Raw genomic sequence first — 70,138 nt, 5'->3', positions numbered from 1 at the left:
GAGCAGCTCGGCTGTGAGAAGATCACCCCTATTTGCACCTCACATGTTCTTCTAGTCCAAAAAGCTCAACAGCTCAACCCAGAGAGAGCATGAGATAGAAAAACAGCAGCACATGGATGGGGAAATGTGTCATAAAATTAAGCACCTAAATTGAAAGCTGAATTTTGAGCCTCTGGACCAACACAAAGTCTGTGATGCATGTGGAGGGTCAGTCTCATGGCTTTTGTTCAATTTAATGGGAGTGCTATAGCTGGAATCCCTTACACTGCCTTGAGAAGGCAGTTTTGCTGCCTTGAGTGGTGTCAAGGTTGTCCTTGGTGACACTGCTGATGGCCAGTGATTTTAACTTATGTTACCATGACCTAATACTGTCACAAACACTTCTGGCCTGGGATGTTTACCTGTCATAAAGTGAACTGAGCTGTGGGTAAAATGATGTGGAGAAACACCCCAGAGGCTGTGGCCATCCCGGGATCTCAGAAGGAGGGTGGGAGGACACTTTAGTTTTGCAGTGTTTGAGGGTCTGAATTGTTTGCCAGCATTGAGTTCAAGCTTATTTGTGAAAAGCAAGAAAAGATGAAAGAATTACCTAATCACAGTTATAAAGCAATGTTGATGCAAATTCAGTGAAGGTGCCCAGTGAGAATCATGACTGAAAATCTCTGGTTAAGACATCCTTCAAATAAGAGTGTAAAAAATGAAGTAGATCTCCAAGGTGTGTGTAAGGGAATGGTATTTCTGGACAAGATGCTGCCCTTCTGTGCCAGTCCATACTGGGATGAACAGGCAGGCAGCCAAGCTCTTTTGGTTTTAGGGATAAGCAATGTTAACCTCACCACACCTCAGTTCCTGCTCCAGTGAACTTGTGGCTTGATGTTTTAATTGATTGGTCAGGAACCAGCCTGGGAAAGGTTTCAAGGGCCCTCTGTCCTTTTGATCAGTGATCAGAATCCCCCCAATGTATCCCATTCCTGCATATCATCAAAGCTGCAGAATGAAAATTACAGCCCAGTTAATACATATTAAATAGTGGTTCTTTAACAGATGGGAAACCATAAACAGTTTCCTAAGATATATAAACAAATTAAAGAGAACTTCCAGCTCTGACATCCTAATAGGCTGTGATGGATAATTTGGCATCACAACAATCTCTCTGTCATGAGGGGGAGCCTTGGGATGAAGTTGCTCTTTGAAGGAGTTATTTAGTAGCTTTCCTGTCAGATTATCTGGTTTATGGAGGACAGTGAAAGGTCTTGCCAGGCAAGTTTATCTCACTTGGCTCCTGAGGCTCTGTCCTGTCACCAAGATCATTACCATGATACCGTGACTGAGCTCTGTTCCTCTGTTTTTCATAAAAAAAAACAAGGTCTGGCTCATCTCCCACAAAATACCATCAGTACAACAGGGGAAGGGCTCAGTTGTGTGGTGAAGGAAAAAACTATTAGCCTCTTTTATTATGGCTTGGTTATTTTCTGTAATAACAATTTCCCAAAGTAAAGTGTAATTACCTGGAGGGAGAAAAAAAAAAAAAGACAGTTGTAATTGCCTATTACTCACCAGTAATTAATTACAATCAGTGGCAAGAATAAATCCTTGGAAATGAGGCTTCCCTCACGTATGGACATGATTCAGTTGCAGGCTGCAACTCAAATAAGCAGTGATTCATGGCACAGGAAGTTGGAATTCATTAGAGAATTCCTGGTCTGTGACAGCCACCCTGTTTTCTCCAGGCATCCAATTGTTTTGGAAAGATAATGGCTACAAACAGTGGTGCAATAGATCCATAACCAGGTTTTTCCCCTTTCTCCAGAGACTGTTGCAACAGTGCAGAGCTTTAGGCTGAGCACCCTTTGCACCCCTAATAATCCCTGAAGATGCTGTCTTGGGAATAATCTAGCAATTTAAAAGAAAATATTGGTATTTAATTAAACTTGTCAATCAACCAGAAATGAGTTTTCCTTATCAAGAGGAGCTGGATTTGATTTTCCCACTTGCAAAGGAAGGTTAAAGACTCTTGTAGAATAAAATTTTAATTAAGAAAGGAGATTTGGATTAACATGTGAGGCAGAGAGAGAATGAAAGGTCCTCGAAAATCATCTGAGTATGATTCACAGGAAGAGAGGAACCTAAATATGGGAACAGATTTATTTATTTATTTATTTAAAGCAAAGAAAAGCTATATGGTGCTAAAGCTGATGGGTAGGAGAAGCACGGGAGGGATTTTTATGAGGCCAGGAAGCCTCTATTCAATCCACTTTCCCACTCTTGATATTTAGTCATTTCAGATATTCAGAGTCTGGTCAGAAAGTACATACATACACTGTGGGGCATTAAGAAATCCTCAGGATTTGAATGCTTGACTCTTGTAAATTTAGACAGCAGAGGAAAGAAATGGCTTTTCTGAGAGATTTGAAAAAAAGTCTTTCTGGCTGTGTTGGTGACACACCAAGGTTGGTGTCTCAGGGATTCACAGTACAAGAATTTTCATTTTTGTTTTCTTTTGGATAGTTTTATTTTATTTAGTGTTGTGTGGGAAACATATCTGTTGTCACTCCAAAATTCTTCCAGCTGGGGGATGTTGAAATCTATGTTCCGAATTCTTGGGTATTTCTACAATGTGCCCAAAAATACAGTTTTCCATGGAGCAAACTGGCAAATTCCATGAAATCTCATAAGAATGTACTGAATGGCCCGTGTCAGTGGAAAGTACTTCACATGTTGCCAGAGATATTTTGAGGCAGAAACGATTAAAAAAAATTCCAAATCCCAAACTCCCAAACAAATAATTTCCCATCCACTTATGGTTCCTTACTGCTTCCCTCTGAAAAAATTACAGGAATCAAACCCAACAGATATAATTAATCCCATATTAGCAACATGAGAGGATGCTGCCAGGGCAGGCAGGGGAAGGTGTGCCACCAGCACCCTGACCACTGTGACGTTGGACTGGAAGGTTTCTGCCACACTGAGGACTTGCTTTTAAACTTTCTTCTTGTAGTATTCTTCTGCTCAGTCATTGGTTTCTCCATTGACTACATTGCCATACCAAAAATCGTGTTTTTTCCTAATCTGTCTGCCTGGACATATTTCTGGGTGTTTGTTTTGTATCAGTATGAAATTTGCCTGTCAAAAAGCTACAGGAAATATTCAGCTTTACAGCTGAGAAAATTGTTGGTCATTCATTGTGATCTAACCTAGAAGAAGGAATTTTTCCCTGCAGAAATGATGCTTTGAAGTCTATAAAAATATTTTAGTGGTGTTAGTGGAAGCTTTATCCCAGGGCTGTTTTTTGAACACTTCCAGGGACGGTGATCCCACCATTTCCCTGGTCAGGGCATTCCAATGCTTGACCACCCTTACCATGAAGAAATTTTCCCTAATATCCAATCTCAGTTCCCTGAGGCAACTTGAGTCTGTTTTATCTTGTCCTATCTCCTGTTACCTGGGAGAAGAGACCAACCTCACCTGGCTCCCCCCTCCTGTCAGGGAGCTGTAAAGGGTGAGAAGGTCCCCCCTGAGCCTCCTTCCCTCCAGGCTGAGCCCCCCCCCAGCTCCCTCAGCTGCTCCTGGTGCTCCAGACCCTTCCCCAGCTCCGTTGCCCTTCTCTGGGCACATTCCCATTCCTCTTGCTAGATGTTTCTTCTTCATATGTAAACCCTGGAATTTAATCCCACAGCCTAAACAACAGCCATTAATCTGCAGGCACATACAGACCTTCCTTCTTGACTCACATTTGCTTTCCTTTGATGATTGTTTTAGATGCATCTGTGTTTGCTTTAGGACCCAGACCAGAGCTATGTACTCTTAGCATTCGCTGGGGCTCATCCTGAGGTCTTCCATGTGTTGTTTTCATTAACATCCTGGTTGTATCCTGCAGGAAAAAATAAATGTCCAGTATTGGCAATACCACGTGGCCAGCAGGATCATACATCTGTGTTATACAGCCCAGCAGTGGGGTTCCCTTTTTCTGGGAACTCTTTGTACTGGGAAAAGTAGTGCCAAGGCAGTGAGATTGATTTCTGTCACCAATAGAAACCAAACACTCGTGGCAACATTTCACAAACAACAAACAGCTCCAAGGGCCTTGGTATGGAGGTGACTAATGCTGCTGTCCCTGAGTCCCCACAGCTCCCTCCCTCTGGGAACAGGCACAGGGAACAAAGTCTGGACATGCTGTGCCGCCCTGAATGGGGTCAGGGACCAGGTTGGGCTGGTCATCCCACCTGCAAGTCTTAATTTTGAGTGTGGTGGTGAATGAAGTTACCCGAGATACTTTCAGGAAGCAAAGGAACGCAACAGATTAAAGGATGTAGAGATTTTTTAATAAAATAACTAAAAGAACCTCCCTGCCAGTAACCTGGGAAAGTAAATCTGGGGGCACACACTCATCCTGTTCCTGCAGTCAGGTCTTGGTGGTCCTCAGACGTGTGGTGGTGGCTGCAGCTGCCCACAGGCTCCCAGGGTAGTTAAACCCTCAGTGGCCGCTGGAGCCTTTCTTACATTTTTACATTAATCCACTTTGTCTCACTGCCAGGATGATATACATTTTCCCCATCCTCATTTTCCTCATCCTGGCTGTTCCACCCTCAGAGTTTTAATCCCCCTGTTAGTCCCTGTGTTCTTTGTCTATATGACTGGACTCATGCAAGGCTTTTTTGAGTGGTTTTGCCTCCTACTATTGATCCTAATCCAGCTGCCTGGGAAAAAAAAACTCTGCAAATCCAATGTGTCTGGACTTGCATTGCAGCAAATGTCTCTGCACCACCAGAGAGGATCAGATCAAAGTGCACATCCCGGGCCAGGGCTCCTTCCCAACTTGCTGCCTGTGAATTAATGCACCGTGTATAGACACTGAGCTCTGCCTGACTCAGCCAAGATGTGGCTTCTGCATCTCTGAGACACCACATGTGTTCATTGCATTTAATACAGTCACATCTTAGCTTATAATATGAGAGATCAAACCCTTCCAGGTGAGCAGGGAGCAGCAGGAAGGAGCTGTTTGCTGGCAGTTTCCGCTCCCTGTGCCGAGCGGTGTCTGTTGTGCAGCCAGGGCTCGGATCTGCCGGGTCCCTGGAGCCTCTCAGCTCTGCACATGGAAGGGGTGGGCAGGGCTGTCTCCTCCTGGCTGGATCAAAGACCTGTGAACATCTGCTGGGGGGTCAGTGCAACTCTTCTTCTCCACCTCGGCCCTGGCACGAGCTCCGTGTGCGACCACAAACCCAGCCCCGCATCAGGAAGATATCCCTGAGATGGGAAACATAAGGATTCAAGCGACAGGTGTGGGTTGGGGAAGCATTATACAGCCAAAACTTCAGAGCACAAAGAAGCACCTTTCTTCTCTGGGTGCTTGTATTTAATCATATTTTTTTTTTTTTTTTAAGGTTTGAAATTCCCGCAGGATTTTCCGCTTGAAGCACAAGGGTGAAAGAACAGCACCTAAACAGTCGTTTTGTTTGCTATGCCTGTGCTGATGGAGAGGTCAAGGATCTAATTCACTGGATGGTGTGATTGCCACAGTTATAATAATTCCAGAAGGGGATGTAAGCTATTAACCATGCCGAGGTAGGAAATCCAGGGATCAGGAGTTAAGTGGGTGTATTAAACATTTTACTTGAGGTTCAGATGTCACATGGAAGAACACAGAGCCTTGAAATGACATCCAGACCAGCTGATGGCTTGGATGGGGCCCCAGGCAATCTGATCTAGTGGGTGGCACCTCTGCCCATGGCAGGAGATTGGAACTTGAGATCTTTAAGGTCCCCTTCAAGTCAAACCATTCTGTGGTTTTATAATTCTGTGAAGAAACCAGTTTGCACATCCCTGGAACCACATTGATCGCTCCAACAGGGAATGTGGCACTTCCAGGTGTTGTTGCAGGAAAGGAAAATAGCTGTTGCAAGAGGCCTATATTCAGCATTTCTGGTTAGAACAGCATGAAAAGAACAGATTTCCTCTCTCTCAAAAGCCTGAAGAGAACTAAGTGGCTTTTGCAAAATGGTCACCAAGCAGCCTGCAGAGAGAAATTCAGCTCAAGAGAAAATCCACAGGGGAAAATCATGACCCAGTGAAGGCAAAGGGACAGTAAAAGGAAGGTGTATTTGAGCAGTGTTGCACACTCATGTGCCTCACTCATGTGCCTCACTTCTGAGGCAGCAAAAAAATGGTTTTAGCATTTTCTGACATTAACTGAAAATGCATTAGTGGCTGAGAGCAAACGTTAGCTCTTGGTCTTGAGAAATTTCCTTTGCCACAAACATAATTGCAATAAAAACTGAAACACCCAAATAAATGTTAGAACGTTTAAAAATCACAAAGCCTTCCCTGTTTCCACTTTTCTTCTGCAACAAATTAAAAGCATGAGAAATTTCCCCCGAAGACACAAACATTAAGAAATCATTCGGCAAATGACTTTTTTTTTCAAGCCTGGCATCTCTAGCCTGGGGAGAGCTTTGGAAAGGTCACAGGAATTAGTCCCATGGACTGCCTCTCTTCAAGCCTAGGGGGGTAAATCTGTGGATCTGGGGCATGGTGGTTCTGGGCTGGCAAGGACAAGAAGGCAGATTGCAGGAATGTTGCCTGTTCTCTGCCAGGTGAGTTGTGCCACCTCCTCACCTTCAGCACGTGCAGAGATACCTTTGCTCCAGGAGGCACCTGAGAGTGTGTTTAAGTCTCATTGCACAGGAATGTAAATCCTTTTCCTAGAGATCTCTCCTGAACAGTGGCCAGGAATGATGACACGAGCTTGTTGTACTGACTTGGGGCAGAGACAGGAGCACACCCTGAGTGCCAGGAAGCCTGAGAGTGCCAGCAAGTCTGGCCCCTCAGGCTCCCGTGCTCTGAGGATGGACAGACTCTGCCCAGCAGGTCAGAAGGAGGCAGCAGGTTTCACACTCTGCCTTCTCAGCACACACCCCACAGCTCACAGCACCAGCCTTGGCACATTCCCCTTCAGCAGGACAAAATTGGATCTGCAGGACAGACAAGAACCAAGGTGTTCAAAGCTCACTTTTAGCAGGCTACGTGCAGATCATGGAGCTCATCTTTAGGTGCCTGAGTTTAAAATAAAATCATCTTTATGTGTACCATAATCTCTTCTGAGCACAACAATTTCTTCTCAGAGGCAGAAGGTCCCTCCTGTTTCAGTCAGAGAGACCCGTGCAGATTCTGCATCTTTGTGCCTCTAAATTATCTCTCTCTCACAATAAACATAGGGATGTGCAGGTACATTTTTATCTTTGCTTCTCCTGGGTGCTAAGCTAAGGACCCAAGAGCACTGTGTTTCGTGAAAGATCAAGTGTTGCAGTGTGAGAAATAAAATACCCAGCCCTAAGACATTGCTCATTGTCCCCTTCTTGGTGGTGGCTGGCTCTTTGTTGTTGCTGCCAGACATTAAAATGCTGCTGGGATTGGAGTCCCTCAGATTCGGGACTGGTGTCCCTCAGAATCCCAAACACATGTGGGGTTCCCTGTGTTAAGTGAAATTTTTATGGGGAAAATATTAAGATGAAGCACTATGTGTCCAGCCACCAGAAAGAATATTCTGTTCCCAGAAGGAAAAAGAAGGGTCATTTCAAATAAATAATTGCCAGACTTTGTATCATCCATAAACCCACACGTTCTCCACGGGACAAGGGTGGAACTGTAATCCCCCTGAGAGTGACAAGTGTGGTCTTCCCAGGGCGGACAAACGTGGGCCCAAGTTTCCTAAAAGTCATCTGTTTTGCCATTTATGGCTTAGTGTTAGCTTGAAAAACTGTTGCAGCTGTTTTCACCCCTGTGGACTTGCTCTGCCACGTGCTTAGGGAGGATGGCCTGAGTGAGGCTGAGCGCCAGGGGTGTGCCACCAGGGCTGCCACAGATGGCCACCAAGCAAAGCACAAGGTGGAATAACCCCCAGCTTTGGGATTCTTTCTCATTTCCCCTCCAGGCAGGAGCTGGAATCTCAGCATATCACACTGGGTGTAACCTACAGAAACCCCCTCCCCGGCAGACAAGGTGATTCAGTCGAGGTGTGATGTGGACTTCGAAGCCTCCTGCCTTAGGAGGACCTCCTTTCTTGACTGAACAGAAGAAAAACATGAAGCAGAACCAAAAAACCCCTGACCCTCACTGCAGGCAGAAGGGAAATGTCACAGACCCACGAGTCACTGCAAAAAACCAGGTAAATAAATAAAAAGTCCAAAGCTGCCTTTTTTTTTTCTGGTGGAGCAAGACAGAATCAAGTGTCTGTGCAACCAAAGAGTGAAATGGAGTTTGAGCAAAACTAGTTTTATATCCATTCACACTAAAGAAAGGATTTAAGTTCAGCCAAGGTCTTCTTCTAGCTCTCTAACAGCACTGATTTCCACTCAGGGAGAACAAATACAGCTTTGCTCACATAAGAATAATAATGTCTCAGTCTTTTCTCGAGCAACTTTGCCACACATTAGCCAGAGGGAGGGAGCTAAAGCTTGTGATGGAAATAACTCTCATCAAGAACAAGTGCTCGAGGGGCTTAGAAATGTGATTTTATTAACTTTCTGTCAGTTTTCAGTGCAGGATAAATGTCCACTTAAGAGCATTAGCAATGCCTTCCCTCAGAAGAGACATTTGCGGGACTTTGCTCTTCCCAATCTTCTCACCAGGTGCTCGGTAAAAGAACACGCAGCTGGAAGGGCTGTGAAAGGATGGAAGAGGAGGCAACGTGCACCAAACCTGTCAAGGCTGTATTTCAGCTCCATTTGCACCAAGATTTCAGGAGCTGATGCCCAGAGCAGGAAGGGGAACAGCACTGAGGGCAAGGAGGGGCTGTGAGAAATCCCAGGGTGGAGCAGGCACTCACTGGACAGTTCAAATGGTTTGTTTTGAGAAGGAAGCAGGAGCCTTGTTGGCACGTCAGGGATGCAGCAGCTCACAACTGGGAGTGCAGGGTTTGGCACAGCACAGACAGAGACAGATCCCACCTGCAGGAAAAAGAGTCAAGTGTGAGGAAATAATGGTTTTAACAGACTGAGCTTAACGCTGCTGAGTTAGAGCTTGTATCAAAGCTCACCGAGAGCCTGGACACTGGGAGATAGGGACAGTCTGTTCATTTATTATGCACTTAATTGATTCATTTCCTGGCTGAAAGAATAAAATGGGTCCTGAATCCCACTGGGGGTTCTGGGTGCTGTAACTGAGCTCAACATTCAGGACTTTCAGCTCGAAGATTGTACCATCAGTCTGTAAAATTTACATTTAATTAATGCTTAATGCTCCCCACGCTGGGACAGGGTGGTGCCCCAGGAACAAGGGTGAAATATCTCCTCACAGCACCTTTGGAAGCAGGATCTGGGACATAATGTCAATGCACCTGATGACCTCCTGTGCCACAGTCAGGAGATCTTCTCTTGGTACCAGCTCCACATCCCCATCTCCTCTCAACAGCAGAGGTTTTGTATTCCCGGATGTGTATCTAGAAAATAATCCATCCTTGCTAAATTTCCAGAGGACCCACTATGATGGGAGAACCAGGGCTGTGGGGAGAGGACAATCCATGGTCTGTCCCCACACAGGGACCACAGAGGGAAGGGAGGGTTTTAACCCCCCTAATTCCCTTCTGCCTTGGAAGAACACCCTGCTTTTGAAATACTCTTCTGACATTCAAAGCCCTTCATCTGTTTATTTTTAACAGCTAACATTTTCTGAACTTAAATGTCATCTCAGCTGGATTCCCAGAGCTTAAATCATTCTGGTCCCATAACCACTTTTTTATGCTTATAGCACATATTTTGAATTAGCTAAATTAGATTTCACTGGGCTGTCAGTGACTGTCAGTTGTGATGCTTTTGACTTCCAGTTGCAAAATGTGTGCAGGTTCAAGGGGTAGCAGAGTAAGAGGATATTTAGAGTGTGAATTAGACTTTTCATAGACAAAAAATACTCAGAAGATGGGACTCATAAATGACTTTAGATATGCAGCCATAATTATTACATGCATTCGATTCCTGTATACATATATAGGGATTTTTAGGAGGCTGGTTTCCATGGTAACTTCTTTACTGCATGGTCCATATGTTGCTTCTGAAATTCTTTTTTCCTTAATGGAAAATTACATCCATGGACAAGGATGGCATTTGTAAATCTCCTAAAAAAGCAGTAATTTTCCTTTTCTTCCCAAATGTCATCAGCTGTGTAATGGAAGTCTTTGAAGTTTGATTCTCCCCCCCTTGTCAGTTCACCAAGCAAGAGACGTGAACTGCATCCAAACCTTCCCTCCCTGCCTCCAAACCTTTGCCTTGCCTTGCTGGAATCCTGCCTGGCTGCAAATTCCCTGACTTTGTCACGGGTGAGTGTGAACTCACTTCTCTGGGCGTGGATGCATTTGGACTGGAATGGCTTCCCGCTGCCAGAGGGCAGGGTTGGATGGGATATTGGGAAGGAATTCTTCCCTGGGAGGGTGGGGAAGCCCTGGCACAGGTTGCCCAGAGAAGCTGTGGCTGCCCCATCCCTGGAAGTGTCCAAGGCCAGGTTGGAGCAACCTGTGCCAGTGGAAGGTGTCCTCATGGTGGGGGAGTTGAAACGAGATGGTCTTTTAAAGTGCCTTCCAACCCAACTCCTTCTATCATTCTATGAAAGGAAATCAATATTTCCGAATGCAGAAAGGAAACTGGTTCTGAAAATTGCTGTGGAGCAGAATTGTTGTCTTCCCTGTAGCTCAGTGTGTCAAAAGTGTACAAGCCCAAAGAGCTGGGGAGCAGAATCAGCTCAGCTCCAGGTGCCTGCACAGCTGGGAACACCAGCTCTGCTCCCAGGGCAGCAAATTAGAGCCACCCATAGGCACACCAGTACTTTTTGATGTGTTTTTTGTTGGTTTTAAACCTTCAAACAGTTCTTTCAAGGTTTTAGCATTCCTCTATTCATCTATCGTGGATGGGGAAAAAAAAAACAAAACCCAAACTCAGCTACCTGCACTGTTGCAACCAATTGCTTGGCCTGGTCTGTTTTTGAAGTTTAAGCCAAGGGATAAGGAATCCACAACAGAAAACTCCAGCACTGGGGCTGATGGAGCAATTCCCTGAGCCAGGAGCCAGACTGGCCTGTCTGGTGTGTCCACGCTCAGACTGTGCCTCAGCATTTCATTGCTGCCACCAGCCACGAGCACAGGCACATCTGTAAAATATGGATTTCACCGAGACTGGATTAGGGGTGGATTTAACTTTGCGTATTTGAAGTTTACCAAAAACCCAGAGACATTTAAAAGCATTTTTAACCTCATTTTCCCCAGCAATTTCTGATTAACGGCTCTGGCTTGGAAGCAACTGCCTTTATATACCTAAAGAGTCCATGAATGTTGGCTTTGCAGAAACCTTGCACAGCTGCACTTCTGTTTTACATTGGAAAGGTTTGACACCTCAGCAGTATAAAGTTATAGGTTTTATCCCTAAAACTTCCCAAATGCAGTTTCCATTATTAACACGATTGTGACAGCCATAGTTTGTTTATATTGCCTCACCTGGGGCACATAAACTTAAAGGACTGAAAATACCTCCCTGCAATAAAAGAATTTTATGTAATTGCTACCTCTTGCTGTAAGGGACAGCTGGCCTTTGAAAGTTGGGAACTCATTTACGTCACTGAAGGAAAATGTAAGCCTGGGGTTTAAATGACTGTAATTTATGTTTCTGAAGCTCAAAATATAAATATGGTTTCCAAAGGGCAAATACCTTTCCAAACAAACTAATACTCATAATTCATCTTGGAGAGTGGATATGTCTACAGTCTCCTTACGGGAGGCTTTCAATGGCTGTGGTTGTTTCCTTTGGATTCTTATTTTCTTATTATCTCTGGTTTGCTATTCCCAAGGTTGAAATTTCTACTGACACCTTCCTAATTCAGCTGTTTTCAGTGTTTCCCACCCACATCCCTGTGCAGTCACCAGGGACTCATCCCAAAGATGCCACCCATTGTCAGGGGGGGCTCTGACCAGTCCAGCCCACCAGGTACATGTGGCAGTGTCTGGTCACCAAAGTCTCTTTTTAGAGCACAAAAAATGACTAATTTCTTGTGGCTGGACAAAAATCAGTGAGTGGAATAGTCAGAAATCACCCTGCAGTTCTTGTGCTGAGGATTTTCTTGTCACTCTCTCTCAGCATGTGTCTGAACATCATTTATATGTTTTGGGTTTAGGGCCCTATTCCAAACAGCTGTTGCTTGTTTAGCTGTTTAATTTTTTTTTTCCTTGTTTTTAATTTATAACACTGAAAATCTCCCTGGAATGGGCTGACACCAGAAATGTTTGTTCTAGTCTTCGGAGGGAAGCACCCACCCATGGTCCATGCTTTTGTGATTTACAAATTCACCAGCATTTATTATGGCATTGCAAAACAACAGTGACAAAAAGAAATTCAACCACAGCTCCCTCACAGCAAATTCCAGGCTCTGCAAGCTTGTATCCCATCATCACAGGGGAGCCTGCATCCATTTGGATGGTTTATTTCCAAATCTCAATTCTGGTATGATCATGCTCTGCCTTGGCTCCATCCAGAGTTTGTCATTTGCTTTTAATATATGTTCAGATATAGCCATGACATAAAAACAATTAATCTCATTTTCATAGTTTTCAGGAGTTTGGTTGTGCTCAGTGGAGAGGAGCAAATGGCAGATTTTCTCAGTCTTGGGTTGTGTAAGTGTGAACACTGAAATCAGGTTTCTAGTGCAAGGAGACCATGGCAGGTGAATCCAAATTTCACCTGAGCACTGTGTGGGTGAACTGGATTCCTTCCCTAAAAGCACTTTTTTGGGCAAAAGTGAGCACAATTGCAGACAAAGTATATCCAGCTAAAATGAGGCTGGATATTCAGGTCCTCCTTGCGTTTCACTGGAGCTTTATTTAATGGATTAGCCCAGTGTTTGGGAATGCTGTGGCTCACCAGGGACCTGCTGTGGGACAAAATGTTCCTTCTCCATGGAGGTTTTCCCCTTTCATGGGGAGATGTGGGCACACACACACAGAGGGAGGGAGGCAGGTGGGATCCTGGCTGTGACACAAGTCCTCAGCACTTTGCAGGCTGACCCTTGATGACGGATTATTGTCCCTCCAGAACCATAGTGGGAGTATTGAGGCGGGAATTTGGGAAAAACACAGAAGTGGCTTTAGCAAATGTGCTCAAGCCCTGCTCCCCAGCGAGAAGGGGAACCTGAACGCAAGCCCAGTCCTTCCTTCCCAGCACAAGTGCAGCCCCCGGGATGTGCCGTCACGTCCCGGGAATGTGCTTCCTGGACACGCTGCATCCACCTCCCTCCGGCTGCATCCACCTCCCTCCGGCTCCATCCACCTCCCTCCGAGGGACCGTCCCGGGGCTGCCGGGACCGTCCCTCTCTCCGGGCTGGCTGAGCTGCAGGGACATCCCGCGCTGGGAGGCACAGAAGGACCAGGAACAAGGGGCTCGACCCTTTTTCACGCGAATTTTTGGAGGAGCAGAGCTGCTGCAGTGGGGAATAGTGGGTGTGTCAAAACCTCGCAGCCTGACTGATCCCAGGATGCTCCGAGGGCAGCTATGGACCAATTCCAGCTGCACCATCAGAACTCTGTCGGTGGTAAAAGAGCAAACCCGGGTGAACGCCAAACCCAGGAGCTGCTGCACCCACTGGTTGTTCCCTGGCAGGAAAATCACAGATGCCAAATCACAGGATCCCAGAATGGCTTGGGTTGGAAGGAATTTTAAAGCTCTCCCAGTTCCATGGGCAAGGTCACCTTCCACTGGACCAGGTTGCTCAATGAAAAATATATTGCTTAAAATAAATGGAATGGTGAACTGAACCATCCAGTGTGAACCACTGGTCGCTGCCATGTGTGCAGAGAGGTGGTGATGGAGTTGGCAACCCAAAAAGCAATTTCCTTTCTCACTCCCCTTCCAGGGCTGGATGTCACAGGATGCAATGGAAATTCAATGTTTCTAAGAGGACACTGTAACGAGGAGGTTTTCCCTTCCCACTGATGGGACTGATGGAGGTGATTGCCACGATCAGGGACTGCTATCAAGGTCCAGACAAGTATTTTCCAGTCCTCTGGTACCTTTTCTTCTCTACCTGCTCAGAAACAGCTGCAGATGCTGAGATTTTAAAGCCCAGCTCTTAAGATGTAACGTAGTTGAAATGTCCATAAACACCTTGAGTCTCTTTAGAGATGTCTGTGCTTGCCAAAGTCTGCAGCTCACTGGTGTGTCTCATTATTCGTGGTGCTTCCCCCTCCTGCAGCCCATGATTATGTGTGAACTGCAGGAAAAAAAACCCATTTAAAGACTTCAGTACAACCTCAATGCCTTAACTGAAAAAGCAGTTGAAGAAGCTCTAATTTAATAAAAAAGATCAAAATCTTTGATTTTATTTAAGATGACCTCAAGACTTGGAACCTGTCTTGAACTGCAGCTTTTTTCCAGCATTGGCTGGAAAAAAATTCAGATACTGAATAATATTGAAATATTATCTGAATATTATTTCCTTATTCTTTTATATTAATAACCCAAGAGCACCAACTGCTCAACTGAAATCTGCTGAACAATAATCACCAGATTCTGTGTTTTATGGCTGAAATAAATCTGATTAGAAAACAGGAAAAGAAATGTCAATAAAACTAGCGGCACGATTCACCAGGATGAAAATTCACTGATGGAAATAGGTTGCTTATAGGAGTCAAATTCTGGTTTTGAGTAGAAATACATATTGCACAGCTGACCAGGGATCCACTAAAATGGATCCAGGCTATTAAGCAGCAGATATCTTCTGTGTGTGTGTGTGTGTTAAGAGGATGACAAGGTACTTGATCTAGAAGAGTTCCAAGGCTACATAAAAGGCAATATTTTCTTGGATTTTGACCATAAAAGAAATTAATTTTCTCTTCTTTTTCAGGGTTGAGTCTCCCATGGTGTGGTTTGTCCTTGCTCTGCCCACAAAAGTGCTCAGGAGCAACAACCCACCCCCAGATTGTGGGGATCCCGTTCTCCTTTCTCCAGCGAGGTTATTCCTGTCAATACCGAACAAGAAGAGACACTTTTAATTTTAGGGACTTTTCCACCATTTATCTTCCCACTCCCTCTCCCCCCTGCACAGGTGTACACTTGTTCCAGTCACTTTTCTCCAGGGGCAGAACCTGTTTTCCTGGGGGACAGGAATGCTGACCCGCCTGCCTTCTGCTTCGAGCATCCATCAAACCCAGCCTCTGTGTCCCCTGGAGTCTTAATTTTCCTCTTGACAGCAAAGACAAATGAATCCCCCAGGGCTGTTTGCTCATGTCTACTCAAGGATTCTGTGACATTTCTTGAAGATGTCCTGGTTTTTAAACACACAATGAGTTTTCTTTCCACCGCCACCTACTACCGTGAAGATGGAGAGAGATTTGCTTCAAGAAAACCTTATGGTGCCAATCCCTGCCACATCCTCTCTCTCTGCTTTCTGCTCTGGGCTGCTTCTGCTTCCCAGATGTTGCCAGCTGTAATGCTTTTCCTGTATTTAGGGTTGTCCTGCACAGATACAGTGACACTTCATTTGAGGTGGAACAACCAAAAGAAAATATATTTTATTTTTCAGTATTTTTTCAATCCAAGTTTTTCCCAACTCACCCTGAAATCAGACTTTTGGCTTCCCCAACACCAAACCACCAACTCCCAAATGGTGGGAAGTATTCCCATGAATATTCTCCAGTCTCTAGGATTAGCTCACTCTCTCTGACCTCCATGACCACAACATGAGAGGCTGGGAGCTGCTGTTTGAATCACCAAACCAAAGGCAAGGGGGGGGTTGTGTGTTGTTTGGGATGATAGTTCCACTGGGTTGTTCCAGGTGATGCAAGGAAACATGTGACACTGGGAACATTTGCTGTCAGGACAGCACATAGGAATCACCCACTTTGCCAAAAGACAGTTGGACAGATAATCTCCCTCATATTAATTACTTTTAGGCTTTTAACAGCATTTAAGGCTTTTTTTGATGCCTTATTTCTAAGATATTTCTGGAAATGACAGCCACGTTTGTAAGAGACTCAAAGACAACTTCTGTCCCCATTTTGGGAACAGAGCAAAGCGACGGTCGCCCACCTGCCAGCCCCTCACAGGTAGGTTATCCTCTGCAAAACAGTGCCTTGAACACAACTCTCCTTCTCTCCAGCCACATGGAATGGACCTGAACTCCACATCCTCCCTGGGGAGGCAGGTAGGCAACAAAAGGAGCCAGGAGCTGGTTTTGTTACTGAAATCTGCAGGGAAATAGGGATAAAGCAGCTTCAATTCCCCCATTTTCTCATTTTGAAGAGCTTCTCTTTACAATACAGCTTTTTAATGTTATCCTTGGTAAAAATGTCCTTCCCTTCATTCCCCTCCTCCCAGAAAAAGCTCCCTGCTGTATCACACATGGAGATTGCACCGGGAATACAGAACACCCTGATCTGCAAGGAGCACTGCCAGCCCTGGCTATGGTCAAACCCCACAAAAAACAAAGGCATTCTCTGGCCAGATGCATTTGGATGTTGAGAGAGAGAAGAACGTGGTTGCCACTTTCCAGCTTCTCTTGGCACAAGGATTTTCCAGTCAGCCAGGACATCCTGGGGATGGGAAGCAGCACTGAACCACCTGTGTGCTGGCTGTGCTCAGCAGCTGACATGTCCCTCCAAGCACCAGCCTTTCCAAACACAGCCCTGAGGTTACACAAAGTGGTTTTGATCCCACCTTGGTGACCCCAGGGCTGCCAGGGGACCTTCTTCTGCATCGGAACGAGCTCCTTGTTCACATGAATCATAGAATGGTTTGTGTTGGAAGGGACTTTTAAAGGTCATCTAATCCAACTCCCAAATGAAAATGCTGTAGTCTGGGCACGCTACCCTACAAACTCTCTGTTGAATCACACTCTGGATAGCTTTGAGTTACTCTGCAAAGGGAAAAAAACCCCCTCTCTAAAACCCACTGCTTTGTCCTTTTACTGTTTCTGTACGTGGTGCTTAATATATATTGAATAATTTAAACAATCCACACGCCATAACACGCCCTTGAATGTTTAGTTGAGCGTCCCCAAAATTTGCTTTGCATGTTTATGCCTCCATTTGTTTAGGAACATAAATGTTCCCTGACTTCGCCCTGTGCCTTTCAGCATTATTTTATGGAAATTCCGATTTCCTGCACTGAAAGAAGCCCTGATGATAATGAGAGGCTTGAAGCGTTTCAAGCGACAACAACAAAAAAAAAAGCAGTTTGAGTCAATTCTGCGTTTTGTTCTTAATCAAAACTGGTTGTGTGCGTTTGCATCGACAATGAGCTGAGCACACAATGCTCCATATGGGCTTGGCTGCTGGCATTCTGTGAATGGCAGGAGCCACTGAAAGAGCTCCCTGGTTTTCAAAGATTTAGGGATGACCTTGTGAAAGTGTCATTTGTCACTGCCTTGTCCAGAATCACTGGAAAAATCCCTGGAAACAAGCTGTGGAATTGCAGAGCCCAATTCTCACAGGCCAGAGCAGCACAGCAGCACTTACTGACTGAGAAACAGCAGGAAATAAGAAACTGGAAGCCTTTAATGGAGCCCCAAAAGATTTTCTTTTCATGATTCTTTATCTGGATGTTGTTCTTCTACTTCAGATGTTACTCATTTTTCTGACACGTTATTATACCAAGTCCACCGTCAATAGGAATGCAAACAAGCTATGGTCCATTAACCTGGACACCTATTTGCAATTCTAAAGGGTCTGAAACACTTGGAAACAACCCACAAACTTTTACTGTTCCCCAGTTCAGGCCTGATCTCGCACAACCCCCCGCACGGTAATTCCGGTCCAGTTGCACCCAGGAGGGGGGATCCACATCTGTGCCATTTTAGGACCAGTTCCCCATTTTTGAGCACATTAACAGCACCCTCAAGGGCTGTGGTGCACAGACTTTGCAGGTCTGTTCTGCAGAGCATGAACAATTAGGAGAAATAGGGACATTGAGTCCTGCAGACATCCCCAGACGTGCTGTCGTGAGTGGTTGGACAAGTTCTGCTCAGGAAGGATTGATTTCCACTCATTTTGGTCTTGTGGCTGTGAGAGGCTTGCGAAACCTTTCACCTTCTTTCCCCGGAGTCATATATATTTTATGAGAAATTTAAGAATTACCTCTTATTAAAATGGGGATAGTGTAATTACCAATAAAAAGCAGATGTTATGGCACGACTAATGCTCGGAAATGTGTGTGCAGCAAGCACAACGTGCCGGCACATCCAGGCTTTTCACTGAGATAATAAACGTTGTCTTGGTTGAAACGAACTGGCCAAGTCTCAGAGGTCTGAAGTCACAGGGAAATCGCTGTGGAAAATGCTGAAAGGCTCCACAAAAGGCCAGCTTGGCTCCCACTGATCCCAGCACCAAAATGTAACTCCAGAAGGCTGAAGGGGAGACTCCCCATCCCTGTCCACCTTGACCATGTCAGGAGGGGTCTGGAAAGGTGTCCTGTGAAAGCACCCTGACCCTCTGTACTGAGAGCATCCTTCCCCTACAGGCTCTAATGAGCCATAATTAGTGAGCTCCCTGACACCTCCAGCGCCTCTCAAGGGTCCAGAACCCACCTGCAGCAGTCAAGATCATTCCCTTGGATCCCTCCCAAGGATTTTGGCAAGGCTTGCCGGGAGCGATCCGCGTAGGCTGACTTTTGAAACAGGAACATGCAAACAGCATGGAAATGGAGTTCAACAAATCTGCTCAGGCAATCCCAGGGTTCACAAACTTCTGCTCAGCTTAAAACTTCCTCTCTCTTCCTTTCCTGAAAATTGCATTTGTTGCTCTGTACAATTGGCTGAAAGGAAGTTGTGGCGAGCTGAGGGTCGGTTTCTTCTCCTGGGGAACCAGAGATAGCACAGGGGGATACAGCCTTGAGTTGCACCAGGGGAGGTTCAGATTGGACATTAGGAAAAAATTCTTCACTTGAAGAGTGGGGTTGTTTCCAAGTGTTTCAGACCCTTTAGAGCTGCAAATAGGTGTCCAGGAGGGCCTGGGACACCACAGCAGCCATGGGCTGGTGCTCAACCCTGCCTTCTCATCTTCAAATCCCAAGTTTTGGAGTCTTTGAGTCCTCCTCTGTCCCAAAGCCCATGCCCTGCCCAAAGCCCGGTGATTCAGGGTATGCTGGAGGCAGCAGAGACATCCCCATTTTTTCCTTAAGTCCCTCCCACCTTTCCTCTGCACACAAATGCCATATTTCAATTTATAGAGGTAAAAAAAAGTCAAGTCTCCAAATCCTCAGACTGTTGTTGGCCCTGTGGGAGTGTGAGCTCACTGGAGGAAGCTCCAGCCCTGTGCTGGGATGTGCTGCAGGCTGGGGGGGTTTGTTCACCCTGGTTTGCACCAGAATTAGCTCTGCCATTCTGAGGAATGAAACCAAGGCGTGTGCACGAGCAGCCTTGACAGCAATTAGTTCTGGCAGAATCTTTGTGGCAATGAATTTCAATGATGCTGGGGTTTTGGGTGCCTGAACACTTCATTAGCTGCTGGTCTATCACACTGATGCAGCTGAGAAATCACATTATAATAAACCACTTTTTACTGCAGGCAGCAACCAGGATAATAAATGGGATGAATAATAATACAGTCCATTCAAAATTGTTCCTGTGCTATAGAGCTCTGGAATTTCAGTAAATAGATCAAATACTATGTAGGAATGAATCTTATTCTGAATTTCTCCATTACCCAGGTATTTATGAGCATTTTTAATGTATTGTCAGAGGAGCTGCTTCAATCTATTACACTTGCCAGTTAAACTCTGAAATACATACATGTTGAGGCAGTAATAAGAAAAATCATCTATGATTTAGCAAAAAAATATTTTAAGTCTAAATGGAGAAAAATAGATGATAACTATTTCAGTGTGAAATATCACTGTGTCTGTTTCTATATATTTACAGGATACATTCTTTTTTTTAAAGTAGGGAAAGACATTATTTAGAAAATAATTTAAAAGCACAACAATACATGAATTAAAAATACCTTAAAAGGCACAACTGAGGCATTCTCACGCTTTCTTCTGTGTTTATAAACCAGAAATGCATTAATATATGGGAAGATATTGGGATAGCAACTCAGCACAAGCTGATAGTGATAGGACGGGGGAATTGTTTTAAACAAAAACAGGAGAGATTCAGATCAGATGTTAGGAAAATGTTCTTTACTCAGAGGGTGGTGAGGCCCTGGCACAGGTTGCCCAGAGAAGCTGTGGCTGCCCCATCCCTGGGAGTGTCCAAGGCCAGGTTGGACAGGGCTTGGAGCAACCTGGGCTAGTGGAAGGTGTCCCTGCCCATGGCAGGGGGTGGAACTGGGTGATCTTTAAGGTCCCTTCCAACCCAAACCATTCTGTGCTTCTATGATTATGTCACAGCAAAATGGAATGTTCCTTACCCCTGTCTTTGCAGGGTTTGGTATGAAAATGAGAAAATAAGCACGAATCTGATGCTGTTTCTGTTAAAATTTATCCTCTGGAATGTGTCACTTTGGCTGCTGGTGGCTTGGTTGGAAGTCCATCTAACAGGCTCTCCCTCAGCAGTGAAGGAGGTGGAGGAAGGTGCTCTCTGCTGTACCAGGGCTGATCTCAGCAGTTCTTACCTCACTGGCAGGGATAAAAGCAACTGATGCTTCTTTAGAAAGAAGCCAGACCATCTGTGAGCATCCCAGTAAAGCCTGGATGGCCACGAGACTGTCCTGGGGAGCAGGAAAGGGTCAGCTCTGCCAGCAGGGAGCTGGGGGTGGGTGGGGTGTTCCCCCTTTGTGATGCTACCCCAGAACCCCATTCCTATGGCAGCCAGAGACACAGGATGATTCTCTCCCTGCTGGCTTTCCCTTCTTGGATTCTTCCTGAATATTTGGTAACTATAAAAATGTCTTTTTTCTCACCCTGGTGAACAGGTGGGTGGCATTTATGTCACCCAATGTGGAGATTCAGGCCCATTTGAATCAGATATTTGTGAGATATCCTTTAAATGCAAAAAAAGCCCCTTAGTGACAGGGCTTCAGATAAGAAAAAAAGCATAAGAAAATAAACGTGGATGGGGAATTAACAGCACCAGAGTGGCAAACAGCCAAGAGCAGATGAATTTTCTAGTACAAAAATATTCATGTGTGTTTATCTATAACAGCAAGATGACCTTTTCTTCCCCAGTGAAATAGTGTCTTATGGCAGTGATGGTCTGATAAATTAGCCTTTCAAATAAAGACTGACATAAAAGTGGAGTTGAATTGAAACATCAAGTTCAAACTCTTTCAGAGACCTGAATTGCATCTGCCTGTTTTTGTTGCGTGGAAAATCAAAAAGAATGTATCTGGAGGAGAGGAGGATTCTACAGGTTGGTTTTTTTTTTCAGGCTTTACCCAAATTTTAATGTTCTTCCATTTCCAGAATGCTCACAAGCACTGCTGATCTACCAAGATTTTCAGGAGACCGTAAATCACCCTAAATAGCCCAAGCCTGTGGGAGTTCCTTGTCTTTGGCCTGGAATCTGCCAAGGCAGCTCATGAAAGCTGATGTAAGTTAAACCTCAAATGAGGTACAAACACTGTCTCTGTGGGCCATGGTTTCATAGAGTGCCAAACTAGTAGGCTGTGGAAAATCAGGTAGCAGGGTGAGGAGACTTTGTTTTTCAAGCTTTATTCTTGCTGCTTTTCATCAACACAGAGAAAACATCAAACATCATATTTTTCTGGTGTGAACTGCTGAAGCCTGCTTGAGAGGAATTAACTTGGTATTTACATTTAATTAAAAACCCTACATGAGGAAACATTTTAAGACTGAAGAAGAAAGACAATGTGAAATCCTTGTGATCCTCAGGCTTCTAACTGGCCTCATTCTCCCCCAGCAGTGGCCGAGGTGCCAGGCCCTGGGTGTGCAGCAGAACAGATTAACATTGGTGGTTGATTTTGCTTGTGGCTCTTGCCCACTGACAGCATCATTTTATCATATTTAATTAAATACAAATTCATTTCAGGACCTTCCAGGAGGATAAAACCACATCCCTGTCACCCAGCCCAGGAGTCTCGGAGCACATCCTGCTGAACACAGACAGCTCTGAAGGCTTCAATACCAACCTCCTGCTTTGCAATGAGCCATTCCCAGATTCCCTGGTGCTGGATCTTGCATACCTGCCCTACTACAGAACCTCTCATGTCTGTATCAGCCCATCTTCCCGCTCTGCATCATCACACACCCTCACAGACGCAGAAGAAAGCTCCGATGAAGGCAAGGGTGACACCAAGCAGGATGAGAAAGTGAGTTATTCAGCCACCTCCACAGGGTATTTTCTGTACTACAGAACATATGAAGAGCTTCTGGGCCAACCACCCACACGTGGATTAACTGTATGGTTAAATTGGGTTAAACACCTGCAAATTAGGGGAGGTGAACTCCCCTTTAATGTTTCTCAAAGGGGTAGGAAGGGAGGAAGAGAAGCAGGCGCATCTCACACCACACTGTTCCTCAAAGTTAGGGCCTTAGGAACAAACTGATGTCTTGTGCCCTGAAAACATGATGCAGGAGTAGAGATATCTGCAAGGAGGAGACACCTAAGGCAGCCCTGGCAAGGTCCCTGTCCCTTGAAACAACCTGTGGACCCCAGACTCCTGCTGTGTGGGACACTGCTGCTCTGATGGGACCTGTCCCACTGCTGTCCCTGCTGTGTCCCCAGGGGCAGTGCAGTTCCTATCTCTTGAGCCCTTAGCTCTTGGTCCTGCACATATGTTTTTCAGAGCATCCCACGAAGTCTGGAGTTGAGTAAGAGGACAATTTCTTCTCCAACCCACGGAAAGAAACCATCCCAGCAGCTCCCATCAGGAGCCAGCACCTCCGAACTCTGCCTGCCCTCCTCCCCCAGCAGGCTCCCACCCCTGAGCCAGCCCCTTCCCCCCAGCGGGTACTTCCCTTACTACAGGACAGAGGGAGAGATCTGCACTGGCCCAGCTCGTGGAAATGGGGCCTTCACTGGGACAGAAGGTCTGGAGACCAAGGAGGGACGACAGAGAGGAGGAGCAGGTTTTTGGAATCTTGGTGCCAGCTGCTCGGTGTGCTGAGAAGAAAGCAGGGGTGTTGTGAACAACATGAAAATCTGCATGAATATGAAATATGAGTATTCATGGATTGGATATGAAATAAAAATATTCATTCTCTCTAACAAAGCAACAACTGATAACTTAGACTGTGTAATGACAACAGAAAGAAGCAGAGCAGGAACTGACTGATCTGGGGAAGTCCAAATAAATTTGCTCTAGAGGTGAGGAAGAGAAGTGTTTTGCTGTGGCTAATCCCAAAGGAGAGATGCTCACTCAAGGGATGTGCAGCTATGGGAAATGGCTAATGGGGAAAGAAAAAAAAGGAATTATTTAAATCTAAGCTGCTTGGAGGAATTAAGCAGAGACACAATTTCCAGTAGGGATTGGGAAATACATTTCCTTTCCTCCTCGCTACAATCCTTCCATTGTTTTACTGGCATCTGTTAGACCTGGTTACTGTGCACAACAACCATACACAGGAGAAAAAAAAAACCCAAAACATTTTTGTTTAAATTCTTTGTCAATAATATTTTTTGAACACATTTCCATTATGTCTGTCTTCATTTCACTTGCACAGTCAGTAATGAAAATCCTCCTGATTACTTTAATATGTGCAACTATGAGCTCCTATAAACATCAGTTTCGACTCTGGAAAACTGAGAAATAGCATCCAGAAACAATTTGGCTTTGGTGAATCTGGACTGATTTACACCAGATGAGGATTTGACCAAAAAGGTTCAGCTTGGTGTTTCCTTTGCAGTTGTAAAATCTTGCAACATCCTCTCCTTGTTGCCAACTATGTCACCTCTTTGAGACACCACACCAGTTGATGAAACACGGCCCTTTCCCATCCCTGTGCTGTGCACAGTCAAGTCCTGCTCAAAACAGAGGAGTTTATTCCAACCATTAAGTAAATCTTGGAGTGCTTCTGTAGGGATGACGCTGGTGTGATGGTGTATGGATAGGCTGGATCTAAATGTACCAGTGTCACCTATTTTCTCTTAAGGATCAAAGGAGCAAAACACAGCATTTTTAGTTATTTCACATCTCCATAGTTAGACCAGTTTTCCCTGTGCTGAGTGTGACACTGGGACCAGGAATCCTACAGCCATGCAACGTACATGATGGTTGGGATAATAATTTCTGCCCACACTGCACTTTTGTGGGTTTTGACCAGCTGGGAAGGGATTTTTGGCTGGATGCTAAAAAACAGCAAAGCTCCCAGACTGGAGCTTTGATCCCAGTCTCTCTGGGACTGCTCAGGATGAAGTGGTGCTTCACCTCCAGGTTTTTAGAAAACCTGGGTTCGGCCAAACTGGTGAGAATTCATCCCAATGTCCACACACAGCTGTCCCAGCTGGAGATAGGAATGCCTTCTGCATCCCTGCATCCCCACAGCACCTCAGCATGATCCTGCCACCTTCCCACTGGAAAACACTCTGACTCTGGATGAAATAAGTCTGACTGTCTGAAACAGCTTCTGGTTTTAAGCACAAAGAAAACTGATTGAAAGAAAGCCATGAAAAATACAGTGAGATTATCCAAACTCAAGGGAGCAGGCAGAGGAGGGAAGGAATTCTCTCTGAAAAGCAGGTGTGGTTTGTTCTGAGAATATTAAATTCAGCATTTCCATAAATTTGGCATATTAAAATAGCTTCAACTCTGGAGCATCAAATCCACAAATCTGCCTGACTTCTACTAGATAGAAAATAGCTGCTTTCTATTGGCTGTACTTGATAACTTATGGGAACAGTGAACATCAGAAATCAAGGATTTGGGAGATGAGTATTACAAGCTTTACACTTATGGATCAGAGAAGCATAATTTTAATCAAAAGCTGGCAAATATCGTATCGTATGTTGCCATCTTGAAGTTGGAGCTGAACAAAATTCGTGATTTTAATATATTTTCCATGCAGAGGTAAAAAGGAAGGGATGGAGGGCAGTGTTGGAAGCTTCTGGGTTTCTCTCTTTATTGCTTTTCCACATAGTTAACATCCTGCACACAGGCAGCAAAGGATTTTTCTCGAGCTGCTCTGGGGATCAGGCTCTGCCTCAGTGAGGACATCACGTACCCTCCCTCCAAGAGAGGTCCCTGTCAGCCCGAAGTAACAAACAGCTTGGTTCAGCCTTGTGTACTGGTAATGCATTTCCTTTCATCTCTCCGTTTGAAAAATCCATAATTATTGCTCTAAACCTTCAGTACTTCAATACCAGCAGCCCTCTGGAGTTTGAAAAACAAGCTGCAATTACTTTGATGCCTGCTGTGTAGTCGTCATTGATCCCCTTTAAGCTTTTAATCTCATGAATTCACAAACCTAATTCATAAAACAAACCAAACAAACCACAGCAAAATATCCCCTTTAACAACAAAACTGGTGATGATTGGAGATGTCTTTGGGGACTTCTTATAACGCAGGTTCTCCTTTCTCAAGGGCTGACGTCAGATTTCGTTTGGAAAGGGGGGAAAGGATTTAGTCACACTGTTTGGTAATCTGGGTACCCCTAAGGAAAAGCCTGCTTCAAAGTAAATAAAAAGACTCACAGAGACATGGCAGGGCATAGAATTTATCTCTGAAATCGCACAGAAGATACTTTCTTTAGCAAAGCACTTCAGGCCTTAAGATCTAGACCCAGATATTCCTAAAATCAATAAGAAACCTCCCTCAGCCTCAGCAAGGTGGATCTTGGGGCTCCAATCTCCCTATCTGGGATAGAGCAGCAGGCTGAAATACTCCTTTTATAAACCTGAACCCCAGAAAATGCTGCTTTAGGGAGAAAACAAGCTCCCCAAGGTTTAAATGTATTGGAGTGCCCCCTGCCCGAAGGACTGTGGTGGCTGAGCTCTCCTTTCTCTCCTAAATCCTCATTGCGTCAATGTATTAATTAATAACTTTACTTTGAACTCCTAGAAACTAGAAATTAAGCTTTTGGCAAGCGGAATTTATCTCAGAGCAGCAGAACTCAGCATTAAACAAAGAAGCTTAAACAGGTCCCTGCCCAGCAACGTGATGGGGAGGAATGGAAGTGAGTCATTAACATGAAACCACCTGGCTTCCTTTCAGAGTGTATTTATGGACAGTGATTAGAGAACACCTTGAATATAAACCTCCATGCAAATATCAGCACACACACATCCCTGGGTGAGGGGGGAACCACACGGCTCTCCTGCTGGGACAGCCTAATCCAAGATTCTGGGGTTTGCCAGTGCAATTTAGGAACCACATCAGGGATGAGGGACCACGTTCTGCAGAGGAGGGAGAGGTTGAAGGTAGTGCCTGAGGGCTGTGCTGAATGCTAATCATGAGCAGGAACACATGGAAATGCAAAGGAATGAAGAAGCAAGGGATGCAAGCTCCAGGGATCCACAGGGAAGCTGGTGCAGCAGGAGGGAAGCAGCTGTGCTTCTGCCAGACCTGGACCCTGGAAGGGATCTGATTAGTCTGTCCTGACACACAGACATATATCTGGGTCTGCCTGGAGCTGTATCCTAATGATTGTGTTTGGACTCCAAGTGAGGCACCCGCCCAGAACAAATGCTCCCCAAAACACGAAGAAAAGGGCTGGGCTGGATGAAGGCACAGGCTGGACTCATGTGCAATCCTTTCTTGGATACAGGTGGGAAGGGATGATGAAAAAACAAACAGCCCACTGGCCTCTGTAATCCCCCATAAATCCTTCTGTCCCCACCCCAGTGCTACCAGTTCTCATTAACTCCCTCCAGGTTCCCAGCCTGCTGGGGACACTTTTGCCTTTCCCAGGAAGGTGAGTGATGGGATTTGCAGGTGTGGGCAAGGCAGAAATGCCAGCACCTGATCCAAGTTATGCAGTCTTTGACTTCTGCAGCAATCATTAGTCTCACACATGGAAAAATGCATGTGCTGTGTGTTTTAGTTAGCAGCCTTTTATCAAGGCTGGTGTCCTTGGGCTGGTTCCTGCTACTGGTAGGTGTAAAGAGGGAAATGCATTCCCCAGGACAGCTGTACATCAGGATCACCTGAGCTGTGCACTCCTCCAGAATCATGTTTGAAATGCACACACTGTGCAGGGGAATGGCTGTGCTTCTGCTTTTCTGAGCACCTACCTCTGTGCACGAGGGAGAACTTCTGTACTGGGAGGGTGACTGAGCACTGGAACAGGCTGCCCAGAGAGGCTGTGGAGTCTCCTGAAAATACCCAAAAGCCTCCTGGACACAGTCCTGAGTAATCTAGGAGATCCTGCTTGAGCAGGGAGGTTGGACTAGATGAGTTCCAGTGGTGCCTTCAAACCTGAACCATTCTGTGGTTCTTGTGCTTTGGTCACTGCACTGGGCACAGAACCTGCACCACCATCCCCTGCACTCTGGGGGGAAACTGGGGCACCTTCTCCTGGTATTGGCTGAGAAAAAGATAATGCCAAAGCCTAGGGTGGCACATGGCTGCTTCTACTGCAATTGCACCAAGGAATAAGCACACTCCATGATGGTTTGTAGTGAACAAAGTTAACAAAGGCAAGCAAATAAAATGGAAATTCTTGTTGGAGCGAGATCGGAGGGAAACTGTTGACAGGAGCAGTGCAAAGGGAGCATGGTGGAGAGCGAGGAGTTAAGGTTGCCTGGCTGACCAGAGCTGTGAAAAGAGACACCAACCTGCCTGGGAGGAGGCAGTGGCCTCTTTCCCACTCCAAAGCTCTGCAATGGCTGAGACATCAAAACCCCAACACAATATAAACCTGAACAATGGGGTCTGACAGCTGCAGAGTGTTTGAACAACGCCCCAGAAGGGGAAGCTTGTGAAATCCTCTATATCCCACCAGACCATGGGAGCTGCAGCTTTTCCTGGTTTCTGTGGCTGTATTTTCCCTGGACAGCAGAGTTACTGACAGTGTGGGGTGAGATGGGTCCTGTCAGCAGAGGGGAAGCAGAGGGAATCACCCAGCAATACCAGGCCAGCAGCTGCACCTCCACTTCCTTAAACCAGAGACTGTGCCCCTGCTCCTCCCTGGTCCCATCACATCCTTCCAGGGACCCAACACACACCCACAGCCACCAAGCTTTGGATTTGCTCCCTAAATATGTCCCTCTGGCAGCAGTGTGCTGACTGCTACCTTTGAAGAGCTCACCCTCTCGTGGCACCCTCACAAATGGGTGCTCTGGGTCGAGGTGGTGGAGTCTCACTCCAAGCAGCTGCCCCGTTAGCACCTGATGCTGGCTAATAATAATGATTAATGAATCTTCATCTTTCTGTCACAATTCCCTTTCATTAATATTAATATCTGGCAGATGTACCCCCACGGGGGAACTTGAGCTGCTGAGTATTAGTCTGCTATGTACAGCTGGTATTTTCTCCAGAAACTTTGAGGACATTCCTCTAAACAGCACATTGTGTGCAATCTTATTTCCAATTTTTAATGCTGTCACATGTCAGCAGAGAGAAGAATGTTTATTTTAGGCCTCCTCACCTGATAAAGTAAAAAAACCCTCTTAAATACCAACATTTTCAGGGAAAAAGAATCTGATGTAAAGGAACGATTATGCACAAACAACAGGCATTGTCACAGAGGTCAAGCTCAGCCACAGATGCACCACTGAGCCTCCTAATTACAACAGGGTGTAATTTAAGGCATGTTTAGTCAATGATTTTAAATGTGTGCCATTTGCCAGTTAGATGTATGTGTTTAGTTGCTAAAAAAAAATAAATTGTGAAGCACTTTTGGAAGCATAAACATTCAGTTAAATGATTTAGTTGAGTCCTTATAATTGGGCTGAAGTCTGTTTACAACTAATTCATAATACAACATCATTAGCCCAATGATTAATAGGTAATTACTCTATGAAAGCAAATTAATCACAGTATTTCCCAAATCATGATCCTCTTCTTACACTGTTGCAACCATTTGGCTCCAATCTATGATTGTCTTGATTTATGTCTAGCTATCCATCTATGTCCTGGTTATTAAATTTGGAGGAATCTCCTCCTGGCTCTCAGCAATGCACTGTCAGCTGCAGCAACAGGCAGCATCAAAAACATTTTCCATTTTTTTTACCATTTTATTACCCTCCCCAGACATGCCTGAACCTTGGCTGGCTGGCTGTGATTTCTTTGACGGTGCTCCCACTTGAAAGTAGGAATGTGAATCTTGAGGTTATGTTCATGTAAAGACCAAGAAAATCAGCAGATGAGGATGTGAAATACAGGCAGCCTTTGTGTCTGAAACATTCCTCAGCCCACAGAGGCTTCAACCTTGGAGTCAGAGGCTCCAAAATGATTTGTTAAACCATGTGGGCGCAGGAAAAGCACGAGCAGGTTGTATCCAAAAATAAAAAAAATAAAATAATCAAATAGCTGCCTCCACAGTTGGGAGTTTTCTTCAGGAATTGATGGAACTGCCCTAGGACCTGGGAAATATGGCTGGCACCCCATGAAACTATTATTAAAAAAAAAAAAATAAAAATCTGAGCAGGTAGAAATATTCCATCTGTAAAAATGTCTCAAGTCTAAAGGGCACCATCACCCTCAGCCTGTTCAGACCAGTCTGTTGGTTGCATCTGTTATCTGGCATCACTGTGTTCTCACTGAATGGAAAATAATTGCATAGGTGATGAGCCAAATGCTGAAAATCACAGTCCTCAAGGTGGTCTGGAGGTGTGGGAGAGCTACCACTAGAGAGGCAGGATTAGAGGAAACCCAAGAGTAACCAGGAGCAAAACCATGGCAAGAATTTTAAGGGAAGAAACCAGCTTTTTAAACCATTGTGTAGATGATGATGATGAGCAAGGCATGTGCATTTAATGCCGAAATGAAGTGGATTTAAAAGCTATCAAGAAAAAATGATGTCAGCTGCTGAGTGCTGTGACAGCTCCTCAGGATGTCCCATGGTTGGGGAGGGCTCAAAGTCCTCACTGTCACCTGCCACCCACATCCATGTCCTGATCTCTACCCCATCCTGGTGTCCCCTGCGAGCACCACAGTGAAACCTGTGTCATGCTCCTCCCAACCAGAGAAAATCAAAGCAAAGGGCAGAAGGCAGCATTTGGTTTTATCATTATTTATGGCAAGAAGCTGCCTTTGGAAAGAGAAAATGAAGTTTTGAATCATAGCAAAGGAGTGAATTACCAGCTCCTGAGATGGGAGGCTGCAGGTCTCAGCCTGAGGGGTAGGACTGACACTGCCTGACTGTGCCTGGACCATTCCCTGTGAACAAAGGGCAAATTTTTAGGTTGGTAAAACAAATAACAACTGGTGTTGTCCCTGGTAATGAAATTAAAATGTTGGGAAGGGGACAAACATCTTTAGAATGAAAATAAGGGACTATTTTTATACTTCATCAGTGCAGGGAGGCTGAGCTGTGGTTTCCTCATCATCAGATTAAAAAAAAAATAGGGTTTTACATCTTTTCTCCAAAGCAAGGAAAATACAACTTGTGTGAAGCTCATTGATCCTTCCTGCTCCAAGAAATCATCCTGGTCTCACCAAACCCCCTCCTCTGGCTTTGTACCCCTCAAACACACTGGTCTGGGGACACCCAGGGTGTGCTGAGACCCTGAAAGGTGCTGCAAGACCCTGTTGTGCTCCATATTGAGACTGGACAGTGTTTTTTCCAAGGTACCAACTCAAGGTGGGATGTGCAAACAGGACACGGATTTTTTCTGTCATGTTCAATTAAAGTCTTCAGGTGGGATGGTAGAATTAAGGTCTGGGCAGAGCCTGAACTGACATCCCAGCAGGAAAATCCTTTAATATCCCTCTGAACGACACAGGTTCTCTCCTGCTCTGCAGAGTCCCGAGTACTGCAGGTGAACAGCACCCTCTGCAGCTCCCCCGGCAGCCAAGGCTGGGAAAACACCCTGGGAGCAGCACTGGAATCCATCATCCCCTATAAATGGAGACTGTTATTTTGGCTTCTTGTTAATTCAGGAGAAACTTGCAGTTGTGATGTCAGCTTGATGTAAAGCACGTTGGACATGAAGTCCTGACAGATCCAGGCTTCAGCTGGATCTCATCCATGATGAGACCAGGATGCTCCAGCAGCTGTGGCCAGAGCCTGGCCATGGACCAGGACCAAAGCATCCTGGAGCAAAGTCAGCTACAGCAATCAGTACTCTAAAGATCCAGGCAAACTCTAAAAGGTTGGGTGTTTTCCCTCTGGTAATGGCTGCTTGGAAACAAACAAATAAAAGTATTCCAGTTAACCACAAGCAAATGAAGTGTTGTTTTGCAGGATATAGGGAGTATGTTATCCTAAAACAAAGAATAATATTTCTCTGTGTGAATTTAGCATTCAAGTAATTTTATATGATCGTATAGAGCTGGAAAAATCTTTAGGTGCCTGGCTAAAAGAGACTCTCCCTTAGCTGAAGGACTAAAATAGTAATTTCTCTTCCCTGGTGCCTTAGGAGGGCTGTGTGTTCTTCAAACAGAGATGGATGCACTGAACGGGGAGTAAAGCAGAGATCTGGAGGAAGGGCAGGCTGAGAACTGCTCCAAAAACACGGGCTAGAGGCATTTCTAGGCTGGGTAGTTTACCCCATTTCCTTTTGGTGGCACTGTCTGCCCAAATATTACCAACCATCAGCTGCAGGTCGAAATTCCTCCTTGGTCTGCCTTCCAGAAATCCAGCTCTTGGTGCCGTGAGAAATATATATTGTAGCAATTTTTTTCTGCTGCTTGCACGGGTTTGGGAGGAAAAGTGGAATGAAGGAATTATTCAGCATTGCAACTGTGACAAATATCCACTGGGCAAACACTGGTCCAGGCTGGACCTGAGGGTTTTGTGCATAATTTCCTCTTGGTGGTGGTCACATTGATGGGGTATCTGGAATGACAGCAAGGAATGAGCCACTAGCAAAAATAATACACTTTGGAGATAAGTGTTTCCCTGAGCTTTAGACAGATACCACAAGAGCACCACTCAGACCAGATCTGGGCTCTGCTCCACGTTCTCCAAGAGCAAAAAGCTCTAGAACTGTGCACACAAAAACCTAACTCCTGCTGTAAAGCCCACCAACGTTAGGTATGAGGAGCCAGCATGGGGACGTGGGTGCTGAGCAGCCCTGTGCCCCATGGCAGCACCAAAAACCAGCAGGAGATGGTGCCATGCAGGGAAGTGACCCTTTGGGGCACCCAGGCTGCTGACACCCTGGATGTGAGTGTGACCATGTGTGATGAGCAACTGCATCTGCCAGCGTGGACTTGATTTTATTCTTTGAAATGCTTGTCACAGCTTCCCTCTGTTGAAGCTCAGCAGAAGGTCTGGCTCTTTGCTTTCCCTGTTTGTCCAGGAGATGGACAACCTTTAATTGCACATCCCTCAGTGAGCACCAGGGCAGGTCCCACACATGTCCCTGGGAAAGGGGACAGTTCTGGAGGCATTTCTCATCTTCAGGAGCTTGTGGAGCCCAAATGCACAAGGATACATCCAGCCCCAGCTGAAGGTGCAGCATTTTTCCCTTTCCTGGCCTCCAAGGAGTCTCCAGAGGGACCTTCCCAGAGTCCTGTTCATAATGTCAGATAATTGCCATGAAGGGGTTTGCAAAGGGTAAGCTCACAACCACCAAGATTCCTCCAGCACCCCCCACTCTGCTCCCCATTTTCCAGTCTTCACTCTGATGGCTTTTCCCATCCCAGCCCTTCTCAGCTGCTGGCTTGGTTTTTCCCTTCACTACAGTGATGCTGTGAGTCCTTCCAGCAAGGATGAACACAAAATTCTTCCTATAGCATCCACAGGGAGTTAATGGAGCTTAAATAGGACACTGTGAGCAGGGAATAAGTGAGACTGAGCACAAACAAAAGATGCTCCTCCATTAACACAAACGAGAAACTGCCTCACTGTGCCCTTTAATCAAATGGTTGCCCACAAAGCAGTGGTGTTTGCTTCTCTCATGTAAATTTTCCTGCAGCTTTCAAGCCCCCTGATTGGTATTTGCAGCTTCGAAGATCCCCACTTAACTGTCCTGTTTGCCATTCTTCTTCCTGGTGTCACTGACTGCAGAGATGTTTCCATTCAAACAGGGTGATCACCTTGAAAAATTAGCCTGCTCCTCATTCCCCCAGGAGGAGTTTCTACCCTAGCCCAGCTGGGCCTGGCAACCTAAAAAAAATCCCTTTTCTACAGTGGAATAATTGTAAAAAAAGGTGGAAGAATTTTTGGAAGGGTGAACACAGAGGAAACTTTTTAACTGCACACAATCATAAACACACACACAAAACTCACAACATTTAAACTAAATTTTAGGACTGAATATTTTATTTACTCACAATTACTGAGATTTTCAAGGCAATTTTAAAAAGCCAAGGTCTAAACAGCCATTTTTTCTTCTAGAGAGTTAGATATCCAGCTTCCACGAGCTGAAAAGAAGGGTTTATTCTAGTTTCCAATTGCCAGTGGGGTTTGTGTGAGGAACTGCACTTGCACCTCCCTCCACATCCTCTTCCTCTTCCCTTTGCTCCTGCTCCTGGCCCTGCTTTGTCTCCGGTGCTCTGAGCTTCCCTCCACCATCAGAGAGGACAGCACGACAATTCCAGCTGACAAACTCCTCTTATATAGGCACTTCTTTCCAAGACTTTTCTGTGTTTCTACTGATATTTTCCAATAAAAACTGGCTGAGACTCAGATTTTATCATCCATGTTTGAGCAGGTTATTAGTTTTTTCGCTTGAAAAATTAACCACTGTCTGAGAAATAAAAACACAGAGAGCCTGGGGAACTTCCAAGGGTATTTTACAAGGATCTTTTTTCCATCAGGAGTGGTAACATGTGATGGTCAGATTTGAAGTATTTTGGGGTTCAGAAAGAGAGTTTGGGCAGTCTGGGCGAAAGTTTTGCTTTCCACAACAGGCAGGCTGCAGGGCAGCAAAAGCCCCACCTCTCCTGCAGTTATCTGCAGTGTTTTGGTGTGGCTGTTCCAGATGCTTTGCTGATGGACTATGGAGCTCCCTGAGCTTGCAAAGTGCTTGTATCCTCCAGAGACATTCCTGTTTAACCACGAAGAAACTCCTTCTACATGTTCCAATTCCAGTGTGGAGGGTCTGACGTGTATGAGAGAGGTCATGAGAGCCAACATTTCCTAGAGAGGTCCATGTAAGTGGTTTTCCCATGACCATCACATTGCTGTTTCAGCAGCACACCTTGGACTGTTAAATTCTCCTCTGGTTGAACATCAACCCATCCCTTGATCTCCTCTTTGGCAGCTCTCTCTGTTCTCTGCCTGTAATAAAACTAATATTAGATGATGGTGCTGGTGAAAGTGTGCCTGGAGTGTTCCTGAAGGGAACCTGGAAGAGAGATGGAGAGAAACTTTTTATAAGAGTGTGTTTTACATGGGAATGACAGGACAGGAGGGAATGGCTTCCAACTGAAAGAGAGTAGGTTTAATTAGATGATAGGAAGAAATTCTCCACTGTGAGGGTGGTGAGATACTGGAACATGTTGCCCAGAGAAATTGTGGCTGCACCATCCCTGGGAGTGTTCAAGGTAGGTGGGATGGAGCTCTGAGCAACCTGGGATAGTGGAAGGTGTCCTTGCCCATGGCAGGGGGTTGGCACTGGATGATCTCTAAGGTCCCTTCCAGCCCAAACCATTCTGTGATTCCGTGATATGACCACGAAGTCTGGAGGGGCTGAGCTGAGCACTGTGAGCTGGTGGCTGTTGATGGAACTGTCAAAGCTCAGAAACCTGTTCATGGCTTTGAGCAAAGTGCTCCACTCAGGCTCATTGGCAGTATAACCCCATGTTCCTCACCCAGCTGCCTCTGACAGGGAAACTTCCTGCTCTTTCAAGATCTTATCAATAGCTGCTGTGTGGAAATCGAACCCCAGGGGGTGGGAGCAGGGAGCATGACTCAACTGGCTGTCTCCTGCTAACAGGACAGAGAAAAACACCTTTTCTGCCATACTGTGGCTGGTTTTACAGCATTGCTCTCCTCTCAGCTTCAAGCATGTCTCTACTGAGCTGGCTCATCTCAGCCAAAACTTCCTCAGCTTTGCCTGGGTGGGAGCGTGGCTGCAGCTCACCAGGCTCCAGATCCTGCTGCTCCTCCTGCTCCTCACAAACTGTGGCAGAGGAAGACCTTGGTGCAGCAGACAGGGCTGCTTGTGGCTCTCAAACAAAGATGTTGGATGGTGCTTGGGAGCTGCTCGTGGAATGCTTGCCCTGACTGCTGGTGCTCAGCCAGGCTGGGCTCTGGGGGGACATGTTGGGTGTAACTGAGAAGTGTCCTGGTCCTTTAGGCTGAGGGCAGCCAGTCCCAGGAGGTCCAGCACTATGGAACTGCATCAGCTGGGTCTTACCTGTAGGTCTGGAGATAAATCTTCTCACGGGACATGAGCTACTGCAGGCATTTGTCAGAAGTGCTACCTATATATAAAAAAAAGATAGATATGATATAGATAGATACAGATTAGATATAGATTACATATAGATAAATAGATATGAAAAGACTATTGGATTCCCTTCACTGCCTAATTCTTCCTGGAATGCTGTTCCTCCAGTAAAACCTACCCAGGTCCTGGGCAAGGAGGGGCAGAGAAGAGCTTTGCAGCAGTTCCTAGTGGGGCCCTCCATGCCTGTTTCTGGTGTGTGTGTTGCCTCTAATTCATCTTCCACACACATTCCTGCAGAGCAGTACTCATGTTTTGCTGCCCACAGAAACAGGCTTCTTTGGTAGCTCCTGGAGGGGAAAACTATTTCTGCTATGTGGCCCCTGACATGTCTTCCCACAGCCTGGGTGGATCTGTCTCTTTGCTGTAGCCATGAAGTTGACCTCTCATCACCACCCACCCATTGCTTCAGGCTGGTTGTACATTGCTTTTTAATTTATTGGGCTCTGCTCGTGTGGCTCAGCCCCTCAAAGACACACCATGCATTAGACCCAGTGAGTCTGGCTGCAGCAGTGAGGTTTAATGTCCTTTTACTTGTATCTTGTACAGTAGCTTAAGCCATTATATGTCACTAACAGGTTAATATTTAAAGGGATTTTATCCCTGGATCAGCTGTATTTCCAGTGAAATGCACCTAGCCCAGAAATTGTTTACAGATGGATAAGAAATTCATAACCCTTTTTTATCTCTAACATACTCTGTCCCTGCTGAGTTGATTCTTTGATTCCCAGAGTGGTTAAGTGGGAATCTACCATGAGTTCCTGAGCCTGCCCCGATTCCTGTACTGCAATGCTCTCCCAGAGAAAATATAAAGCTCTGGGTGAGATGGTGGGAAATTTCTTCCCTTTTATCAGTAGCATTATAAACCTGTTGTGGAAAGGATGTAAACTGGTCAAAGGAGGGTGGCACTGAGAAAGACAATGGGTTTGTTGGAGTGGAGGAGGCAGAACCAAGAGTGTCCAGGATGACACAATCTCCCTGTTCCCCCTCTTGGCAGGAGGAAGAGGATTCCTCATCCATAATCGAAACCACACTCATCTTCCTCTGACCAGCACTTGTGAGTGGCTGCAAGCCCAGGCTGGGATTCAGAGCAGCAGAAAGCATGGATCCCTTCCCAGTTTTCCATATGGCACTGCTACCTGTTAGCAGTAAGAGGAGATCCCCTGTCAGCTGGGAGGTAGAGGTCTATGCACAGGTCTCCACAAACAGCACTGTACCTGGCAGTGCCAGGGGGAGGTGAGAGCCACGAGCCCCTCAGCCCGTGGGCAGGACGTGGCACTGGGCTGGAAACTGCTTTTGAGTGCAGAGATGCTCCTGCTTGTGCCACTGCCCCAAAGTAGCTTTGCTTCAGTGGTCCCAGCTCCCTCCAGTATAACAGCAGTTTGGCAAAATCACGTCCAGTATTCCCCCTGACTCAGCAGATGTTCTGAATTTGGCATGGAAATGTGTTACTCCCAGTTAAAGAGAATTCATATAATTCATGATTAATGCTGCTATGTGAATAATTACCTCGTTCAGCCAGCTTTTCTTCTGGCTTTGCAAGAAAACGTGCATGAAAAATGAGGATAACATCCTTTCTCTGTGTTACTATACACGTGGAATAACATTTCTTTTAAAAAGGAGAAGGAGATTTTGTTTGGGAAAACAAATAATTGACAAGTTTCCGCAGTGCTTGTGCGCCCATGTTCTCTCCAACATTTATCCAGGATCACGGTCCCCCCCAAAATCCATTAGAGACCTGGTGCTTGAGGAAAACTCCCCTCACGGAGAATGCACATCGTTGTATGCATTGAAACATCTAAAGTTTCAGGTGTAGATTATCTGAGCTGATAACCATGCAGGCAATATCAAATTTCTATAAGCAATTTCTAGACAAAAGCTCCCTTCAGCCAACTCGGTGATCAGGTTTCCTGTGTGTAAGTGCACGCACATAATGGAACATTGTTTCAAGGTCTTTTTGTGCAACGTATTCACTTATCCATGGAAATTAAAATATCAGTTTTAAAATCTCAAATTTTAAGGAAAAAAAAAATTAAATATTTAGATTTGCAGCCAGAATTTTGGCACTTGGGATTTCTTGTTCACGAACTTCCATTTTCTGTAGTTACCAGAATATGCAGACAAAACCCAATCAAGATGACTTTTCTGGAGCTGGTGAGCACAAGTTAAGGACCAGACCACTGCATTGAATGACTGGGTGCTAGTCAGGTGTAAATCATTAGATTTGCTATTTGAAAGTGCCACATAGGAGGCACAGCAGCCAGGTTGGGCTCAAGATCAGGTATTTACCATTCCAGGAGCCCAGCCTTCAGTGTCAATCAGAAAGGCGTGTTAGGAATTCCCAGAAAAGGGTTTGAGATCAAAACTGAAAGTATATTTATGCTAATGAGTGTTTGGTTCTTCCCTATCACTTGTGGTCCTGGCTGCACAGTTCAAAGACTTCAAACAAAAATAACTGAGGAGGGTAAAAAGCAGCAACTTGCACAAAAGGGGAATAAAAGAGAACTGGGGTCTTGACTCTGGGAAAGACAGGACAGAGGGACAAGTGGGTAATAGATGTAGATGAAAATTGTGAATGCTAAATAGAGGTAATGGGGTAAGGGGCAATTCGTCACTGCTTGCCAAAAAAAAGAAATTGGGGGGAGTATTTCCCAAAAGAAATTGGGAGTATGTCCTGAAATGATGAGGCAGTGTGACTTCAACAAAGCCAACAGAGATGTTTTTCAGTTGATTAAGGCTGGTACACTCTTTACCTCCGGACTTACATCTTTAATTTGCGAATTTGCTTCACACTCCTCAAATCCTTGTGTTTTTCACGGTGAACGCCCCGTCCCCCGTCTCCTGCCCGCGGAGCGATGCTGCCCCTCGGTGCGACCACCTCCGGCGCGACGAGCATCCCTCTCTGCCCCCATCCCTCTCTGTCTGTCCCCATCCCTCTCTGTCCCCATCCCTCTCTGCCCTCCATTCCCGGACGGCTCCCGCGTTCCCCCCGGGCCGAGCGGCCCCTCCCCGCCGGGCCGGGCGGTGTCTCGGCGGCGCCTTTAACTGCGCCCCGTGATGTCACAGCGGTGGAAGCCTCGGGCGGGCGCGGAGCGGCGGCACCGCGGGGACCCCCTGAGCGCCGGGGACCCCCCCGAGCGGCGGGCCGGGTCTGGCGGGGCAGGATGGGGAGCCTCCAGCTGCAGGACTTCGTGGCCGGCTTGGTGGGAGGTGAGCGATGCCGCGGGCTCGGGGTGCGGGCGGCGGGGGGACAGCGAGGGGGCACGGGGGCCGTGCCTCGGGATACGATCCCCCCGTGTCACCCGTGGTCTGTGCCTTCTCCGCCCGGGCTCTCCCGCGGTTTGCTTTGCTTTGCTTTGGCTCGGAAGTGCCGTTTTAATCCCATTTCCACGGGCGGGATACTTAAAATTGAAGTTTCGGAGAGTGTGGTGCTGCGGAGCGGGAGCGACTTCCAGAGCCCCCCGCACACCCCCAGCCCCCGGCGGCTCTCCCGTCCGTGCCCCCACGGCTGGAAGAGCCGCTGGGCTCGCAGCACAACCCGGGGTTCCCCGGCCCCCCATCCACTGCCGGGCTCTGTCCCAGCCGTCCCTCTGCGGCCACCAGGCTGATGGCCAGGGCAGGGATTGATCCTATCTGCTGGGAATGCCGATGGCAAACACCGGGAAAGAGATACAAAAAAGAGCAGGAAACACAATGACCCGTAGAGGCGTCAGTAATGGCACACGGTTTACGGCACTGAGAGATGCCCACTGAGCTTCCCAGATGAGAGATGCCCACCGGGTTTGACAGCTGAGAGGGTGCCCAGCTCTGCTGCCAGGCTGCAGCAGGACAGAGTGTCCATCGGGGCATCAGCCACCCCAGAGCAAACCTCTGCCCAGGTGACCCCTCATCCAGGGGGTGTGAGGTGGCTCACGGGTGACCTGCCAGATGTGGTTAATAAGTGAGCTGACTCTGGAAGACCCAGAACCTCTGCCAAAAGCTTAGGTGAGCAGCTGATTCTTTTGGATCTCTGTAGCCTGCATCAGTCTGCCCCACTGACCTGTGCTGTTGCTGCACATCCCCAGGAGTGGGACAGGATGTCCTGGGGGTTGAACAGCCACCAGTGCTCAGCAGTGGTGGCAGCTGACAGTTTTCATGTGTAGCACTAGACCACAGGTAGTCTCAGGTCCAGGAGGAGAGGGGACATTTTAGAACACATTTTTGAGTAAAGTCATAATGTGTTGACCAAGGACATGATGCTCTTTTCAGTACTAATCCACTGTGGGTGAGAAATTTCATGTAGTCTCCAGAGCACTCCTGGGCACTGATTTGCACAGACTTGCTGATGAGGAAGCATCACAAACTACTCACCATCTCCACAAACCCTATAAACTGCCAGTGCTGTTTGCAATCAACACACACACTCATATCCTGGCCATGGCACACAGGTTGTTCCATTCTCCTGGAGAAGAGGGAAATGAAACTGTGCTCTGTCCTGCCACGAGAGCTCCTGGCAGTGAATATGTGGGTAGGTGGGTAGATGGTAAGAGAGAATGGGCCAGTTTCTCCCCAGAGAACCATGGGGAATGAGGCTGGATGGGACTATAGAGATCTATACAGAGGAAGATCCTCTTTATCTGAATCATTCCTGACAGACATCTCTACAAACTTCTCTTAAAACAGCAAAGGAGGAGGGGTTCACAGGTCCCATCAACAGTCAGCTCTAGGACAGCTCTCTCTGAGCCAGGAGAAAGCATTTCCTTGTGTCTGACTAGAATCTCACCATTCTGAGGCTAAAAATTTGTGTGAGCCTACAGGAATGCGAGAGGGGCTGGTCATGGACAGGACACACAAGCACAACACCTCCTTCTCTTGCTCAGATGCCTTTGAGATGTAAAGCTGATGGAGTCCAGGAGAGCATCCACAGGAGGATGTGGAAGTGTCTCTGCTCTGCTTTTGCCTGTTGTCAGGGACAGGGCACTATGCTGGCCATTACAACTGTGCCTATGGAAATCTCTTCTCCTCTCCTCTGAACCCATCACACCCTGTCCTGTCACAAAAGCTTCTTCAATGTTTTGTGAAATACTTTGTTTCTGTCCCCAGGAATTGCCAGTGTGGTTGTGGGCCATCCCCTGGACACGGTCAAGGTAAAACACTTTGAAATGTGCTCTCCTGTCACCACTCACTCTCTCCCTCTCTAGTCAATGTTTCAAAGGACCTTCACTTACCCCAAGGGGGAATTTAGCCAGGGTAGAAATGTTCTCATAGACTTTCCTCCTCTCCAATGCTCATTTTGAATGAGAAACTAGAAGAACTGGCTGATATGGGTGAGTTCTTCTGTGGAGGATTAATGCTGAAAATTAAACCTGGCCTTCCTTAATGTGTGGTTCACTGAACAGTTCTGCCAATGTTTTATTGGACTTTACCACAGACAACTATTCAAAGGGCAATGAGGGAACTGTATTTGTGTTGCTGCAGGCACATTTTTGTGTGTTTTCCTGCTGCAGGCAATGCTGGAAGGACAGAGTGCTGAAATTCTTATCCCAGGGCTGTGATACAGTATTTACAATTCCTACAAGACAATTATTCCTCAGAGGGAAGGGTTTAGAGAAGTAGGAAGATATTTGCCTGCATGGTGCAGACAAGCCCCTGCACACAGCAGTGCATCATGACTCAACCACGTCGACCATCCCTACTGATGCAGAGATAGAGAGGAAGATCCTGTTCCTTGCTTGTTTTGTACAGGCATGTCTGGGCAGCTCTCATCACTTCAGCTGCTCTGCCCGTGCTCAGCCTAGAGAACAGAAGGCTCCAAAGAGATTTTATTGTGGCCTTCCAGTACTTGAAGGGGGCCTAGAAGAAAGACACTTTTTAGCAGGGCCTGTTGTGATAGGACAAGGGGTAATGCTTTTAAACTGAAAGAGAATTGGTTTAGATTACATATAAGGAAGAAGTTTTATGCAGTGAGGGTGGTAAAACACTGGCACAGGTTGCCCAGAAAGGTGAGGAGATGCCCCATCCCTGGAAACATTCAAGGGCAGGTTGGAGAGGGCTCTGGGTAACCTGGTCAGGTTGAAGATGTCCCTGCTCACTGTAGGGAGGTTGGACTAGATGGCCTTAAAGGGTCCCTTCCAACCCCAGCTATTCTATGATTCCCTGATTCTGTATGCCCTGATCCAGTTCCAGCCTGGTTGATGGCACCAGACAGGGCTGCCAGTTGTGGCAAACCCAAAACCCACTGTTCCTGTTTGCACCCTAAAGCCCTTTGGAGGGTGATGGGGGCGAGGCAGGGTCCAGCACAGCCCACACCACATCCCTTCCCCAGCCATCCCAGCCATCCCCTTGCACACAGCTGGCTCTCCTGGGCTCAGCTGGCCAGTCCTCTCCTTCCTGAGCTTCTGAGGTGACACCAGCCCTGGGAGCATCACCGTGCACAGATGAGTGCAGACCCCACCCAGGAGGAGCCACAGGGCTGCTCACACGCCCCAGCCACGGGCAGGCTCTGCCCAGGGCTGCCAAGGCAATGCCCATCTCAGGCTGGTGGTCAGGGTATCATGGCTGGGTTTGGGGGAGTTTGGCAACCAGGATCTTGCTGGGAAACACTGAGTTTCTGCATGCCAAGCAAGAGCAAGCCCATCCTTCAAGTGTTTATAAAGGCAACTGTCAGGCTGCCCGCCCTGTTGTTGTGCCCTGGGAATACCAAGCAGGCAGACTTGCTATCTTTCCAAATTTAGGGGAAGGAAAGTGGAAAGGAGAGTTTTTACACAGCACCAAGCCAGCAGAAGGATTGCTCAGTAACATCTGCAGCCTCCAGGGGATGTGGGGGTTCCTTCCCCACCTGGGAGAGGAGGCAGGACTAAATATGAGGCTGGGTGGGGTACGTGGTACCCGCACCAGAGTTCCCATCAAGCAGGCTTCCTCCTTCAGCCTCCCTTCCCAGCTTTGCAGCTTCCATCAAACCCCAGGAGCTCTGGTTTTCCCACAGCCTTGCAAAACTCTGAAAGTTCTGCCTCTACTTACTTTTCATCCTCCTCATTGCATCCATTTCCCCAGAACTTTCTTCAGTTTCTGGGTGTCACCCAAGAGCCCTATCAAATCAAAACATAACAAACCAGAGAATTTTCCAGAGGAACATCTGTACTGGTATCAGCTGACTTTATCAGAGATGCCAGCAGGGATTTCAGCACTGGGTGTTAACAGATTAGCTAAGGAGTTTGTGTGCAAGAAACAGATTGTGAGGACATTCAGTTGTCCTCAGTTACTCAAAAAATATATTAACTTGAACCTCTAAATATCTGGTTACTGTGTAAGAGAAAAAAAACAAGCCCATGGAGGCAAAAAGGCAATGTCTGGGCTGAGCATTTGGGTGAAGGGCGGAGGGAGTTCAGGGCTGGGCACTGCAGTCACTCTGTCCTGGGGTGCAGCCCCTCCCCACTGTTTCCCCCAGCCCCCTTAACCCCGGTGCGAGTCACAGAGTGCACAGTCTGCACCCCTGGCCCGGGCCTGCCTGTGTTGCACAACGTGTGCTGTGTGAGCTATGGCAGCATCTTCATGTACCAGTTTGTTCCTGAGGGCTCAGTAAATATCCTGCTGCCTTTCCCGTGGCCTCTGGCTGTGCAGGAGCAGAGCAGTGATGCTCCAGGTGTGCAAACAGCTGCATGGAGCCATGCCAGGGTGAGTGGTGAGCCTGGGGTGAGGGGTCACCCCAGACTTTGGTCCCTCCTACTCGTGCCAGGGTCCCACTGCAGCCCCATCCAGCCTCTGGCAGGGCTCTGGGCCAAATGATTGTGCCATTCAACCTGCTATTTGGCATGCAAAAGGGCTCCCCAGGCGTGAACTCTGAAGGACACACACTTCTTTGGGCTTTAAATTCCCAGATAATTTCCTACTTCACCCTGGTGTCAGTCACCACCCTCACTCTGCTGGCTGCAGAGGGGACTGGGCACTGTCCCTCCAGATTTCATCTCAGCATTGCAATTCTGATGGATATGGTCAGAAATGCTGTCCCCATTCCCTAAAAACACCCCTGACAGAGCATGTGTGAGTGTCTTCCTATAAAAAATGAGCTCTGGCCTCAACCAAGATGAGTTGCTGAAGCCCCAGGTCCTGTGAAGTGAACAGTGTTTCCATTTCCTTGCACACCTCTAAGGCCAAAAAATGTATCCTTCCTTAAGATGTTTTTGGTGAAAATTTGTGAGCTGCTCGAATGAAAGATGATCTAAATATACGTGTGTGTGTAGATATATAAATATATATATGTATATGTGTGTGTGTGTGTATAGACGTGTTTGTACATAAGTATGTGTATCTATGAACATATATAACATACATTTTTGGTAAAAATGAGAAGGGGAAAGTACGTCAAATCCTACAGGCTTTGGCCATTTCTTACAGTTGTTGGAACCAAACTGCTTTCCAGAAACAAGTTGCCTTTGTTGGAAATTATATGAAAATGTATTTTTGAGTGAAGCATGGAGAATTCCGTAGATGATGCTGAATTATTTTGGCTCCATTTAGCATTTCAATGTCTTAAAATCCACCTTGGATCAGAAGGGCCCCAGGGGTCTCCCAGGGGAGCTCACCTCTCCACGCTTCAGCAACTCATCCCAGCCTTCCCTGAGAGCCTCCAGACGGAGGAGACCACACCACTCTCCAATTTCCACATAAATCAGGCCCTTGCCAGTGACAGCCCTGCACACCAGCAGCCTGCTGTGCTGGGACAGGGTGGCTGGTCCAGGCTGGAGAGCAATCTGACAGTCATCGATTCCAGATGTTGCCGAGAGCTTCAGACCTGGGAGATCCCTCTTAGCCCGGATTCTGCCAAAGTTCAAGAGGGTTAATGCACATATATCCTATTTTATTGCTCTTTTCTCTTTATGACTAAGGAAGGACATGCTCTCAAAGCAAAGTGCACATTGTTTACGGAGCATGAGCTGTTGTTGGGCTGGAAATGGGGGATTTTAATGGCCTTTTATGAATGTCTTTTGCAGACTCGTTTGCAAGCTGGACAAGGATATGGAAATACACTCAAGTGTTTTCTCACTGTGTACAGAAATGAGTCTGTAAGTGCTTTGTCTTACTTTAAATGTGCTGGTAGAAAGTGCAAGTCAATAAATAGATAAATACATAAAGCAATTACACAGAATGGCTGTTGGCACCAGCAGTTATATGAAGACCAATAAAGTTGGTGCCACTGAGCTGCAAATCCCTGCAGCCTTCTCTTGCTTATCTCTAAGGTAACCCTCTTGGTTACCCCTACAGGGAAAAGACAGATCCTTGGCATGGCATGATCAGGGTCTCCACATGGCTTTAACATCCACTGTGGCTCTTTTGCCTGATCCTGCTGGAAAAGGTCTCCCAAAGGGATCCTGCTGGAAAAGGTCTCCCAGAGGGATTCTGATGGCAAAGGTCTCCCAGAGGGATTCTGCTGACTCTGGTGAAGCCAGGACAGAAGCTGTCCCTGAGAGGGATTTTTACATGGGTTCCTGTGCTTTCACCATGTCCTGTGTTCTGCACAATCTTTGTAAGTCTTTAGCAGCATGAACTAATTTCCTTTGCTCAGCATGTGCAAACAGTTGGTTCCAGGAGACATCTGCCACTTGGATATGCATTTCAGTCCTGTCTATGGCAGGGCTTGGAACAAGATGACCTTCAAGGTCCCTTCCAACCCAAGCCATTCCAGGATCCCATGATTCCCGGCCTGACAGACAAGTTGGGGCTTACACTGCTCAGTACCGTTCACTCCCCTAACCCCTGCTCCCTTCCCTGGCTAGGTGACTGGCTTCTTCAAGGGCATGTCCTTCCCCATGGCCACCACAGGCCTGTACAGCTCGGTGGTGTTCGGGGTGTTCAGCAGCACGCAGCGGTTCCTGGGCCAGCTCCGCCACGGGGACGCGGCCGCCGCGCCCTCGCTCGCCGACATGACCGTGGCCAGCTCGGTGGCAGGGTTTGTCTCCGTGGCCATTGGCACTCCCGTGGACCTGGTAAAGATCAGGCTGCAGATGCAAACACAGCCCTACAGCAAAGGTAGGAAGCAGCAGTTTCTCCTTCCTTCCTCCGCCAGTCCTTGGTGCTTTGGGACAGCTTTGCCCCAGGGCCCGGCTCCCTGCTGACCTGTGCTGGCTCCCTGCTGACCTGTGCTGGCTCCCTGCTGACCTGTGCTGGCTCCCTGCTGACCTGTGCTGGCGCAGTGGGGCTAAAAATTCACCCTTTCTTCTCCCCATCCTGTTCAGCTCATGGGGAGAGTTTTTATCAGTGGCATTTCCAGGTAGTTGGGATCTCTGAGGAAACATGGGACAGGTGTGCTCAGGACCAGGAGCTGCAGGAACTGCGAGTCCCTGGGCTGTGGGGTCCCCTGGAGATGCCAGCAGCAGCACCACAGCTGCCAGCAGCAATGCCAGCTCCCCATCTCTGCGTGCTCTCAGTCCCACATTTGTCTGCCCATAAACCCCTCTCTGGTACTCCACCTCCTCTGTTCAACAGCAAAATTCTCCCATGTGCATTTGCAGACCACTGACTTATTTGGGGCAGGGTGCCAGGCAGCCCAGGCGTGGGCAGGATGGGTCAGGAGGGGGCACTGGCAGGATGGCAGGCGGCGGCTCTACCCCTGTCCACCAGCTGCAGGCAGAAGGAGCTGCTTCTGCTCTAGACAGCAGCTGAATTCCATTGCAGGCTGGAATGTCCATTTTTAAAACCTCCGTGCAGCTTAGAAACCTAGTGCCTTTTACAAAAGCAACTTGGTCTGCATGGGAAGGGCCAGACTCTGAAGGCATCAAGGCTTTCAGTGATGCCACTTGGCACCAGATGTGGTTAAAATCCATGAAAATCAGGCACATAGCCTTAAAATAATTTAGAAATCTCACTGGGCACACACCTATTGGGAGGTATGCCACACATCTAAGAAAAATCTGACCTGAAGTGTCTAAACACCTTTTGAAAATGGACTTAAGTACTCTTTCCTAAAACTTTTTTCCCACGCTACATATCGATCCCAGGAGAAAAAAAATGGGATGGCAGCAAGTTCTAACCATTGGCAGTGGGCTTTGGGGATGAGTTCTGTGGCAATGTATCTGTTCTAACTGTTGTGTCTTTTTTTTTCTTTGCAGCAAACGTTAAACTAAAGCCCACAGCTCCTGGATCTCCCATGTACCGAGGCCCAATCCACTGCTTTTGGACAATCCTACAGAAAGAGGGGATAGCAGGAATCTACCGAGGCACAGTGGCAATGCTCCTGAGGGATGTTCCCGGGTACTGCGTCTACTTCATCCCTTACGCAGTTTTCTGTGACTGGGCAACTCCTGAGGGATGCATTTCTCCCAGCCCCTTCTCTGTCTGGCTGGCAGGGGGGGTAGCAGGTAAGCACCTTTACTTCCTCACAACACTGGCACAGCAAGGACAGGAAGGTTCTTGGAGTGATTCCGAGAGTGACTCAAGGGCCACCACATCCTCCTGAACGCCAGGAGGGGACGTGGGACTGAACGACCTTCCTCCCCAGGGCCAGGTCCCCTGGCACCACAGCTGCACTTCAGGGCTTGGCAAATTTTATGGAAGTGTTATCAGACCTCCATCGGGCTCAGTGTCAGTGAGGAGGAAAAAAAAACGGTGCCCTCATCTCCTGGATGGCTCAGGGCAGCCTGGGTGTAACACTGCCAGTGACACGGCAGCCAAAATGCCACCAGAAGAGGACTTTAACCTGTTGGCTGCCCACCAGGAGGGTGTGCACCTCCCCACACGTAGCAGAAGCCAAGTTGGCTCTTACTGATCATCTTCTCCTTTTTAATGTGTGTACACCTGCCAGTAAGACTGGCTTGTCTGTCCCCCGCCATGCAGGAGGTCACCCCCACACCCACTCCCCATTTTTTGTCCCTTTCTAAATTTCAGAACCACAAAGGCAAGTCAATCCTTAGCTCAGGTAATGGTAACAAAATGCTTTCTCCATTTCTCCTCAAACAAAGAGGCCCCTGGCCCATCTGGACAGCTTTTCTAGAGTGCCCCAGCACTCATGTAGGTCCAAACAAACTCCTGTCTGACCAGCTGGGCCAGGATTGTGGTCATGTGCTGATCTTTCCAGAGGCAAACCACCCCACTCAGCAGCAGACTAGTCAATGCACACAGATGTTTCTTTAGAGCACTGACAAGGTGTCTGAGCTGTGTGGAGCCCAGTCCTGGCAACCCCAGTTGGACCTGCCTCTTATTGGCATTCTCAGCTCAAACTTTGCTTTACAATTATCAGAATTATCAGAAGACTCCGTTTTTTCCGAATTTGTCCCAAGTGGCAGCTCAGGCTCTTCCCACTGCGTGTCCATGTTCCACCAGAGGCACAGCAGGTTTTCACCTGGGGGAGCCCCTCCTGGGCTGCCTGTATCTGACTGGCAGCATAACCTCCAAAATTTCAATGCATCTTCCAGAAAGAGGGAACTTTGCTCCCAGAAATGCTGTTTCTGTGCCTGAGCAGGGTGAATGCCCTGAAATGAAAATTGCATGAATATGATGTTGTTGATGAGAGGTGAATTTTTGAGTTCACTGACCTGCAGGCAAGCAAATATAAAGAGGGAATGATTCAAATACTTCTGCATTTTTCTAGGAGCCATTTCCTGGGGATTATGCACTCCAATGGATGTTGTGAAAAGTCGACTTCAGGCAGATGGAGTTTATTTAAATCAGTACAAAGGGACCCTTGACTGCATCTTGCAGAGCTACCAGAACGAGGGCTTAAAAGTAAGTGATATTTGAAGTAAAATCTGGTTATTAGGCATTTAATTGTCAATTGGAAAATACAATGGCTGTTACAAACCTATCTGCAGGGTTGAGAGACAGCTAAAGCCAGTTACTGCTAAATTATTATAATGGCAGGAGGTAATTACAGTGCAGATCCTTTCTAAATCAAAATAGTGAGTAATGAGTGCAATAGTGTGCCTTACACAATGAGGAAATGAATGACTGGGGTCACACACCGCTGGTGTAATGAACCTCAAATAACACTTCATGTCAACTCACTTAATCATGAATATGATTTGACTTATCAGAAATCAGAGGTAGGAAAACTCACCTCAGTGTTTGCTTCTGCAAAATGCAGAGGTCAAATGTTCCCCAATGACTTCGGTGCCAATGAACTGACTCTGGTGGGACTGTGCTGGCACCCTGGGGGTGTGTGCTCACCTTGGGCAGTGCTCTGGTGGAACTTTGGCTTTGCACTGCTCACCCTCATTTTGCACCAAGACAGAGCTGATTGAAAACGTTCTTAAACAAGAATTGCTTTGGTTTCAAAGAGGAAGAAGGGCTGCGTGCCAAAAAACTTATCTCCTTTTTCTGGCTTTGTCTGTTAGTGTAATAAAAGATATCTGTTCTACCAGCAAACTTTGCTTCAGTTAAACATGAACGGCAGAGAACAAGGATTTGCAAATTTATTGTACTGCTGAGAGAAACATCTTCTGGCATTGAAATAAATCTGTATTTATCATCGGAACATCATGTGGGCTCTTAGCTCCAAAGTGTTGATTTTCACGTTCTGAGAGAAGCTTAACAAGTTACAAACAGAAAAACAACCTGCAAAATCACAAGTCGGTGTTATTTCAGTATTTGCCAACATGCCTTTGTGTTATGGCAGCTGTCACAGGAGCCTGTGGTCTGGTTCAGTTTTTGCCACTGGGTGAAGAAAGTCACAGTGATGTGAAGCACAAGCACCTGGAGAGATGCTGAGGACTGTCCATGGAGGGACAGGGTGCCCAGGCTCTTCATTCCATTTGGTGTGTACTTACACTGGTGGCTGAAAAGGGCCTTGCCATGTGTTCTCCCTTCTCTCTCCATCCTCATCACCTCCTTGTCCTGCCTGAATATTAACAGCCATGGTGCTTGGGGGTTTTGGCTGGAGGTCTGAGCTGCTTGCAGATTTTGTGCTGTCACACCTGGCACCCACATCAAAGCCAACAACAGGATTGAGTAATGGCTGATGGCAAGGCTGGATCCTGCTCTCATGAGGAAAATCTTTTGAAATGTTGGGAGCCACACAGCTGACAAACAGCCAGCTCAGGGCTGGATGTTTTCATTCTGGGAAAAAGGAACACCACTCACAGTGCTCCAAATAATTGCCTGATGCACACAAAGAAATGTAAATATAACACTTGTCTTTTTCCATAGCCAAATGTGTTCATTCTGAGGAGAGAAATTTATGCCTCTGGGCTTTTCATCCTAAATCTTCATTATTATTTAACTTGGTTCTCTTTTGTTACTTTATGGATAATTCCAAAAAATTGAATTTCCTCCCAGAAAATTCTCTTTCCTAGCAAAATAAAACATCCTAATAAAAAGAATAATATCCTACATATCCCAATACTGCAATTTCACATTGGAAGGTCCATCCTAAACTATGTGAACACATTTTGATACTGCCTCAAACAAGTCAGCACTGTGCTCTGGACTTACTGGATACAAGATATGATGGTGTTTAGTAGAGCTCAGTAATTTCAGGGGAAAGACTGGTTAGACTCTTAAATCCATGGACTTCTGGTTTTGGAGCCAAGATCTTCCACAGTTCCTTACAGTAGCTGTGGGAATTTTGCTGTTGTAAAGCCTGGAAAGGGGCTGGATTGCTGATGTTCCTTCTCATGTCCATTCTGAACTTGTGATGTTTAGATCAGTGACCAGGGTGATGAGCCTGGGTGGTGACTGGAGTGATTTGTGAGAAACAGGCCAACTGAGATACTCCCTGGAACCATAATTCTGTGACCAGGCTCACCCCAAAGTGGGCTGTGCACAGCCTTGCACACACCAGGGAATGGTGTTTGTGGTGAGGGGGGTTCAAAGGGAGATGAGTCAAGGCCAGAAGTCAGGAGTGACAAGACCCCCCTCCACTTTCCAAAGGCACTTTACTGTTCAAGATCTTAAAAGCTGCAGGGTCTTTCTCTCTTGTACATGCCAACACCTTTTAAAAAGTCTTATATTGAGCAGAATGAGGAATTCTGGCCGATGGTATTTATTATCTTGATGAGAGAAAGCACTGGGCTGTGTGTGGGTACCAAAGGTTGACCTTAGGAACACTCCTGTGAAAATATCAGCTTCTACTGAACATTTTTCCCAAAGGTGGTGGTGAGAGCTGGTTCTCAGCAAGGTACAGAGTGAGTCTAGTTTTCTGCTGATTGAGAAATTCCTTCTATGCTCAAAGGTGAAACCTGAAAACTAGTCCCTGTGGCTCAATGCCCACATCAGCAGGGCTGGCCCACGGCCACGCTGCTCCCTCTGCACCTGCCAAACACCCTCTGTGCCCACAGACCCAGCCCCGGGGGTCAGAGAATTCCCTGCAGGAAAACAACAGCCTTCTTGAACCCTTGGCTTTGCATGACACCCACATGCAAAGGGAAGGAAGGCCAGGCTGGACAAGGCTTGGAGCAATGAGGTCTAGTGGAAGGTGTCCCTGTCCATGGCAAGGGGTAGGAACATGATAAGCTTTAAGGAACATGATAAGCTTTAAGGCAGGTCCCTTCCAACCCAAACCAGTCTATGATTCTATCATTCTGTGACTGTACCAAGGTGGGACAACACTGGAAGATGTTTTAGACTTCTTGCTTTCTGTTCTACACCAGTGGCATTTTTTCACCCTTCAGCACTTGTAGATCTTGCTGGTATGTACAGATGGGGGTCCGTGGGGAGCACAGAGAACAATGACACCAAACCAGGGACTTTTGCCGTTGTGCTTCTGCTCTCCAGTGCAGACTTCAGCCAGGACCAGCAGTGAGAGCGCATCTTCCAAGCAAACCAAGATGTGGTGCTTCAGAATCCCACCGTGACTTCACTCAATGTTTTCTTCCCCTTCTTAAAATAGCCAGTTTGTTCCTATGCTCTAACCTTTCTCCATCCCCAACAGGTGTTTTTTAGGGGCCTCACGGTCAATACAGTGCGAGGATTCCCATCGAGTGCAGCCATGTTTCTTGGCTATGAACTTTCCCTCAAAGCAATGAAAAGAGGCCAAACTGAGACCAATCCCTAACTTCCAGGTCAGCACATAAAGCCCCTCTAGCTTTGCTAAAACCACAGAATTAATCTTTGAATCAAACAGAGTTGCAATTGCATTGATCCTCTGACAGTCAGATGACACGCGGGTACCTACACCTGAATAGCCACTTTTCCAAGTTGGGTCTGTGGGATTCAGGGCAGACAACAGATGTGCTGATGGATTTTAGTTTCAGTCCAGTTCCCCTGGAACTTCACTGCAATATGTTCTGATTGTCGAGATTGTTTTGATTAATGTCAAGCAGAAATGAAAATCTGAAGGGAGATTTTTCTCTAACACTTTATACGTTTTGCGATAGTCTCACCACGGTCCCTGAACAGTGTTCTTCCCTCCCTTGTTCCATCCACAAAGACCTGAAATTAAGCCTTTTTAAAGTGTCCTGACAAGTCACTGTGTCACTCTTTCCCTCATTAACCTAGGGTTGCACAAAGGAGCAGCATTACAAATATCTGATTAAAGAAACTTTTTTTAGCAGATTAAAAGAACACTGATTAAAGAAACTTTTTTTACTCACGATTATTCTTGGCGGTCTTTGCTGTTTTCTGCAGTACTTCATAAATCTCCTTCTTTCTTATTTCAGAAGTGTTGCCAAGAAGAACCAGAAAGCCCCCTGCTTTCCTGAGCCAAATCAGCAGTGTGGTGTTGGTGTGGGCTCAGCTGCTCTGACTGAAGACTCCCATCCTGCACTACAGCACCGGCTGGGACTGAGTCCGTGCAGGACTCCGAAAATGGCACCAGCTCAGTCAAACCCAAAGACCATTTTCTTATCAAATCCTTCACTCTGTTGACTAAGAACACCTCAATAATTGGTGGGCTTTTTCATCAGTGACATTTTTCCTGTTGAGCCAGGAAAACAACTCACCTCCCTTTCCCAAGGGATGTATCCAAACCCAGCCCATCTGACATCACCGAGGGAGCGTCTTTCGTACAAATAATGCTCATCTTTTGTGTGAACAAGGAGAGGAGGAGGTGTGGTGGGTACACAGGTGCTTTTCCTGTAGGAAGGTCTGGATTCCTATCAAATCCTAGCTTGCTTTCAGGTTTAAAGAAACAGATGATTCCTCCTGTACAAACACACACTCGTGTTTTCCATCACAGTTTGCCACAATGCAACAGATTATTATGAAAAAACATGAAGGGCTTCAACAACTTCAGTTTGTTATCCAAGTTTATATATTAAATTGGAAAACAGGAGGATGTTATATTCAGAGAACTAAGCTCCTTTTTTTATTCAGGAAACAATAAATCAAGTCTGCATTTCATGTAGAAGTCTGGCTATTGATTTACACAGCTTGCCTGGTGCAGGCCTCCAGGGACCTGCTGGAGTTATCTCAAAAGACCTTCTGAGCTCCCTGACACGATAGTCCAGCTTGACAACCACCAAATCCTGCAGACATCACTTCCCAGCCTTGAAGAGACCATCACCAAAGGAAGTCTCTTTAATACACAGAACACCTTCAGACCTCCAGCTCTTCACTGCACTCCCACTGAGAGCACTGGGGCAGACCCAGGTCTCTCTTTGGTCTACCTCAGCCTTTCAATCATTCCAAGATCTTTTACATCATGATTATTTCTGTTTGTGCTGCTGAATATCTCCATGATTTATTTCCTAACCATGGAGTTTTTGATGCCAAAACCCAAGAAGAACCAGCTTTGCTGGGAGAAGAGGGCTCTGGTGGCACTGGCAGGAGAGGCCGAGGGGTAGCTGGCTCACATGCAGAGGGACACACGGCATGGGGGAACAATCAAGGACAGCACTGTCCTTCAGGAAATGTTCTAGAAGGACAGCTCTTCCTCTGGAGAAGGACTCTGAGGGAAAAGCCCAACGATTGCAGTTTTAGCAGATGCCTTCAATAAGGGTTTCTGAAGACAATGTGGAGCAGCCCTCCAGCTTTCCTCCATGAAAGGAGGAGAAGGAAAGAGAAACTCCTACGTCCTCTTCCCTGGATGAATGGAGGGATTGGTGACCAGACTTGAAGGTTTCAGCAAAAAGTGCCTTAAACTTTGGATCTGGAGCAGCACTCAGAAATGGAGTCACCTACTTTGGGCTTCTCATCACTGGGGCCCAAATTAAAAACAGAGCGTTGGTGCCCCCAGAACTGGCCTTAAAAAGTGGAAGAACCAGCAACAGCTGGTGTTGCTTCATCTCAGGGCTCGCAGGCAAGGAGGTTCACAGTGCCCTTGACCTTGGTGAGAACACAGGGAACTGTTTTTGATAAACAATATGGATAAAATTGATGAGCCTTCACACAAGTATTTGTTGCTGGCTGCATTTAAGGATTCATCCTTTCCATGTTGCCTATTTTTATGCATGCATGTAAAACATGTTTTTTAGATGGATAATATCATGTGTCTCCAGGGATAATACTTGGGGAGACTGTTTTTTCAATGCAAATAAATGGTGTTGCTTATGTGCCTGCATTATGTAAAAATGGCCCATGAATTAATTAAACTGATCAGGTTCACAACAAGCTGTGTATCTGCACGATCCTGTCCTCATGGTGCCCATGTTCAGTCTGTTCAGTGCCCCCCGGGCATAAAGCCCTGAGACCCACGTTGGAGTTGCATGGTGATCTTTCCTGTTATTATTCATCCAATTAAACCAGTTTTGAGATGGGTGCCCAGGATTTACTTGGACAAAGCTCTTGTGTAACACACACCTGCCAGAAGGAGCTGTCAGAGAGAGCTGTGGGGAACCTGGTATGGAAAGGGAGCAGAGGGAAGAAAGCTATTTGATATATTATAAATATATATGATATAGATATAGTATAAAAAAACAGGAAGAGCAAGTGGGAATTGAATATAAAGCTTTGGCCACTTGATGGCATCCTCATCCCTGTCAGGGCATGGCAAGTGCTGCTCACTGGAGCTGCCAGGCCTCCTCTGTGTCTTGCTCTGTTCGACCCCAAGCCCAGGTTTGCTGGCAGACCAGCACACACTCCCTTCCCCATGGGCACACTGGACAGCCTCTGGGTGATTTTGGGGTGACTCTGCCCTGCCTGCCAGGTGGCTGCCCTGGTCCAGCAGCATGGGAGACAAGCCTTGGACACACTGGTTAATCAATGCATCACCCCATCCCTGTTCACAGAGTGAGGTAAAGCAACACCAGGCTAGAGCACGAGGTTCCGAGGGGGTTGGCAGCCCTGGCCACTGTGCAGGAGGTTGAGCTGCCTCTGGGTCACTGTTGATGTCCAAGGACACCTTAGGGTTGGGTCAAGCAGCTTTTGGGGCGCAGCACTTTGTGGCACCCATCGCTGTGACCAATCTCATTCTGGAAATGTCCAAGGCCAGGTTGGACAGGCCCTGCTCTAGTGGGAGGTGTCCCTGCCCATGGCAGGGGGGCTGGAAGGAGGGAAGCTTTAAGGTCCCTTCCAACCCAAACCATTCCATGTTTCTATGATCCCTGCCTATGGAGCCCCACAGACAGTTTGGTCTTGCTTTTGCAGTAGGGAGTGTGTGGCTGTGTCACCAGTGAAAGAGGTGGCGGGGTGGGGTGACACCACAGGGGGTCAGCCCCATGTCCCAAAGATGAGGGATGGCCATCACAATTTATGCACACAGAGACTTGACAGGTCTGTGTCTTGTGAATGATCTTCTCCATGATTCATGCAAATGCATTAGTTTTTAGAGCTTATATCATTATCCATGGGTAGAAATTAGGATCTCTAAGGAATTTTTGGGAATTTCTGGTGCTGTGAGTTTAAAGCAGGCAGGCAGGCAGACATACACACAGCTGATTCAACGGGGCACTGAGTGCATGTGTTGGTGATTTTGTCCCTGAGCTACACAAAAGAAAAATCCCCCGTGTCAGGACACGGATCAGCTCCTCTGCCAGTGCTGTGTCCGTAGTGACCTGCCATCAGTGACACATTCCACTCACATGCTGGAGTGGACAGAGCCACCTGCTTGATAGCTTGTTCAAGGTCCTTACAGAGCCACTCGTTTCTAAGATAAAAGCAGTAAATCCTGAAATTGTCAAAAAAATGAGAAGGGAGACCAGAACGCCCAGGGATACCCACTTCTGGTTTTGTTGCTTGGATTATGAAAGCATACTAGACCTGTCATCCCTCTAATATGTCTGTAATTGCCCAACTTTCATGTCTCTGGTGGCATTCCAGCTCTTACAACAGCTCTTGTTTAATGAGATGCTGGCCGTGTAGCTGTTTTTAACAGTTTATACACTATTTAGTGCTATGGAAGGAAAAAAGGTAACAGCAGCTGATTTTCCCATTTGAAATAAACTGACCAACCAGGAACCAAGTGAAAAGCTGTTTTTCTAGAAAACAGCCCTGACCTGGAGGAAGGTCTCTGGGGTTGGGAGAAGCTTCATGATGCCCATGGGGCGTGGGGCGGAGAAGACTGGGGCTGCCCAGCAGTTTTAGCACTGACTGAAGCCCTGCCTGTAAAGGTCTGTTCCAACCTAAATGATTTTCGGATGGCTCTGAGCCAGGCTGAGATTTCCTCATGCCTTGGGAGTCCCTGCTTGGCGTGTCCCCACCACAGGGAAAGGCAAGATCACAGTCCCCATCTCAGTTTCTCTTTTTCTGTTGTACTCTGAGACAGAGGAGTAGCATGACATCCTCACAGGCATTAAGATATATCTCCTTGGTTTAATCTGAAGTTCTTGCTTTGTCACAGAGGCTGTTGTAGTAGAGATTCCTCTCCTACACACGGCAGTCATGTCAGCCAAGAAGGCCAAAGCCTGTCTTGTACCTGTGAAGAAAAAAGGTGAAGTGTGGAGTCGGAAGAAATGGTGAGATCCAAGAAGACAAGTGGGAAGAAGTTCAAGTGCTAAAATGAATGTAAACTGCACAACAGCTCCCTTCCTCTAAAGACATCATCTTCCTACATATGGTCCCTTAGTGATGCATACACTGATCAATGCCAACCTAGACAAGCAGTATACAGAGTATCCTTCTAGACACAGGCTCCAAAAGGAATGAAACCACACAGAGAGGGGAAATTTAAGTAGTCACACTGATTTTTAAGGCCCTTCTTTCAAACTGTAGAACCTGTGCAGCTCCAGAGTCAGACCCTAGTGGAACAATCAGCCTGTTAGGAGCCATACATGCAGCGAAGGAGAGTGTCTTTCTAAGGAGGTCTCAGAGGTCCCAAATGGAGTTTCACTGTAAAATATAAAATGCTGGTTACATCAAGAAATCTTTTCTTAGTATGGGTGAAATTCTAAGGCTACAGGGCTGTAGAACACATAAACTCTGAAAAGAATATGAAGGTCCTCTTGAATGATGGAGAAAGCAATGTACCCCAAGAGGAAACATTTGGAGAAACCAGAACCTTGCCAGTGTGGAAGGACACGCTGAGACTGCCCTGCCACCGGCACCTGTGTGGCCTCACCTGCTGCAGAAGCACTTATGGAGCTCATCTCCTGTGTTTCAAAACATTTTAGCACTAATGTAGCCTGCTTCACACACAGAACAGAAAATGCTGCCAATTCTCATGGAAAAGGGCCAGCCTGTTCTTACTCATACAGCTAGGTGGGAACCGGCCTCATTACCGAGTGACGACTGCCGTGTTCCTCGCGAGCGCTCCGCAGGTGGATTGTCAGTGCTCCCAGCAGGAAAAGCGAGCTGTGGAGCAGGGCTGGCTGCTGAGGAGCTCTAGCCCAGCCACAGAGTGAATGCCTGGTGCTGGCTGTGTGTCCTGAGTGTTCAGCCTCTCTCTACGAGCCGTGCTGAGTGGGAAATCCAGCCCGCGGGGTCATCGCACAGCGGGACAAGCAAGGAAGGGTGAGTGGACTTGTGATGTGAGAGAGCTCAGTGTTTCTCTTTCCTGATGAAAGCAGTCAGGACACAAAAGAAGACACTGAAGTGAGAGCAGTGGTATCAGGAGAAAACTTATAATACAAGAGAACAGGTGACTCTGTGGTCAGTTCCTGCCTTCTTCTGTCTCCTTCTGGAGATGGTTGGTTGTGGGAAGCACCTGCACTGTGCATGACACCCAGAGTGGCTGGAATGTTGCTATCAGGGCTTTTTTGTTTCAGATCCCTCAGCTCTTGCTAAATATTATTGCAACATGAAGAGCTTGGGATAACCCAGGAAAGCTCCAGTGACTGTCCTGTTGCATGAAACAAGGAGGACTTGCAGCTCTGAAGGTCTCTCTCGTGTGCTCTGCCCTCTCCTGAGTGCCGCTAGTTTTTGTTAGTAAGCTTAAATGGTGTCAAATTAATTAACACTTCTGAAAATAATGAGAGCTCAATTATCTACAGTCCTGAGGACATCCCCTGGTCCATCTGCTAGGGCAGAGCACAGGGTGTGGCTCTCAGGGGGTGCCACTACCCTCTTCAAACTGGCATATGAAATTTTCCCTGAGTTCATCAGGATTTGATGCCTTTCTGTCATAAACAATATTGGTATTGCTGTGCTATGGTTTACCCTTTCACAAAGGAATTACAATGCCCCTACTTTCTTTCATTTCTGCATTAGTATATGTCATCTTTATCTAAAAGAAAGGGAAAAAAAATACTCCAAGCCACCTTATCTCTGGAAAATGAAACTATGAATAACATCTCTTCATTTGTGGTCTTTGCAGCCCTTCTATTTTGATCAGTGCACACATCAAATGTAAAGCAGCTTCCTTTGTTATCTGGGTGTTTTTCCTCTACAGGGAGTCTTTTTTTCTATATTAGAAAACCCAAACTGAGCAGAGTTTCCTGGAAACTCTACACTGGGATGCAAATTCTTTCATGAGAACTCAGATCTGGAGGTTTAGGCAAACGATGTTAAAATATCGATCTGGAAATTGGATGTTTGTGCAGCATTTTCTGTCATTCAACCTATCATCGAAGTAAGTGCATTGAAAGAAAATACATCCCAAAGTATTTACACATAAACCAAAAATGTATAGGACGTTAGATGAGGATTTCCAAAGCAGCCAGAGCAAAGTGCCTGTAAGAGATCATAGAAATGTCTTGGAGAGTTTTGTGTGTTCACCTTTTCCAATTTTCCTTTCACTTGAAAATTGTTGGGCTGCCCTGGTGCTGGCAGTACCCCTGGTGATGGAGATCTCTGCCCCTTCCTTATTCTGCTCCTCCACTGCACCCTGTCAGTGGGTAGGGAAGCAGTAGGATATATGGGGATGTGCCATCATTTCCTCTCCACATTTTGGACTGTATTGCTGAAAGAGAGATTAAGGGAGCAGAACAGAGGATGATCAGCCACCTAGACATGAGGACAGAAAATTAGCCCACAAATAATAACCTATTTGTCAAAATACAGTGCTGCAGCTCACCATCAGAATGAAGAGTTTTAAAATATCAAAGCTAAACATTTGAAGATTCTATTAAAAAGTTGGTCTTTCTGCTGGGATGGCATCAGATATCAATTTCTACACTCCTTGGATCAGCCTCTAAATGTCAGAACAGAGCCTAAGCTCTCTAAAGAGAGGCTGCAACTGGTGCCACTCGCTCCTGCACCTCATCCATCTCTGCTCTAACCAAGACAGGGAAAGTTCTTTTGCTGCCAGTTTGACTTCTGGTGATTTCTGTTTCACTCTAAATTGGATGCAGCTTCTCTGACGACCCATTTGCCCTGCAGCAACAACAGTGTGAGTGGGATCTCACTGAGCAATCAAAGAGCAGTGCAGAGATGTGGAGATAGCGCTGGCACTGCTGGCAGGGAGTGACTGCCAGGAGGAACCGGGTCTGGGAGCAGCTCCAGAGAAGCTCTGGAAGCTCTGCCACTCTGATTTTCAATTAGAAACAAAAACACAGATCTTGCCTTTTGGGCTGTAGGCCTGGGAAGAAGTTATCTAAACTGCTCATTGCCCGTAATTACACTGTCCATAATTACATCTCATGTACAGAAAGGTCCTAATTATGTATCTTGCATATGATTTACACCCCCAATCACTTTATGCCATCAATTGTTTTCACTTATAGAGCATGGCAGCTACACTGAGACATCATTCCTTAGGTGATGAGGCCCTAGAGACCCTGCTAAGTATATCAGATTTTGTAACACCCTTGCCAAGACAGTGTAGCGGTTCCTGGGAAAAATTGTATCACTAATGAGCATAATTTCCTTAAAAACAGACACAGTGGAACCTCCTGGCTGTTATGAAGAGCATCTTGCCCCTCTCTGCCATTGTTACCTTATTCCTTGCACAACCTTGGTTAAACCAAAGATACTTGTGAATTCTTTCCTTTAAAAGAACGTAAAATCTTTTTTTTTTCAACCATCTGAGAAAAAAGTGTCTCACAAATGTTACACATAATTTATTTTCTTCAGGAATTTGTGCTTTGGACTAATTGCTCTCACTCTTGCTGTGGTTTTACTGGCTGGAGAAATAGAGAGCAGCCTCCCCATTGCTTTGAGCCAGGACCAGTTTCCTTGAAGGATATCTACCTGTAAATGAAGTCTCTCTATTGCTTTTCAGGGAATCCGAGGCTCTGAATTGCTAATCAATTATTTTAGTCCTTCTCTAACCATCCAGTGCCCTGAAAGGTGCCCCTGCCCTGCTCATGGATGCCAGCCATCCCCACGGTGTGTTTGTGCATCTGTTGATCATAACACAACCTGCTGCCATCAGCTTTAGCTGCCAAGGGAGGATCTCTGGCTTTTTCTAGGTATTCCCTGGGGCCTGTGTGTGAGCTGTACCTGCCTAATGGGATGTGTACACTTTCCACCAAATCCCCTATGGGCAAATTTAAAAAAAAAAAAAGGCAGGAAACATCCACTCCAGAGTGGAGCTGGTGCTGGGTGTGCAGGCAGGGAGGCAGGGGCGGGAGAAGCAGGCAGGTCTTCCTCCATTCCCCTTGCTGGCAAGCAAAGCCATTCTCAGCCAAAAGAATCCCTTGCTGGTACACAAATGCCAGAGAAAAAACAGCTACTTGCAACCCAATGTTTTCTCTTTCCAGGACAGTTTCCAGAGGGATCTCACTCATCCTTCAGCCAGACTGACCAGAAAAAGGCTCAAGCTTTTGGAGAAGACCTTTGAGGCATAATGGGACTTAAGGCAAACAGGAGGGAAGCTTAGAAGTCAATACTGGGGATTTTAAAGGAATCTGAAGGGCTAACACTTGCTTTGGCAAGGTGTGCAACTTGGAAGAAGGACACCTCTGTGGCCAGGGAGGGCTGTAGCCAACATTCACCTCATTTGGAGACGCCATCTGAGAGGATTTCCAAGTTAATCACACTTTGGTTACCTAGGACTGGTAACCATAGGGTGGGATGAGACGCTGTTTGCACCCTGAGGGCCCCACCCTGAGCTGCACCCTGGGGCACCTGCTCTCAGCAGAGGTGGGATCACACTCCAGGACCATGGGATCACTCCTCGGATGCAGCAGCTGTAATTCAGTGTGACAGCTTGTCCAGGCACTGCCCCACCACTGTCCATCCGTCTTTCTGCCCCACAGACCCCTGCAGTATCACCCACTTTCTCTGAACAAGGTCCTGCCCTGAATCTGGGGAGAAGCCACCCTGCAGCACATCAGTTGGCTTTCTCAGGGACTCTGGCAATGCTGAACATTATCATCACTTTGCTTTCATGGAACTATAACTTACACGAGTGCAGGGGACAAAACCCACATCTGAAAAAAAAAAAACGCTTTCGTAGATTTTTAACCATTGTTTCCTGCTGGGGTGTGATATCATAATGTTCAAATTAATCACTTCTGAGGAGCATTTGTGAATTTCCAGAGTGCTGAAGAAAAGTCACTGCAGTAGGTGACTCAATTCCACGTTTGATTTCGTTAAAATGCTGTCCAAGATAGCGGGAAAAAATAGTGGGCACCTGGTATCAGTTTTATAATTGGGTTTTTCCATATTAGAATGGGAATTTTGTGAAGACTCAATTAAAAGGAGCGTCCTCCCGTTCTTCTGTCACCCATCAGACTGAGTTGACATGACTGCCAGCATGCTGTCATACATACTCTTCTCTTGCCTGCTGCTCTCTGTGCAAGCAGAGCACTATTGTGGGGGCCGGGAAATTATCCGCTACACAAAGCGGCTGCTTGTAAGTGGCTCTTTAGCACCTTCCTTCTCTCAAGCTGCACGTTTGTGCAGGAGATGGGCATAAATCCTGACTTCTCACTTGCTGTTCTTCCAGGTTGATAGTTCCCTGAGTTGCCCCTGTAGGCAGACAGCTGGCAGCGTGAGTACACGGCTTTTGAGAATATCAGACTTAGACAAATCTGTATTTGTACACTGAATGCTGGGTTTTAACCCTCGCTCTTTTCATTTTCAGTCATGTTCGTGTCTTCCCATTCCTGAGGTGAGTATATTTTTTTGTACCTTTTGTAGATGCTAAAGAAGTTTGGTATTAACTGAGTTTGCTAAGTTTGCTCACTTTGCTCCTTACATAACTTTTGCTTTCAGTTATGAGGAAGATTTTAAATGCACCAATAGCAGCAAAACTGATCTTGATGGACAGTGGTGGGGAGGGAAGCAGAAGCCCTCCCATTACAGTGCAATCAGGAGCAAGCTCAGAGGCAAAAGTCCTCCGTGGGCTTGATTTACATATCAAGAGAAACAGGCTCTTGCTTTGAAAATCTCTGCAAGCCTTTGTTTTATGGTTGGGTGCTTAAATACTAAAAGAACCTGGGCCAGAGATGTCACCCTCAGACTTAGCTCTAGGTGTACCCAGCACTATGCAATTCTTTTAAGCCTCCTCAGATACAGTGAAGCCCCAGCATCAGCTGAAATTATACTTCAAAGAGGTTCCTTTTACAGTTTGAGGTTTTCTGAGAGATGGGACAGGTGTTTCTCATGGCACACATGAGGATTCAGTGTTTCACAATCCCCCCGGAGTTCCTGCAGCAGTTTCCAATACATTGCAAAATCATTGCATTTAACTGTGACCTGCTGCCATATTGAGGCACACAGATTTCTTCTTTCTGTAGATAAACACAAAATGCAGTCTAGCTTTTTCTAATTCCTTCTTCATTTACCAGCCTGGCCACGAACTGCCATGCTTTGTGGAAGGAACCAAACACATGCTGAAAACCAACATGTCTTCCAAACTAGTACTTGAAAGGCTTTACCAGACCTTCCAGGCTCAGCTGGACAGAAACCTCTGTGAAGTAAGACTTCCTTACTTTTCTACAGATCTTTATCTATCTTTTACAAAAGGGATATAACACATGTAATGTCTAATTTAAACTTTTGTAGAGAAGTGTTTAATTAATTTCAGATGTGTTTTAAATGCCCATTTTGTGCAGGTATGATAACTGCAACAGTGGAAAGCTGTTACAGCTGGCAGAGGGAGGAGGGAGATGGGCTCTTTCTTCCCTTCTCCAAACCCTTTTAGCATGAGGACCTTTAAACAAAGATCTCTGGGAGAGGAGCAGTATTTAAATTGCTTTTCTACTCTCCTTTCTCCAAATGTGTTTAGATATTAAGTAAAAACTGCAGAGTGGCTGTGCAGGAGCTGCAGGGCTGGGGCCAGGTGGGCAGAGCGTCCTTCCCTCTGCAGCATAAATTCCACCTAAGCTGCAGCTTCTTCAACAGTTCTTGGGCATGAACCACTGCTGTGATTGCAGCATCTTTGAGCCTGTGGTGATGCTCTCTGGGGGCCCCAGGTGCCTTTTCTGAGGCAGTGAAACATCCTTTATTGTGTAATTCTACGAGGCACAGAAGATGCTGACAGTGCAGTGTTTCCAGCTCCTTTAAGCAGGCTTCAAACTTGCAAGGAAGGAATATTGTCAGGATGGCCTTGCAATCCCAGGCAGACCAGTCTTACCCAGCTTCTCACACCATCTGCCCTGTTTGCTGGGTTGGAACAGTCTGGTTTAAATGACTTCAGCTACAAGTATATGACAATCCAACTGTCACCTTCTTAGTCACCATGAAAAGCCACTCTTACACTCACTGCTTGAGGAACAATTGCTTTTTGAATTCTTGTGTAGCTCCAAATAACGTATATCTTCACTGTGTCTTCTGAATTCTTTATTTTATCATAAAATCTTTGCTAACCCAATCTTTGTTCTTCCCATCCCAGAGCCTGCCACGTGGGGATCAATGCCAGTACAAGACCAAGGGAACTGTGACAGAATTTCTGAATACAATCCTGACAACCTATCAAGCAATTAATAAATCCAGCCCTTAATTTAAAAAAAAAAAAAAAGCTTTAAAAAAACCCCAAACCCTTTAAAAAAGAAGGGGAACAGAAAAGTTATTTATTGTATTTATTATCCACCTGAAATATATAAGGTAGATATAACAACTGCAATAAAATTATAATTTACCTGAGCACTAAAAGTATTTAAGAGTCTTCATTTTATGTTTTATACTTGGTGAAAGGTTGGAACATCCTACTTTCATACCAGTAGGTATCAAAATGCATATAATTCCATTTCTTGTTTTCATTGGTGGGATGAGCATGTTTCTGGGATCAAAGCACGATGGAAATGCTCAACAACTACACTGTTCTGAAGCTTTCCATTCATGGGCTTGGGGGAAAGACAGAACTAGATGACAGAAAATGCATCTGATACAATTATATATAAAAGGAGTGAAACTCATGTAATATATCAAAAGCATTTCCTCTTGTGTTTCTGCCACCTGATTAAAATATGATAAGGAAATAATAAATATTAAAATAGAAACGATTATTTCTGTGGTAAAACCTACGAAGATGAAACCAAGAAATAAAACAGCTATTTCACCTTTCTCGCATTTTTGTGCCTTCCTGCATTTTCTACTCCACATTCAGCTCTCCTAAATAACCATTTATTTTTTTTTTTTTTGCATTCTAGTGCAAAGAAAAATCAGCCACATTTCTGATCAATCAGCAGAATGCTTACATGTGCTCCTGGCCCTGAGCAGAAGAAAAAGGTCCATTAACATCCATCCATCTTACTGAATCTATCACGTCAAATCTCAAATTTCTAAATATCAACTCACCAAATTGATATTCAGTCTTGTTAATATTTTCCGAGTGCAAATCCAAGCTATTTCAGTCTTTCCATGACGTATTGCTCATCATACCTTTGTGTGCAGCTCACCAGCACTGTGTCCAGCCATAATCTGCAGTACGCGTAAAATCTGAAAAAACCTGATTAATTTTTATAGATAAGCAAAAGACTTCCCAGATCATGGGACTGCAGACAGCAAGGAGAAAGAAAATTCTTTGCCTAATACTTTTATTCCTCAAAATTACTTCATTAATTTTATGAAACAAAGCAATGGTGAATTCGTGACATGAGCAGAAGACACGTAATAAATTCAGTTTTGTCCAAGAGAAATAGTCAGTCAGCTTCCAGTCAAATCACTTCTGCAAGACAGCAATTGGAAACTCCTGCAGAGAATTTGAATAAACAACCAAAGTTAGTAAAGTGCAGAAGATAGGTCTGCAAATATCTCCTCATCTGATGCCTCAATTTGCATCTGCGTGAGAGAAATGATTGTTGTGTGCTCAAACCATCCAGTGCAGGGTTGTGCAACCCAAAATAAGTGCCTCCACTGCCGACTGCCATCCAGCCCCTGCATCTCTGAGCTCATGCAAAGTGTTTGCTTGCACTGGTGACCTCCCCAGACCCCTCGATGCAGAGTCCAGGAATGTGGCAGTCCTCCATCCTCAGGTATTTTCACTCCTCGCCTCTCCACAGGCACATCCAGACCTTCTCCGGGGGACTCTCATGCCCTGCAAGGCTTTGCAAGCCCCAGGGCAGCCTGTGGCAAGGGCTGGATGCCTCTTGGCAAGGCCAGAACATCCCTTCAGCCAGCCCTGGGCCAGTCCCTGAGCAGATGGGGGAGTTTGGTTCACTACAGAACTGGGAAATTGTCGGATGAAAACAAAAGGCAACTAATCCATGGAGTTAATTACCGTAACAAGTACCTTCTTCTGTTATCTCAATTATCTTTTTCTTCTGTTATCTCAACTATCTTTTTTTAACAGCTCTCTACCACGATGAGTCATCTCACACTGATAGAGAGGATGTGGCACAGGGCAGGGGGACAGGGGAGGTCAGATGTTCAGTGTACAAGATAACCTGTGTGCACAAGTCAGTTGTACTGTGGAATAGCTTTATAGTGACTAATTGATAATCAGCAGTGACTTTAGAAAAAGGCCTGTCTTTCAGCCATTCAAACCTGCCCAGGAGTCCATGGCAAGGTGCATGTTTGTTTTCAAGTACACCCAGTCCCACACTTGCCTTGCTCCTACACCTCACGTCAGGAGGCTTGAACGATCTCTGCTTTATGATTTCAGAAACAGAAACCCTCAATAACTGGGGATGCAGGGCAGGAGTGGCTGCTTTCTGCAAACTGGAAAGTAGCACTGTTCTCTCTTTACACAGTTCCTCTTTCTTCAGAAATGCCTGTCTCAGGAGAGTCAAGTTCTGGGAATGTGCACACAATTCCATATCACAGGCCACCACCACTCTACTATTTTCCTCATTAACATGAAGCAATGCTAAACTGTATGTTATGAATGACCCAAAGGCACTGAGAAGCTCCTTTACTCCTCAGCAAAGAAGAATTCTCCCTTTCTTTGAAAGGTTTGTTGCTGACAGCAGACAGCCAGAAACCCATTCAGAAAATCTGTGGTTCCACAGCAGGATTTTCTTAGTTCAGGCATCCACTGTGCAGCGTGAATATCACATAACTTGTAATGTTGTCTTCAGAAACCTGGCTAGGGCAGCTTCATGTGTTGGAGTCTCTGCTATGTCACTCAGCAGGGCAGAAGTACAGCAGCAGAGGCAAAGCTCTTGTGCTCCAGTTTGTTATCTTTGATTTTACCTCGGACAAACCAAGCCCTGAGCAGTGCCAGTGGTCTAATAAGAAGCTGCCTGTGATGACAAATAAGCGAACATTCTTTTTGAGGATATTTTTGAGGGACAAGAACTGCCCCAGTGCATCCAGTATGTTGTTGTTTTTCCCTTAATCTCTTGCACCCCTGTAAGAACAAGTCTGGTAAATGCCAAGCTATGGGAAGGAGAGGCACAGTTCAAATACTTCCCAGACATAAATCACACTTGGTAGATAAATGCAGCTTTATGTGCTCGTTAAAGAAAGCTGATTTTATCTGGCTAATAGTCACAACACCCTCCTGAGGCATGTGGACAAGTCTCACTCTCCTAGTTTTACAAGAAGTAAGGAAACAAGAGTTTAGGGAGATGGAGAACTCATTTCTCCCAAAACTCTGGGTTTTACAATTGTCTGAAGACTGATAGCATAAACAGGGTTTGACATTGCCAAGGCTGAACTTAATAATATCACATAAATAATATCATATTAATACTATCAGGTGGTGCTACTGGGAATCCTAAAGCCAAAGTAACTACCATTTCCAGTCCCAGATGAGGTTATACCTGCCCACAACGGGTTACAGCTCCCTTCCCATCTTCTCTATTGGTCTCACACTTTTGATCCAGTCAACTGAAAAATCTCCAAAAGTTAGAACTAAAGATTCCCAGGACTTGTATGTGCAATCTCTCATGGAAGCAACCATGGTGGTCTATAAATTAAAACATCTTCATGGACACACGTTCTACAGCATAAGCTGGACATGTTCAAACAGTAAATCTTTTGTTGTCTTACATGAACTTCTGTAAACAATCCTGAATGTTCACACCACTGTTATGAGATACAAGATAACTCCTGTCTTCTTCCTGTTGAGACACAGAGTGGATTGTGCTCAGCAGCAGCACAACTCAGGCAACAAAGGAGTGAAAGGGCTGGAGGAAGAAGGCAAAAAGCTTCACTAACACAATGCTGTGAGGGCCATAATTTATGTTTGTTTGTTTTTTCATGAATCACATAGGAAAAATCAAACGAGCAACGTGTCTGAATTGCTTCTGCTATCTTAAATCTAGTAGTGAAGTAATACATGAAACGATCCTAAGTTTATATCAGGTTTTAATCTAGAAAAAGTATCAACGGCTAGGAAATTACATCAAGACATTTTTCCATGTAAAATACCAGTGAGATTTCTTTCTACCCACGTCAAAAACAGCATCATCAAGAGATGTTTGGAACATGAAAACAGATACCTTGATTTGTTTATTGCATTCATATTGCTAGTTTTTAGTTTGATAACTTTCAGACTAAATTTTTCCCAATAAGTCAACAAAAAGCCCAGGAGTGAGGGGAGTTTCCCCTGACTTCCCACAAAATTGGAATTGTAAAAGAGCAAAATAAGAGGGAAATCATGACTTGAGAGATGCAGATAATGATCAGCCTAGTTCTGACTTTACAAGCAGCCTGTGGGAGAGGAGAGAGATGTTCTGTCTGACAACTTCAGGCAGGATATCAATCAGCCATTGAGATATAAGATTGTTCCACAGTGGCAGAAAGTTTCTCACTCTCATTTTGCCATGCTTCCCTACCACTGACATCATGTGGGTAAGTAAAGTGCAGTAGAAAGGAAAGCACAAAGACTGAAGATCCCTTGTGACCAAAAGGTATTTTCAGCAATATAGTGCAGTTAGAAATAGAGGCTGTGGCATTCACAGGGAAGGAAAAGTGCAAAAATGCATTTAATTGTTATCACTTATTTAGAAGAAAGCACCCTAAAGACTAGTTGCTCTAGCACATCTCACAAGGATTTAAGATAACAGGCCAAATGAACCCTTCAGTAGTGGCTGATTGAGGCAGCAAAAGTTGTACAACCATTTGGGGAACAGGGAGTGGAGATTTAAGAGTTTTAAAGTACAGTCTTCCTGCTCCTTGCAAACTTTGTGATATTGATGGGCCAGAGAGGGCAAGATGGGCCAGTGAAGGACAGTTTAATGCAGCTTTCACCACTCCAATAATCCTCTTACTGATCTATGTGCAATTAAGACTAGCTCTGAGTATATAGAATATATTCTGCATATTTCAATATAATGCCCTCATTTACATAGAACACAAAGATGAGAAAGAAAAGAAGGAACAAAAGAAGTGGCAAGAGTCAAAGAATCATAGAACTGTTTGGGTTGGGACTTTACAGATCATCTTGTTCCACCCCCTGCCATGGGCAGGGACACCTTCCACTAGATCAGGGTGCTCAAGGCCCCATCCAACCTGGCCTTGGACACTTCCAGAGAGGAATCTGTCAGACTTCTTGTGTTAGGTGGGAGGTGCTACTCAGTGCTGCTGCTGGAGCTGTTCTTGCCACCCTGCCCCAGCTCAGCTGTGTCAAACCTTGGGACAGACCAGGAGGCCAGAGGGTCCTGAAAGCTGCTGAAGCCTTTATTCACTGCTCATTGACTCCTGCAGGTAGAAAATGCTTGGGCACTGGGACAACCTGGCTATGGGGAGTTATGTCCTCTTGTCCTATCCCTGGTTGCCTGGGAGAAGAAGCTGCCCCTCACCTGGCCACAACTTCCTTTCAGGTAGTTGTAGGGAGCAATAAGGTCACCCCTGAGCCTCCTTTTCTCCAGGCTAAAAAATGGGGTAAGTCTTAACAGCGTGAGACATGTTCTGGACTGTAACACCTGACTTGAGGTCTAACCTCATTAGTTCTAATTTTCTTGGACTAATCCCAGACTTTCAAGATCTTCAGAATTAGGTTGTGCAAACTCTGTTATCCCACAAAGGCAAACGAAGAGGGTAATGGTACGCAGGTGTGGTGCAGTTAAATGAATAATTAAATTGTTTAATAAATCAGATGTGCAGATTTTAGATGATGATCAGTTATACAACCCTGTTCTGGGGGGCACCAGGCACAGCATCACCAGCCAGGCAAAGGAGGTGATTGTCCTGCCCTGCTCTGCACTGGGGTGGCCTCACCTGGAATATTGGGGCAGTTTGGGGCACCACAATATAAAAAAAGACATTAAGCTATTAGACATTAAACCTCCAAAGGAAGGCCATGAGGATGGTGAAGGGTCTGGAGGGGAAGCCTTGTGAGGAGTGGCTGGATACACTTGGTTTGTTCACCCTAGAGAAGAGGAGAGCGAGGGAAGACCTCATTGTGGCCTTCAGCATCCTCACAGGGGGAAGTGGACTGAAGCTGAGTGGGGGGAGGTTGAGGTTGGATATCAGGGAAAAGTGTTTCACTCAGAGTGTGGTTGGGCATTGGAAAAGGCTTCTCATGTCACAGCACATAAGTATAGAATTATATATGCACACTTACATATCTGGCACACATGCATATACTAATATGTCTTTATTAGTCTGCAGAGTCCTCAGCGTTTAATATAAAAATAAACCACAGAGACTGATATGTGAGTTCCCTCTTGTGACTGAGCGATGTTATAGCAACACCTGAAAGTACACACAGAATATTTTACAAAAACAGACCTTTAGGGAGCAAAGAAACAATTCAAACGGTAGAGAAACCGTCAGTTTTGCATTTTTTTGTTCACCATCCATTGGTCTAATATTTTTAAAAAAATAAAAATTGCAACAGCTGTGCATAATACAGAAAAGAATTAACAAGGATGTGTCTGTGAAGAAGATTATCAGAAAAATGAATCAAAAAGGAAGATGAGGTTGCTAAGGCTAAAATATTATTTTATCTATACAGGGATCCTAGGCCACATGGATAAAATCCAAAGAGGGTGGAGGAAACTGGTTGAAATCCCTTTTACAAGCTTTAATGGTGTTAGAATTTTCCTTCCTGGCAGAGGAACTGCAGCAAGTCCACTTTTTTCCCCTGCCAAGTGGGTGAATAGATTTCCTCAAATCTGTGAAAAAAACCCCAGCACTTGGCAGTGACAGAAAAAGGAGATATGGACATAAAGGGAGAGTGAATGATCGAAACATAGGATTGAAGGGGAACTTAGAGCATTGTTGAACCCTTTGCTCTGATCTGACCATTCTGTATGTCCAGACCATCCTTGCCCAAAATTTTGCTTGCCTGATCTGAAGTCCTCCAAAGAGGATTCTGGAGGCTCCATAGGCAGCCTTTCC

The 70,138-nt window shown here is 46.0% G+C and overlaps 2 protein-coding genes and 3 long non-coding RNA genes across 10 annotated transcripts; 3 read left to right on the top strand and 2 right to left on the bottom strand.

Annotated features, from left to right (window-relative positions):
• Window positions 1-14,818: 14,818 nt before the first annotated feature.
• On the bottom strand, window positions 14,819-20,687 carry LOC108507793. 2 transcript variants are annotated; one of them, XR_001878262.1, is made up of 3 exons: window positions 20,573-20,687; window positions 16,053-16,210; window positions 14,819-14,983 (listed from the first exon to the last, which is right to left on the bottom strand). It is a non-coding gene; the product is annotated as an uncharacterized LOC108507793 (long non-coding RNA). The 2 variants fall into 2 exon arrangements; XR_001878261.1 differs by lacking the exon at window positions 14,819-14,983 and adding an exon at window positions 14,990-15,332.
• A 20-nt stretch (window positions 20,688-20,707) lies between these two features.
• Window positions 20,708-23,110, top strand: LOC108507792. The gene is made up of 4 exons (XR_001878260.1): window positions 20,708-20,832; window positions 21,363-21,489; window positions 21,949-22,228; window positions 22,706-23,110. It is a non-coding gene; the product is annotated as an uncharacterized LOC108507792 (long non-coding RNA).
• A 10,354-nt stretch (window positions 23,111-33,464) lies between these two features.
• On the bottom strand, window positions 33,465-35,864 carry LOC108507794. Its single transcript, XR_001878263.1, has 3 exons — window positions 35,760-35,864; window positions 35,270-35,336; window positions 33,465-34,255 (listed from the first exon to the last, which is right to left on the bottom strand). It is a non-coding gene; the product is annotated as an uncharacterized LOC108507794 (long non-coding RNA).
• A 2,588-nt stretch (window positions 35,865-38,452) lies between these two features.
• On the top strand, window positions 38,453-57,617 carry SLC25A48 (solute carrier family 25 member 48). 5 transcript variants are annotated; one of them, XR_001878271.1, is made up of 9 exons: window positions 38,453-38,569; window positions 40,442-40,485; window positions 44,329-44,400; window positions 45,112-45,364; window positions 46,444-46,692; window positions 47,922-48,055; window positions 48,691-49,099; window positions 56,314-56,315; window positions 57,607-57,617. XR_001878271.1 is itself a non-coding variant. In XM_017836090.1 (8 exons), exons 1-7 carry the CDS (start codon window positions 38,524-38,526, stop codon window positions 51,318-51,320), a joined length of 918 nt encoding a protein of 305 aa, XP_017691579.1. In that variant the 5' UTR covers window positions 38,453-38,523; the 3' UTR covers window positions 51,321-51,327; window positions 51,928-53,776. The 5 variants fall into 5 exon arrangements, 4 of the variants coding, with proteins under 4 accessions (XP_017691579.1, XP_017691576.1, XP_017691577.1 ...); XM_017836090.1 differs by lacking the exons at window positions 48,691-49,099; window positions 56,314-56,315; window positions 57,607-57,617 and adding exons at window positions 51,198-51,327; window positions 51,928-53,776 and having other exon boundaries at window positions 46,447-46,692; XM_017836087.1 differs by lacking the exons at window positions 48,691-49,099; window positions 56,314-56,315; window positions 57,607-57,617 and adding exons at window positions 51,198-51,327; window positions 51,928-53,776.
• Window positions 57,618-61,205: 3,588 nt separating this feature from the next.
• On the top strand, window positions 61,206-63,407 carry IL9 (interleukin 9). Its single transcript, XM_017836050.1, has 5 exons — window positions 61,206-61,316; window positions 61,410-61,454; window positions 61,548-61,574; window positions 62,254-62,382; window positions 63,300-63,407. The coding sequence occupies exons 1-5, from the start codon at window positions 61,206-61,208 to the stop codon at window positions 63,405-63,407; spliced, it is 420 nt and encodes a 139-aa protein (XP_017691539.1).
• The last annotated feature ends 6,731 nt before the right edge of the window (window positions 63,408-70,138 follow it).

The sequence above is a fragment of the Lepidothrix coronata genome, unplaced genomic scaffold (assembly GCF_001604755.1).
Source record: "Lepidothrix coronata isolate B3197 unplaced genomic scaffold, Lepidothrix_coronata-1.0 Scaffold269, whole genome shotgun sequence".
Lineage (NCBI taxonomy): Eukaryota > Metazoa > Chordata > Aves > Passeriformes > Pipridae > Lepidothrix > Lepidothrix coronata.
The sequence above is the reverse complement of the archived record's forward strand: the minus strand, read 5'-3'. Positions and strand labels throughout refer to the sequence as shown.

Bases quoted from the DNA above. Each gene is read 5' to 3' on its own strand.
- SLC25A48 (XM_017836087.1), top strand. From the start codon at position 38,524: ATGGGGAGCCTCCAGCTGCAGGACTTCGTGGCCGGCTTGGTGGGAG. The intron at 40,486-44,328 runs GTAAAACACTTT...TGTCTTTTGCAG, and splicing joins ATCCCCTGGACACGGTCAAG to ACTCGTTTGCAAGCTGGACA. The intron at 46,693-47,921 runs GTAAGCACCTTT...GCATTTTTCTAG, and splicing joins GCTGGCAGGGGGGGTAGCAG to GAGCCATTTCCTGGGGATTA.
- IL9 (XM_017836050.1), top strand. From the start codon at position 61,206: ATGACTGCCAGCATGCTGTCATACATACTCTTCTCTTGCCTGCTGCTC. The intron at 61,317-61,409 runs GTAAGTGGCTCT...CTGTTCTTCCAG, and splicing joins GCTACACAAAGCGGCTGCTT to GTTGATAGTTCCCTGAGTTG. The intron at 62,383-63,299 runs GTAAGACTTCCT...TTCCCATCCCAG, and splicing joins TGGACAGAAACCTCTGTGAA to AGCCTGCCACGTGGGGATCA.